At 42.7% G+C, this 72,089-nt stretch overlaps 1 protein-coding gene across 1 annotated transcript; it reads left to right on the top strand.

Moving 5' to 3' along the window:
* Positions 1 to 17,558: 17,558 nt before the first annotated feature.
* On the top strand, positions 17,559 to 65,253 carry LOC139539783 (E3 ubiquitin-protein ligase znrf1-like). Its single transcript, XM_071343068.1, has 5 exons — positions 17,559 to 18,815; positions 32,400 to 32,495; positions 63,230 to 63,335; positions 63,668 to 63,758; positions 64,044 to 65,253. Exons 1-4 carry the CDS (start codon positions 18,431 to 18,433, stop codon positions 63,723 to 63,725), a joined length of 645 nt encoding a protein of 214 aa, XP_071199169.1. The 5' UTR covers positions 17,559 to 18,430; the 3' UTR covers positions 63,726 to 63,758; positions 64,044 to 65,253.
* Positions 65,254 to 72,089: the final 6,836 nt, after the last annotated feature.

The following is a 72,089-nucleotide window of genomic DNA, read 5'->3' as shown; positions in this document are numbered from 1 at the left end:
CTCCCTGTGGTGAGGATGAGAGGAAGGTGTCATCTCTCACAGAAGTACACCTCATCAAAAGTTGACTTTTAGTTGCTTGTGTTAAAGTTTTACCTCACTGAAGTCATGGTACTGATTAAACAAGATACTTTATGCCACTGGATAGTGTAGTTCAAAACATGGTCAGGTATTGGACATTCTATAAAAAATGTATCTTATCATCTATTTAACCAGGAAGTTCACATTGCGGTGGGCATCCATTTTTACAAGTGAGCCGTATCCAAGAAAGTAGCATATAAGCTTTATACACAAGATTACAAACACATAACGTACATGAGTACAATTTGGCATTATACCTCCTTAAAATTCATGATAATACCTTCTTATAAAACTCTAGTGTGTAGGGTATTGTTTACCTTTTTGTGCAGTTTTCCTATTCAACCATGCTATGCACTGAAACCGCTTCCATACGTCAGAATGCAGGTAACTGCATAAATTATGGAAACACTTAAGTAAATGATGAATACGAAGTATATTGAAAGCAGGTGCTTCCACACAGTTGTGGTTCTTGAGTTAATGAAGCAATTAACATCCCATCATGCTTAGGGTCATGTATAAAAATGCTGAGCACTGTGGGCAGGCCATTATTTTGGCTACCGTGGTTGGGATGACAATGCCCCCATCCGCAACACGAGTGCTCACTGAATGGTATGATGTGCATGAAAATGATGTAAACCAAATGCCATGGCCGTCTCAGTCATCAGATCTCAACCCAATTGAGCACTTATGGGAGATTCTGGAGCAGTGCCTGAGACAGCATTTTCCACCACCATCAACAAAACAACAAATTATGGAATTTCTCTTGGAAGAATGGTAGTAAAGTTCCAGACTATTTGTCTATTTGTGTACTTCTTTTATATGTATACAGACTATTCTACATTATTTAAAAAAAGAATAATAAAAAAAATTAAAAAGTTCCAGACATGTGTAGAATCTATGCCAAAGTGCATTGAAACTGTTCTGGCTCGTGGTGACCCAAAACCCTATTAAGATACTTTATGCTGGTGTTACCTTGATTTTTATCTGTGAAGTCATGTGGGTAAGAAGGGCAGACACACCACAGAAGACAATCAGAAAGTAGAAAGGTGAGAATACACAACTTTCGACGAGATAGTGTTATAGCAGAAAAAGTACTCGTCCACTTCCACCATTATTCAAATAAGGACAACGACTTTAATGAGAAGTGCTGTAGTAGTATTGGCAACTACGGTCATAATAAAAGCCCAACTCTGCCTGCATAACATCTAGAAAATTAGATGGAAGTTTACTTCAACACTGCAAGAGTACATATATAGGTTAGTTGTAAATTCCCCTGTCAGAGACCCTTAAACTAAACAGAAAGCAGAGGCTGCTGTATGGGGTTGTGTGTGTCAGTTCCTGGACTCCATCTGCAACTCTACCCTGTTAATTATAATCGTTTGGCCTAGCATAGTCTCTAGTTGGCTCCAGGGAGAGCTCTGACAGTCGTCACAGCACTAGACAAGAGCAGACCAGAACTTTCTAGAAGTCTGCAAATCAGCCATACATTACAATCGCACACACATTGCATTACAATCTTCAGATATCTAGATGAGCGGTTCCCAAACTTTTACCTTCCGGAGACCACCAATTCACTGCCAAAAGCTCGAGGAACACCATTAAATGTAATCCCAGATATTATTTTACATAAAATAACTTGTAGATCAAAATGATTGCTTATAGTAAAATTAATACTCCCAAATGTTAGTTTTGGAATATATATATATTTTTTAATAAAAAAATGCGGCCCACTTACAGTAACCCCGCAGAACACCAGTGTTGAAAACCAGTGCTCTAGACCAGGGTTTCCCAAACGGAGTCCTGGGGCCTCCCCTGGGTGCACGGTTTGGTTCTTGCCCAAGCACTACACAGCTGATTCAAATAATCAAAGCTTGATAATGAGTTGGTTATTTGAATCAGCTGTGTAGTGCTAGGGAAAGAACCAAAACGTGCACCCAGGGGAGGCCCCAGGACTCCGTTTGGGAATCCCTGATAGACAACCCTGGGTCAGTCTGGCGGATCATTGATTGACAGCTACTCAAGCCAAGCCATGATAGTCTCACTCTTACCTCAAGACCATGGAGAAATAGATCCCGTGCTAGAGCTAAGAACATTTCTTCAGCATCAATGACTGGAACCAGAAGTTTTCCTGGTCAGGTCATGTGGTCAGGAAACACTCTTTGCCCAATCAATGACAACACACTTCTACCATTACCAGGACTGCAGACAAAGATGGTGAATAAATGAAGATAGCTCACTCAGGCCATTTACCATTGTCTGCTTAAGGGGGTGGCTCTCCCATAGACACCACTGCGATAGCAGTCTGTTAATAAGTTCATTGACTTTCATCTAAACATAAATATTAGGGAGTGGGATGTCTCGCTTCCTCTTCCATCTATACTGCATTGTCCCTCCAAATGGTCTGGACTGGTAAGATTCCTGATGGTCCAGCATAAAAAGTTACAGTACATTGTGATGTAGGACCATCACGAGTGTAACGGTCGTTCTCCTCCTCTTCGTCTGAAGAGGAGGAGTAGGGATTGGACCAAAGCGCAGCGTTGAATGTGGACATAGTGAATTTATTAAAGTAAAGACGAAACACGAAAACACTTTAACAAACTACCAAAACAAATAAACGATGTAGACAGACCTGGACTTGTGAACTTACATAAACACGAAGAACGCACGAACAGGAACAGACTACACAAACGAAACAGTCCCGTGTGGTAACATATACAGACACGTAAGACAACCACCCACAAACAAACAGTGAGAACACCCTACCTTAATATGGTTCTCAATCAGAGGAAACGTCAAACACTTGCCTCTAATTGAGAACCATATCAGGCAACACATTAACCCCAACATAGAAACACAAAACATAGACTACCCACCCAGCTCATGTCCTGACCAACTAAACAAAGTTAAACAAAGGGAAAAAAAGGTCAGGAACGTGACATAACCCCCCCCTTAAGGTGCGAACTCCGGACGCACCAGCATAAAGTCTAGGGGAGGGTCTGGGTGGGCGTCTGTCCACGGTGGCGGCTCTGGCGCTGGTCGTGGTCCCCACCCCACCATAGTCAATCCCCACTTTTGTAGCCTCCTCCCAATGACCACCCTCCAATTTAATCCCACTGGATTAAGGGGCAGCACCGAACTAAGGGGCAGCACCGGAATGAGGGGAAGCTCCGGACTAAGGGGCAGCTCCGGACTGAGGGACGGCAGCTCCGGACTGAGGGACGACAGCTCCGGACTGAGGGACGACAGCTCCGGACTGAGGGACGACAGCTCCGGACTGAGGGACGACAGCTCCGGACTGAGGGACGACAGCTCCGGACTGAGGGACGACAGCTCCGGACTGAGGGGCAGCTCCGGACTGGCAGATGGCTCTGGCGGATCCTGGCTGGCTGGCTCTGGCGGATCCTGGCTGGCTGACGGCTCTGGCTGGTCATGGCTGGCTGACGGCTCTGGCTGGTCATGGCTGGCTGACGGCTCTGGCTGGTCATGGCTGGCTGACGGCTCTGGCTGGTCATGGCTGGCTGACGGCTCTGGCTGGTCATGGCTGGCTGACGGCTCTGGCTGGTCATGGCTGGCTGATGGCTCTGGCAGATCCTGTCTGGCTGATGGCTCTGGCTGATCCTGTCTGGCGGAAGGCTCTGGCTGATCCTGTCTGGCGGAAGGCTCTGGCTGATCCTGTCTGGCGGAAGGCTCTGGCTGATCCTGTCTGACGGAAGGCTCTAGCGGCTCCTGTCTGGCGGACAGCTCTAGCGGCTCCTGTCTGGCGGACGGCTCTAGCGGCTCCTGTCTGGCGGACGGCTCTGAAGGCTCAGTACAGACGGGCGACTTTGCAGGCTCGGGACAGACGGGCGGCTCTGACGGCTCGGGACAGACAGGCAGCTCTGACGGCTCGGGACAGACGGGCAGCTCTGACGGCTCGGGACAGACGGGCAGCTCTGACGGCTCGGGACAGACGGGCAGCTCTGACGGCTCGGGACAGACGGGCAGCTCTGACGGCTCGGGACAGACGGGCAGCTCTGACGGTTCGGGACAGACGGGCAGCTCTGACGGCGCTTGGCAGACGGGCAGCTCTGGCCGGCTGAGGCGCACAGTAGGCCTGGTGCGTGGTGCCGGAACTGGTGGTACCGGACTGGAGACACGCACCTCAAGGCTAGTGCGTGGAGCAGGAACAGGGCACACTGAATTCTCGAAGCGCACCATAGGCCTGGTGCGTGGTGCCGGGACTGGTGGTACCGGGCTGAGGACACGCACCTCAGGGCGAGTGCGGGGAGAAGGAACAGGGCACACTGGACTCTCGAAGCGCACTATAGGCCTGGTGCGTGGTGCCGGAACTGGTGCTACCGGACTGGAGACACGCACCTCAGGGCGAGTGCGGGGAGAAGGAACAGTGCGTACAGGGCTCTGGAGACGCACAGGAGGCTTGGTGCGTGGTGCCGGAACTGGTAGTACCGGGCTGGAGACACGCACCATAGGGCTAGTGCGTGGAGGAGGAACATGGCTCTGGAGACGCACTGGAAGCCTGGTGCGTGGTGTAGGCATTGGTGGTACTGGACTGGGGCGGGAAGGTGGCGCCGGATATACCGGACCGTGCAAGCGTACTGGCTCCCTTGAGCACTGAGCCTGCCCAACCTTACCTGGTTGTATGCTCCCCGTCGCCCGACCAGTGCGGGGAGGTGGAATAACCCGCACCGGGCTATGTAGGCGAACCGGGGACACCATGCGTAAGGCTGGTGCCATGTAAGCCGGCCCGAGGAGACGCACTGGTGGCCAGATGCATTGGGCCGGCTTCATGACATCCGGCTCAATACTCAATCTAGCCCGGCTGATACGAGGAGCTGGTATGTACCGCACCGGGCTATGCACACGTACAGGAGACACCGTGCGCTCTACTGCGTAACACGGTGTCTGCCCGTACTCCCGCTCTCCACGGTAAGCATGGGAAGTGGGCGCAGGTCTCCTACCTGCCCTCGCCACACTACCCTTTAGCCCCCCCGCAAGAAATGTTTGGGGTTTCTTCACGGGCTTCCAGCCACGCCTCCGTGCTGCCTCCTCATACCACCGATCTTGGGCTTTCGCTGCCTCCATCTCCTCACGAGCGCGGCGATATTCCCCAATGTGAGCCCAGTGTCCTTTTCCCTCCAGTATTTCCTCCCATGTCCAGGATTCCTGTGTAGTGGGCCACTGCTCGTACTCACGCTGCTTGGTCCGGGTTTGGTGGGTGGTTCTGTAACGGTCGTTCTCCTCCTCTTCGTCTGAAGAGGAGGAGTAGGGATTGGACCAAAGCGCAGCGTTGAATGTGGACATAGTGAATTTATTAAAGTAAAGACGAAACACGAAAACACTTTAACAAACTACCAAAACAAATAAACGATGTAGACAGACCTGGACTGGTGAACTTACATAAACACGAAGAACGCACGAACAGGAACAGACTACACAAACGAAACAGTCCCGTGTGGTAACATATACAGACACGGAAGACAACCACCCACAAACAAACAGTGAGAACACCCTACCTTAATATGGTTCTCAATCAGAGGAAACGTCAAACACCTGCCTCTAATTGAGAACCATATCAGGCAACACATTAACCCCAACATAGAAACACAAAACATAGACTACCCACCCAGCTCATGTCCTGACCAACTAAACAAAGTTAAACAAAGGAAAAATAAGGTCAGGGACGTGACAACGAGGTAAAGTTTGATCATATTCTTCAACCCCACCCCTCCCCACAGAGGGCAGTCACCCCAGGATCAATAGCTAGACCCCAGAGGGGAACGTCAATAGCGTCCATCACATCACCAACTCACTAACAGGACAGGACAGCCATCAGCTGACCCACATTTAACACATGAGAGAACAGCTGCACTAAACACACTCTGATTAACTACCACACCATAATAATGTCCAGAATGGAGCAAATAGAGTGGCATCAAATACCTGGAAACCATGTGTTTGATGTATTTGATGCCATTCCACCTATTCCACTTGTCATTACCACGAGCCCGTTCTCCCCAATTAAGGTGCTACCAACCTCCTGTATACGACACAAATGGTATGTGCATTTCCTCCCAACAGGGATGAAGTTCAATAGTTTGACAACAGAGAATGTGCTGCACTCAGTCTCCTTAGTAAACTTCTATAGGTCCTATTAAATTAAATTCCTATAGGTCTTTCATTTGTGTGTGTGTGTGTGTGTCTGTGTGTGTGTGTGTGTGTGTGTGTGTGTGTGTGTGTGTGTGTGTGTGTGTGTGTGTGTGTGTGTGTGTGTGTGTGTGTGTGTGTGTGTGTGTGTGTGTGTGTGTGTGTGTGTGTGTGTGTGTGTGTGTGTGTGTGTGTGTGTGTGTGTGTGTGTGTGTGTGTGTGTGTGTGTGTGTGTGTGCGTGTGAAGTGCTGAGGTTTGCGGACCAAGTCTGAGATTTGCCCTTGTGCATAATGACGTAGATGGAGCTTTTGATTTCTCACACACAGAAATGTGATGCGTGTGTCAATGTCACCTCTGGGAAACAGGCAGTGCACATTAACACTAAGGCTAGTGAATGACAGCGGCAGTAAAAGGTCAACACACTCACATTCATGTATCACACATTAACACTAAAACACTTCTCCAAATAAAACATTAAAGGTTGACATTGTAAGCATGTGCCCTCAGCTGGCTATAACATCTCCTGAGGGCTCCCTGACTGCAGACATGATTTATGATTTTTATTAGGATCCCCATTAGTGACAGGTAGTCTTCCCGGGGTCCAACACATAACGAAAAAGACATTACAGAAAAATACACTTTACAATTTACGTATATTTAAAACATTAACATAGACATTACAGATATATATACAGTGGGGAGAACAAGTATTTGATACACTGCTGATTTTGCAGGTTTTCCTACTAACAAAGCATGTAGAGGTCTGTAATTTTTATCATAGGTACACTTCAACTGTGAGAGACGGAATCTAAAACAAAAATCCAGAAAATCACATTGTATGATTTTTAAGTAATTAATTTGCATTTTATTGCATGACATAAGTATTTGATCACCTACCAACCAGTAAGAATTCCGGCTCTCACAGACCTGTTAGTTTTTCTTTAAGAAGCACTCCTGTTCTCCACTCATTACCTGTATTAACTGCACCTGTTTGAACTCGTTACCTGTATAAAAGACACCTGTCCACACACTCAATCAAACAGACTCCAACCTCTCCACAATGGCCAAGACCAGAGAGCTGTGTAAGGACATCGGGGATAAAATTGTAGACCTGCACAAGGCTGGGATGGGCTACAGGACAATAGGCAAGCAGCTTGGTGAGAAGGCAACAACTGTTGCCGCAATTATTAGAAAATGGAAGAAGTTCAAGATGACGGTCAATCACCCTCGGTCTGGGGCTTTTTTTTTTAGATTCCGTCTCTCACAGTTGACGTGTACCTATGATAAAAAATGACAGACCTCTACATGCTTTGTAAGAAGGAGAACCTGCAAAATCGGCAGTGTATCAAATACTTGTTCTCCCCACTGTATATATATATATATATATATATATATATATGGAGACAATGCATCTCATGAATATATACTGTAAAGAGAGGATAAAATCAGATGTCATTATTATTAAATGTCAACATTACAGGTAAACAAATGCGAGAATTAGTTTTTCTTACACGTGTTTAAGTCAAGAATCATACCCTGTGATTCATTTTTTTTCACAGGCTGAAACTTTATGATGCAGACACAGTACAACTGAGATCTATTCTTAACTAGGCAATACCTTATGACAGTATCAGTGTAATGAAAAAGAGCCAATGAAGCAGCATCAACCTCTCTGTGCCCTTCACATTTTTAGCCAGAGTGACTTACAGGAGAACTGATGGTAAAGTGCCTTGCTCAAGGGCAAATAGACAGGTTTTCACCGAGCTCAGGGATTGGAATCAGCGACCTTTCAGTTACTGGCCCAACGCTCTTAACAGCTAGGCTACCTGCCGCGCTGTTTACTATGTTGACACTATGGACTCTATGGCAGATCCAAGCTCTTCTGCAGCCTAATGTTTATGTACTGTAGATGGGGTTCAAATGGACTCATTAGATGTAAATCAGTTATGGCATATTTACATTAAGTTGTTGTAGAAATTACATTTATGGAGAAAGGGTAGGTTATATTCATTACACATGCAGAGCTAGACTATGGTAATAAATACATGTTACACAACCATTTTAAAGTTATTTGGCCTACATCATCTCTGATCATATGCAAACCACATACTTTTCAAAATAAGATCTCACAAAACCTTTCCCGTTTTTCCCCAGCATTCATATGTTACATAAGAACAAGGATAACATCCAATTCAAAGACTGACTTACATAACATAGAACAAAGCCTTTGAAAAACATGTGTACAGCATGTGTGTGAAGATCTCAGAAATCAAACACAAGCTTACACCGTAATATAGGCCGCATTTAGACAAGGAGCCTAATTCTGATTTTCCCCCACTAATTGTTCTTTGACCAATCAAATCAGCTCTGAAAAAGATACGATGTGAAAAGATCTGATGTGATTGGTCAAAAGACCAATTAGTGGAAAAAATATCAGAATTCGGCTGCCAGTTTAAGCGCAGCCTTAGAAAACTGATTCCCACATGAAACGTATATTTTATAACACACTAATTCATTGCTCAACTTCCAACTCAGTCCTTTTTCGCCTATGTTGGATTGTGTTCCAGATGGCACCCTACTCCCTTTATAGTGCACTACTTTCAGGTAAAAAGTAGTGCACTATAAAGGGAGTAGGGTGCCATTCTGGACGTATCATTGAAGATGCCCCTCAGGGCTGCAGATCAGCGATCATCCTCTTGCGGTAGTTGAGCACCAGGCTGGAGGCATTGAGGGTTGATGCGTGGCCCCCCTCCCAGCTCTGGAAGCTGTTGAGGCCACTCTGCCCCGCCCTAAACAGCGCTCTCTCCAGGTAGTCCAGGCGTTCCACCAGGGCAGACGTGTCCTCGTTGTAGGCATTCTGGGAAGAATCCACGGTCCGACAGAAACGACAGATGAATGTCTAGAGGTAACTAATAAACAAAGACAAATATACACACAACCATACCAACAGCTTAAGGAAATACAAGAGGTGAAGTAAGACAGAGCTCCATACAGAATATAATGGTTTATAATACACACAACCATACACTCTCCTATTTATTTATTAGGACAGTGAAGCTAAAACTTTTAATTTGACTCTAGACTCCAGCATTTTTTATTTTAGATACAAATATTTTATATGAGGCGACAGTAAAGAGTGTCACCTTTAATTTGAGGTTATTTTCATACATGGTATTATAAGTATTTGGACAAATTCACTTATATCGTATTAAATTTAGTCTAAAGTTTAGTATTTGGTCCCATATTCCTAGCACGCAATGACTACATCAAACTCTACAAACTTGTTGGATGCATTTGCAGATTGTTTTGGGTGTGTTTCAGATTATGTTGTGCCCAATATAAATTAATGGTAAGTAATTTTGAGCGAGAACATTACAGAGGCTTAACTATCATACCGCACCACAAATGCTAATCTCTTCAGTTATTGGTAATGTTGAGAGGTTAGCATGTTTTGGGGACATGATCTTTGTGCATCTGTAACTTTCTCAATCATCCTTCATTCATGCTTATCTGTAACCATGCTAGCATCCACATTAATGTGTACAGAAACATATTCTATTTTTTTTGAATAAAATTACATTATTTACCATTCATTTCTATTGGGCACAACATACTCCGAAACACAACCAAAACAAACGGCAAATGCATCTGACAAGAGTCACAAGCTTGATGTAATCAATGTGTGGTAGGGATATGGGACCAAATATTTATGACTTCTTCAAATGGAGGGACTAGATACATAAAGTGCTTTCATTACCAAAACGGTAAACAGATATGTATGAAAATACCCTCAAATAAAAGGTGACATTCTGTATTGTCGCCTCAAAAACATTTGATCTCAAATCCAAAATGCAGCAGTATAGAGCCAAATTAAATGTTTCATCTTCACTGTCCAAACAAATACGTGTGGGAGTGTACATACCTCAAGAAGAAGAGGTTAATAAAAACATGATGAAACACAAAATAATCTACTAATAATCCTGTTGAATTCACTTGTTTGTTGTTTTTCAAAGATGACTGTGATGTGATTTGCCCAGCAAAAAAACACCACCACAGTAGCCTACATTAGTCAACGGGCAAGTTCGTTTTACATGGCTCGGTGCCCCGGGTGAGTTGAATTTTATATTTTATATTTTAAACCATTCCATTGTCCCATAAATAAATCTCCACTTTTCTTGGGCACCGGGCCAATCAAAACAAATTTGCCCAATGAGGACAACATGATCAGATGGCACCCTCTAGTGGCCCACTATGGGACATAACACTGAATGAGTTGTTCGCGGACATCACGTTTCAAGTTGTATTAGTTGTATGTACGGGATATGTATGGTACACATCGCTTACTTGCAGGTTTCTTCTCGACAATGCAACAACAAATGAGAAATAGTAATAAATAAGATTATGAACAAAGGGGCTATGAAAGGGTTTTGAAAGGTCAATAGCTGAGTGGTATGAAATCCTGTAGGCTAGTTAATTGATCATGTGCTGCACAAAGCACAAAGCACATTAAGCAGTTCAAGATCAATATAGCCTATATGCAGTAGATTCCGATGGCAGCAACAAAACAAAATCTACAAAACAAAATCTATAAAATTAGCTGTTTCATATAGATTCATATAGGCCTATACGGCAGACGCTTTGACCCAAAGCGACCTACATTAGTGCGTGCATAAAAATGCATTTGTAAGGGTGAGCATCGCAAGTGCCATGCCCCACCAACTGAGCAACACACCTTCGTGTGGTGGCAGACAGGGTGCTCTTCAACACAAAAATACTAGCAGGGAGTAGGTGCATTGTGTGTTTGAGGGCATGCTGTAGGCCTACTTGTATCCTGAAGCACCACCTGTGAAATCTCTGGATTCTCAGGGCTGTCGAAGTGCAGCATCTGGGAGCCTAAAAAACTCCCTAGTTCTTGCCGATGACAAGCATACCCATAACATTATGCAACCACCACCATGCTTGAAAATATGAAGAGTGGTAATCAGTGACGTGTTGTGTTGGATATGCCCCAAATATAACGTTTTGCATTCATGGCTTTTTAAAAATTTCTTTGCCATAGTTTTTGCAGTATTATTCCGGCAACTGAATTAGGAAGGACGAAGGGGTTGAATACTTGACTCAACACATTTCAGCTGTTCATTTATAATTTATTTGTAAACTAAATTCAACTGTGACAGTATGGGGTATTATGTGTAAATCAGTGTCACAATATCTCAACTTAAATCATTTAAAATTCAGGCTGTAACACATCAAAATGTGGAAAAAGTCAAGGGGTGTGAATACTTTCAGAAGGCACTGTGTGTGTGTGTGTGTGTGTGTGTGTGTGTGTGTGTGTGTGTGTGTGTGTGTGTGTGTGTGTGTGTGTGTGTGTGTGTGTGTGTGTGTGTGTGTGTGTGTGTGTGTGTGTGTGTGTGTGTGTGTGTGTGTGTGTGTGTGTGTGTGTGTGTGTAACGTGCATATATGTGTGTTCGTGTTAGAGCCGATGAGCCGATGCTAGAGCCGATGCTGCTGTACCGTTTGCCAAACAGTCTATGGCTTGGGTGGCTGGAGTCTTTGGCAATTCTTTGGGCCTTCCTCTGACACCGTCTGATATAGAGCTCCTGGATGGCAGGGAGCTCAGCACCAGTGATGTACTGGGCTATCCACACCACCCTCTGTAGCGCTTTGCAGTCGAGGGACGTACATTTGCCATATCAAGCGGTGATTCAGCCAGTTAAGATGCTCTCGATGGTGACGCTGTAGAACTTTCTGAGGATCCGAGGGCCCATGCCAAATCTCTTCAGTCTCCTGAAGGGGACGAGGCACTGCCTTGCCCTTTTCAGGACTGTGCGGGTTTGTGTGGACCATGTTAAGTGCTTAGTGATGTGGATGCCAAGGAACTCGAAGCTTTCGACCCGCTCCACATCAGCCCCATCAATGTGGATGGGGGCATGCTCTCCCCTCTTTCTTCTAAAATCCACGATCAGCTCCTTGGTCTTACTTACATTGAGGGAGAGGTTGCTGTCCTGGCACCACACTGCTATGTCACCGTCGGGGATCAGGCCTACCACAGTCATGTGGTCAGCAAACTTGATGATGGTATTGGAGTTGTGTGTGGCCACGCAGTCATGGGTGACAAGAAGTACAGGAGGGGACTACGCACACACCCCTGAGGGGTCCCTGTGTTGAGGATCAGCGTGGAGGAGGTGTTGTTGCCTACCCCCACCACCTGGGGGTGGCAAGTCAGGAAGTCCAGGATCCAGTTGCAGAGGTAGGAATTTTGTCCCAGGGTCCCTAGCTTGGTGATCAGCTTGGAGTGGACTATGGTATTGAACGCTGAGCTGTAGTCTATAAACAACATTGTCACATAGTTATTTCCCATCTTGTCCAGGTGGGAGAGGGCAGTGTGAAGTGCAATTTATATTGAGTCTCATCTGTAGATCTGTTGAGGCGGTATGCGATTTGGAGTGGCTCTAGGGCGTCTGGGATGATGGTGTTGATGTGTGTCATGACCAGCCTTTCAAAGCGCTTCATAATTACAGATGTGAGTGCTACATGGTGATAGTAATTTAGGCAGGTTACCTTGGTGCTCTTGGGAACAGGGACAATGGTGGTCAGTTTGAAACATGTTGAGATTACAGACTGAGACAAGGAGAGATTGAAATCCATGAAGACACTTGCCAGCTGGTCTGTGCATGTTTTAAGATCGCCCTGGTATTCCATGTGATTGTTAACCTGTTTAAAAGTTTTTCTCACATTAGCCACAGAGAGCGAGATCACACAGTCATCCGGAAAAACTGGAGCTTTCATGCAAGGCAGTGTTATATTCCTCGAAGCGAACATAAAATACATTTATCTCGTTTGGGAGTTCTGCATCGCTGGGCAACTCACGGCTGGGTTTCCTTTTGTAATCCGTTATCGTCTGCAAGCCCTACCACATACGACGAGCGTTGGTGCCGGTATAATAGAGCCCCACAGTGGTGTCATAATACCCATGAAACCTAGCGGTCAGGGCCTAAAATTAACACCCGCCACCTGCCATTTTGGCATTGGCAGGTAAGATGACTCGTTCACCAGCCACAGTAGCGGGTTATCAGGGCTCCACAGTGCGAGCATTTCACTCAAATCAAATCAAATTTTATTTGTCACATATGCTGAATACAACCTTACCGTGAAATGCTCACTTAAAAGCCCTTAACCAACAGTACAGTTCAAGAAAAAGAGTTAAGAAAATATTTACTAAATAAAATACAGTCAAAATAAAAAGTGCTGGAGAAGATCTGCAGAGAGGAATGGTAGAAACTCCCCAAATATATGTGTGCCAAGCTTGTAGAGTCATACCCAAAAATACTTCAGCTGTAATACAGCTATAATCGCTGCCAAAGGTGCTTCAACAAAGTACTGTGTAAAGGGTCTGAATACTTATGTAAATGTGATATTTCACTTTTTGCTTTGTCATTATGGGGTATTGTGTGTAGGGGAAATGAGGGGGAAAAAACAATTTCATCCATTTTAGAATAAGGTTGTAAAGTAAGATAATGTGGAGAAAGTTAAGGGGCCTGAATACTTTCCGAATGCACTGTACATTGTTTCGCATTTGCGACGGACCTCTTGAATGCCCCGCAGGTCACTAGATTTCTCCAGGAATTCAAGTCAGGGAAACGTGCGTTCTGTCCGGCTAGGCAGCCTCTCGTGAGGAAGCAAAATATCTTCAAGGGAGAAGAGGGAGGCAGGGGAAGGTCCGACTGTCTCCATTAAAAAGTCACTGTAGTTAAAAAGTAGATACCCGCCAAGTAACAAGTAATTAGCTAGCTACTAGCTTCTGCTGTGTGTTTACACTTTGCTTCCCTGGTGTGTTTACACTTTGCTTCCCTGATTTGGCACGAAACTTCGAAATGGCGCAACAGTCAGCTATTGAGTCAAGCGAGAGCAATCAATTTCCAACAGTCAAAACAATTGGATAAAACAGAGAGCTTTGTAAACATTTGGCCTGTAATTACGTGGTATTATGAGAAGAGCACATGAGAGACATGTGCTTAGCTTAATCCTTTAAAAAATATATAGCAGACAGACTTGCTACATTTTCACAGAATAAATAGGCTCACCTGTCTCATTAAACACATTCTCGATATTAAATTCTGAAGATAAAGTAGACAGCATGTTTATCTTAGGTGACTTGTATTCCTTTGCAACAACAATAAAAGTTTCAGTGGAGGTGAGTGATTTCATTTGCAATTAGTAATTTATCCAGTGGAGTGCCCAAGGTCGCTTTTGAGCTAGCGCCGAGACCCCTAGAGGGCGTAATTTTCCTGATGTTGTAATACCTGTAGGTTTCGACGCAGTCAGCCCAGCCGGTAATACATTAGCGTCCCCTATGGACCGGCTCGTATATAAAACATCCTCCATTCAGGCTGCAAAGGAGTCGGTTTCCTTCTTAACTCGATTGAACCTGCCTTAACGTCATGTCGGAGTGATCGGAGGAATGACTTGTCTACTTAGGAGGAACGGCTTGGAGTGTTCACATGCTATTATCCCTTATTCATGTCACTTGTTAAATCCCTAATACATGTCAGACATCCTTTTAAGGTATGTACCCAGTATGTCCCTCATGTCATCTATCACTGGCCTTTTAACTATCCCAATGCCTCGGACCAAGAGGCATGGAGAGGCAGCCTTTAGTTATTATGCGCCCAGCCTCTGGAATAGCCTGCCAGAGAACCTGAGAGGGGCTGAAACTGTGGGTGGATATACAGTATTTAAAAGACATCTTAAAACACTGCTTTTCCTTAGGGTGCTTTTTAGTTGTTCAGTTTGTGTCATTCTATATTTTTTATCTTATGTTTGTTGTGTAGTAAAGTTTTTGCTTTTATTTTCATTGTTTTTTATTAGTTTTTTCCTGTAAATCACATTGCGTTGCATTCCATGTCTGAAATGTGCTGTATAAATAAAGCTTGATTTGATTTAATGGTGTATGTGTGCCATTCAGAGCGTGAATGGGCAAGACAAAATATTTAAGTGCCTTTGAATGGGGTATGGTAATAGTTGCCAGGGGCACTGGTTTGTGTCAAGAACTGCAATGCTGCTGGGTTTTTCACGCTCAACATTTTCCAGTGTGTGGGAAGCCTTGGAGTCATGGGCCAGGATCCCTGTGGAACGCTTTCGACACCTTGTAAAGTCCATGTCCCTGATGAATTGAGGCTGTTCTGAGTGAAACTCAATATTCGGAAGGTGTTTCTAATGTTTGCTATACTCAGTAAATATATATATACAGTATATATTATAGGCTGCAGTAGGCTACAAAATAGACTTTCCAGTGACACTGACTCACCCAATGATGAAGATGAACCCTAGGCTACTCACCTGTCATGGCCGATGCGCTCGTGCCAATCAATAGCCTATCTTAAAATAAGTTACTTTGAAAAACAGCGCTGTTCGCTCAGAATCACTCAAAAAATTGTGGTTAGCTTCTACAGGCAGATTAGTAATGTATTTTCAGCAGTAGGCATTTGCTTTCCAAACTGTATGCCTACGATTTTCTCGTGATTGTATTTTGAAATTTGCAAAAGCTAATTGACAGCCACAACCAACCATAGAAATATAATCCATAGATGCAGTTTCCAGTCAAATCAGGATTGGCAACCATTTCTAGGGTACACATGAGTTTAACAGTCAAAGTGCCGGGGTTACAGGTTCCAAAATCCTTCTATGGATTATATGTCTATGGCCACAATGCAACAAGCTGTTCTATATTTGGCAAGCGCTGCCCAAATCGCAGCCTTCATGACAGTAAGTGCTTACTATAAAATGTTTTCCACAGCTATTTTTTAGAAGCTATTGATCCTCTGTGGCTAAATGATGCTCTCTGGTGTAGTATTTTAAATTATTTTATTCATGTATGTTCAGACAGGAGTATGCTAGTATAATTTTGGGAATAAAAAACAAATTGTATTATAATTTTGGCAAGCAAAAAAAACAGAATATTGTCAAAACAACCTATGACAAACAACTTAAAAGGAATAATAGCGCCATCTTGCTGCCTGTTGGGCTACCTTTGAGCAATTCCATGATAACAGAATGATCCTCAGACTCAGATGTTTCACTTTAAATGTATGTCAAACAAAAACCAATGATTGCAAGGTTAAACAAACCATACAACTCTATAAACAAGGACTACTTTTAAACAATTTCCACAGAAGATTTTACAAAATCACTTGAAGAACCGTGCAGATGCAAAGATTAGTAACATAATGATGGGTTGTGCTCTTTGTGCCCTGATTCTGTTACCAAACTTTGCATCTGCATTTTGACATACATTTTACAGTGAAAGAATTCGAGTCTCAGCATCATTCTGTTACCATGGAATTGCCCCTTCTTAAAAAGCAGTTGGTAGATTTCCCTAATTGTTTTGATTTATTTTACTCTTATTTTAACAGGTACGTTGACTGAGAACACATACTCATTTACAGCAACGACCTGGGCAATAATTACAAGGGAGAGGAGAAGGGATGATTGAATGAGCCAATAGGAAGCTGGGGATTAAGTGTCCATGAAGGTATGAGGGCCAGGTTGGCATTTTAATTAGTGTGTGTGTGTGTGTGTGTGTGTGTGTGTGTGTGTGTGTGTGTGTGTGTGTGTGTGTGTGTGTGTGTGTGTGTGTGTGTGTGTGTGTGTGTGTGTGTGTGTGTGTGTGTGTGTGTGTGTGTGTGTGTGTGTGTGTGTGTGTGTGTGTGTGTGCGTACAGTATGTCTGTGCGTGTGTGTATGTTTAATGCAGCAGCAATGACTATACATCAACAATGATGTCCTAAATTGGGTTATTTGACCTCAGATATGAGAATCAGAGAATCTGTGTGTTAGACTGGCTTTATTCTGCAGGAGTGAATGGGAGTGACTGACTGTGCTGTCACTCAAACCTGCTCATTAGCCTAAATCCAAGAGATCATCCTCATCATACTGATACATTCCACACACACACGATGTGTTCATGGTATATAATTTGTCTTTCAACTTTGATGCATGCATGATTAATAGTTTTCTCATTAATAGCAAACAGAGGCAGTAATAATTTACGTACCGTTTATAAAGGGTTTGTTAATGGTTAATAGTGTTTATAGTTTTTTTTATTTATAGTTTAAGAAGCAGTAATAAACAGTTGTATGCTAATTGCGTGATAAATTCATGCCAATAACAAGTAGGCCTATTTGGGGGAAATACATTTAGGCTGCTAATTGCCATTTGTCAACAATCTCAATAATTCAGCATTTGGTTAAAAAAAACGTATATGAATGCTGTGCCATCTGCATGTTAACTTGGTTATGACAGCGTTACTAGCTCATATCAATCTCTGTCCTCTGCTCACACTGCGTTCGTCTGACATGGTAGCCTGGGGCGAGCCAGACAAGCGCCTTCATTGGATTTCTAAAAGATAAACAGACAATTAGGACAATATTATATTCAATTCCTCGTGATTAAGAATATATATAGACTACTGTATATTCCCTATTCACACGCGTTACATTGTTAATCCGAGTATGCGCACTGAACGCCTCCATTGTCTACCAGCAGCAAGGAGTGAGAGCGAGCGCGCGGATATGAGAATGCAGGGGAGCGGCATACATTGACCCAAATCTCCGGGAACCGGAGAACAAGCGGACCCGGACACACGTACGTCGTTGGAAAGACAGACTGGCAGACAGACAGCAACAGTTGTCATGGCTATGGTTATGATCAGCTGAACCAGTCTTCAAGACAAAAATAATAACATTAAAGGGGGGTAGCCTAGCCTACTGCAGAGAAGCGCGACTGTCGGAACCGTTGTTGCGCTTTGTGCTTGTCATCATCCCTGTTGTGATTTGGAGCAGGCTGTCCTGTCATTCGTTGTGAGGGGAAAACGTCTTGCGTTTAGCTTATCTTCATCAAGGGGAGTTGTTTTTCTATCATTAATTTGACATCATCCTCCTATAAATGATAGTTTTTCTCTGTTGAGCTGAATCAAAACATTCGAGTCGCTCATGTTCCTGTCAGGGAAATGGGCTGTTGCGTCTGTTATACACAGCTGCTTTAGTCAGACTTGACAACCGGGATTTTTTAAAGCTGCCGTTTTGTCCCTGGCAAGGGGCGATCAAGTGCACTGCAGACAGGCGTGTCGGGGGCGATTCCAGTGACGGCTCTCGACTCTTTGCGGAGCCCTGTTTCAACAGCCCCCACCCAATTTTATCGGGCGATTTGGATGGGGGGCAAGCAGAGTACGGCAGGGCGGCCCCGGGGTGCTTTTCACGGTGTCTCGGCGGATGACAACGCAGTGCCACCCTCGGCCCACTTTGGGCACTACCGACCAAGTGGCACTATGGGGTTACGCAGTCGCTCAGTGAGTTCTGTGGCTGGGATGGGCATAGAACATAGTCCTACGGTGCCCTTTGGGTTTTATACCCCCAGAGGAACAGACTCGGACAGGGCCGGAGGTGGGTCTGGCACTAACACCGCCCATGGTAATGGCTACCAGGAAACAGGCAGCGGGCATCACACAGATGGTATGCTCTATCTGGGCTCCCGAGGGTCATTGGCAGACACCTTACCCCTGCACATTGCACCCCGATGGTTTAGCGCCCACAGTGGTAAGTATCAACACAGCCACCCATGGCTGGCTGCACACATCACAGTTATCAGGGTTTACAATGACATTAGGCCTCGATGTCATCAGCAAACTTCCCTGCCATCCATGGAACTTCATTAATGAATTAGTGTGTGTGTGTGTGTGTGTGTGTGTGTGTGTGTGTGTGTGTGTGTGTGTGTGTGTGTGTGTGTGTGTGTGTGTGTGTGCGCATGTGTGTGCATCAGGGCAGTTAATCAGGGATTCATTGAGTGTCTGACCTTTTGTATCTTATGTACCTTATTGGGGGGGAGGGCACAGCTATCATCTGTTTACCTCAGACCACAATATGTCTCACTGACTGGGCTTGTCAGGGCCTGAGCTGCAGAATACTGACGACACTGACTCAGGTCCCCAGGCACTCATTACCAAAGCCCAAACCAGCAACCCACAGGAGGGAATGTCAGGCATCAACATCCAGACTGTTTGCCTTTTATATCGCTAGGTGACCCTGCTGTTCCTTTTGATGACTGAGACGCTCCCATAAAGGATAAGGCTATGGTACATAATTCAGCCCTGTTTTCAAGACATGGAGTCTCTCTCTGTCCTCTTTGTAAAATGGCTATTAATAAGGCTGATCACAGGTGCCTCCGTCAAGTGCCCTTGGGAAGTGGTGAGGGAGTGTGTGTGGGGGGGGGGGGGGGGGGGGGGGGTAGAAGGAAGACAGAGACACCAGAACTTAAATTCTACCAATTTCAAACTCTCAAGTCTGGTGTGGTCACACTCCTATCATAGTATGGATTTGACTGTGGAATTGCAGAATTGATTGAAAGAACCATTAAAAATATATATTTTCTGGAAATTTCTTGTAGCATTTCTCTTATCTCGGTGGAGCATTGGTCAGACATATTGTGGCGTTCAATTGATTAGTCAAACTAGAAACAGTACTCACGGTCTGCAAAGCATGAAAGACTCTGGTGAGGTGCCACCATGGCAGGTAGACAGTAGACAGTTCTGCAGCATAATAAACAATGTAATTCATACTTTAAAACCAAAAGTCTGACACAAGGTCACATCAGAAATCCCCTATGACAATGGTATTACATGCCGACACACACACACACGCACGCACGCACGCACGAACACACACAACACACCATACACCACACCACACACCACACACCACACACCACACACCACACACCACACACCACACACATTTCTTAGGCTTGAAGCATTACAAATATTACTGAGCCTTCTGATATTTACCAACTGGACAGTTTTGGCCTGCCCTTTTCCATGCAGCCTCATTGATACTCCATTAATACTCTTATTAATATTGTATGACTGCTGATTAGTCTGATCCTGGCAGGAAACCTCATTCTGATAGCCAACTGCTTGATCCAGCAGCAAACAGTTTCACTGATGCAGTTCCTGAACAGAGTCCCGTCTACATTGTCACTTAGTAAATTGCTCACCTACTGTTGTTGTTATGCACTCTCAGATTAGAGACTCCTTAGCAATGGTCTGTGTAATCTCTCCTCCTGTGATAGACCCATGGTGCTCACTCACCCATCACAGAGCTAAGTAATCACTCACCGATTTGAGCAGAGCAGAGGCACTGACTGAACTCTCTTTGAGCAGAAGCCAATGTAATTGTTCTAAAATTAAAGCCATAAGCAATCATTCACTTGTGTACACCGCCATTTTAATTTAAATGTAAATAATGATGATAACACACATGAACACATACACACGCATACTACTGTAGACACACAGTGTTGTGGCTGGGTTTTAGTGGCAAGTCTTTTAGGAATGATGGGATGTGCTGAACTGAACATCTGAAGATCTGTGCTGAACTGTCTGGCAGCGGAATTCAACAATATAGGTCATTCTCAATTTATTTATGTTTTCCCTTCCCCTCACACACACTCTTTCTCTATCTCTGTCTCTTCTCCCAATGTCTCAGCACAGTGTACACAGACTCCAACACACACAGACTCCAACACACACACACACACACACACACACACACACACACACACACACACACACACACACACACACACACACACACACACACACACACACACACACACACACACACACACACACACACACACACACACACACACACACACACACACACACTGGATGGCTAAGTGAGGAGTTTCTGTTGCTGCGTCTGTGACAACCACGTTTCTTGTCACTGCTATTTTCAAGATGAACACTTGCTTGCTCCTTACCACCCTCACAATATCCTCACACACTTGTTTCATCAAGATGCAGAGGATGAGAGAGGGAAGAAGGGAAGAAGGGAGATAGGGAGAGATGGAGGAAAGGAGGGAGAGAGGGAAGAGACAGAGAGAGGGAGAGAGCGGCTTGACATGTTCCTCTGACAGACTTCCTGTCACCAGTGTTTCACAGCCAGTCTGTTGTTGAGTGACAGCCGACAGACCTTTCTAATAAAAGGACGCCACAAGTGCAAACAACTGGCCAATTAAAAGGACAGGGGGCCAGGGCAAAGGCAGTGGCAACCGTTGCCATGGTGCAGGGACTAAATCCTGTCATTATACAGCAGAGACTTTCTAAAGATAAACCTTTGACTTCAGTAGCAGGGGGCATTAGCCTCTGTCAATCACAAAAGCAGATGATGCCACTGTATAGCAAGCATCACACTGATCACAGGATGCTTTCTATGTCATTAAGCATCACAAACCTTAATCACATCGTTTCCCAGTGCTTCCCATCACAGCAAAGCAGTCTCATTCACTGTGTAATGATACCCTAGTCTCTCCCACACACGACACCCCAATGCCATTACACACCTCCCTCCTACCCACACTCTACCCCCCATTTCACCTGTATTGAAGGCCCCATCACCTCCTGCAATCAAGGAGTTTAGTGAGGAACACAACAATAGGTCAGTATGTCTCTCTCATGGCTCCCTCCACCCCATTTCACTCTCCGTCTTTACCTCTCTCATTCAGCTGTTTCCATGGAAACTGCTGTTCTTTCCGGTAAGGTAAAGAGTTGTCTGAGTTGCGATTGAGTTGGATGTGAGGTAATCAAATGGCTACTGTCCATGTATGGGCATAATGTCCTGTATTCTGGACTAAACAGGTCTCTAGATATGCTGACACACTCCAGCATTTAGTATCATCATTAGAGGGACAACCAGCCCAGACACGTGGAAAGAAGATGCACACAGGCATACACAAACAAACAAGGTCACTCATTTAATAAGCTTATCCATGTTGTCTAGTCTAATGACCTGTGATAGACAGTAAACAAGTGATGTCCTTGACATGACAGAAAGAGGGCATGAAACAGCAAGGTGTTTATTCTTCTGAGAGACAGAGGCTTTCTAGACAGCAGGGTATTACAGGGAGCTAGCTGTCACACTGCTTGCCTGCCGTTTGATTGGAGCAGGAGCTAGAGGCAGCCACAGACTTCCCATCTGTACCTTTAATGGTGACTTCTCTCCTCTGAGTGCATCCCAAATGACACCCTATTCCCCATATAGTGCTCTACTTTTGACGGGAGCCAATAGGGCTCTGGTTAAAGTAGTGCACTATATTAGGAATACGGTGCCATTTGGGATGAATGTTCTGTCTATCTGCCTGCCTCTCTTCTCTGTTCATAACACTACTCCTGAACCTCTGTGTTGTGTGTCACTGAGTTTATGTCTGGCCGTCTACCACCATTCCACCTCTCCTCTCTTCCCTTCTCCATTACTCCCCTACGTGATTCTCTGAAGAAGGACTGATCCGGTGGAATGTCATTTAGAATGCAGAGGAACATTCAGACAGGACTAGCTGATGATATTTGTGTTTTGTGTATTATAATGTGTTTATAAATGTGACTTGTTACAGGAAGCTAGGCGTATGTCGCATGTCACTACTTCACAGGAGAGGCATTTGAATGTAAACATTAATTTGTTATCAAAATGCATTTTTGGGGGGCAGAAATGCTTTCTGGGACATATGAACTTTCATGTGCCTTAATAACAAACATATATGCCATCTGTAAATATACAAATAAAATGAAAAAGACAGGAACCTTCCCGCTAGCCATGATTGCCTGAGATAATGGATGGGCTGGACATGCCGAGAGATGAGTTCGGATTGGTCTGCCATGTAGCATGCTTCGGTCTATAACATGAGCTGCTCAGTATGTGTAGATAATACTTTCTCCTGCAGCTTTTTGGAAAGATATCAAGAAAAAATGCAAAAGTGTTACTATAGTGCTCTCAACATTGCTGCCCTGAATTTGTGTTGTTGTCACGGAAGAACTTGCCTGAGTTTTGAAATAAGCGGAATGCCCGGTGTAAGCAGAATATGATAGCAAAGGAGATGGAGAAAATTATAGCATTTGATTGCAAGTATGCGGAGGGAGTCGAAAATCTCCGGATTACATCTCCAAACTAAGGCCAACCATGGCATCTGTGACAGAGAGGGAGAAGCATCCATGTATACGGGTAAGAGTCTAGCTAGCTACATTTTCAGATATTACACGTTTCTAATTTTGTCAGATAGTAATTTTCATTGCAAGTTAAAGCATACTGTTAGCTAGCTAGCTAACGTTAGATGGCTGACTCGCTAGCTACATTACGTGCATGATCTCTTTAGTAATATTATTCGTATCTCAGAAATCCATTTGCATTGCTAGTTATAGCCTAATGTTGGCTAGCTAGCTAACATTGAACCTAGTTGGTTAGCCTTAGCTACCTGCAGATTCATGCGTGGTGGCTAGCTATGATAATCGGTTTGTATTAATAGTAGTATGAGTTGGGATTAGGGCTGTGGCGGTCATGAAATTTTGTAAACTGGTGATTGTCAAGCAAATAACTGTCGGTCTCATGTTAACTGACTGTTACTTAACATAAACACATTTAGCATCTCCTGGTTTCCACACATAGCCTACAAGCCAATGATGCAGACCTTTGGAACATCTACATTTTAAAAAGTCTAATAAATCCATGTAATATAGCCTACACCATCACAATAAATCCATTATTTATTTTAGACAGGTCTAAAGAAACATGATATGAAGAAAATGTAGTCTATTTCAGAAGAACAGAATAGCATACTCTGAGTTGTCCTTATGTTAGGTCCTGATCTGGCTATGCCATATGGCTGTGGGCTACGCTAGTTAATTTAGCGGACAAGATTTGCTTAGAATTACGTGGCATTATTTGTTTATTATTTTATAGTATGAAGAATACAGTTGAATATAACTGAATAAAATAAAAAGGATATTTTCTACAAACGATTTGAGGGAGTGAACACATGTGGCTAGTCTGTGTTGAACGGTTAACAAAGAAACAGGTGCTCCTACAGTGTATGCTTCATGTACAGTTATTTATCTAAATTTAGTTGTGATAAAAATGTTGGGCTATATATTTAGATTTTTCATACATTCTAAGGCTGCATGGTACAGCTCTAATGATGACATGAAAGGCATGAGCTCTGCTTTGTTGTTTTGCGCAAGCTGTACAGACTTCATCAGTCTCTCGTTCACAATTTGACAAAGACTTGATAATGCCTCGAATTTCCCGGCTGCATCCGCTTTGTGTGGCCGTAATGCCCACTAAAAAAATCCATGCCTTTTGCGGCCAGTGGCCGTTGTGCCCTTGGGCTGAATATAATAATTATAATTCCCTTCTCCCGGCTGCATGCCCGAAGCACCTCTCACTCACATGGCTACAAGTGAAGACGGATACATCAGGGACGCAACTGCGCATGTGCTTATCCAATTCCGAGGCGCATAGTAAAGATATTGGAGGAACTGTCCACATTTACTTTTCGGCAGCCGACAAGATGAGTAGGCCTAAAGAACTGCAAAAGTGCTAGCCTATGTCAATCTACTATCCCCCATAGCACAAAAGTTGACCTATTCTGTGTGAGAAATAAATATTCCAAACATAGTCTGGGACAGTTGTGGGGTGCGATAGATCCCAAATTAATAAAACCACTAGCATCAGAAAACCTGTTTTAAGCAATGAGCCTGATACAACAGATGAGAATGTTTAGCTTAAAATGTGATAAACTATTTGGCTATTTCTTCACATTATAAGTGCAGCAAAGTGCACACGGCAGTAGGCTATAAGCGTTAACGCCATTCTCAAAAGTGACTACAAATGTAATTATGCATGTAATGCTTTTATTATAAAGGTGCATTTTTATGGTGAAAATTATCTTCCCCAAATTTGAAACTCACATGCTGCTTATGTATGCCAGTGGGCTCTATACCCGTTGTAAAGCAGATTATTAAGCTTAATTTTAAGAAGTTATTTGTCCACTTTAGTTGTGATACAAACCTTATCAAAACATATAGGCCTATGGGCTAGGATACATGAGGTTTGATTTGATTTGATTTGAAGTCGAGAAAAAAAGCATGAGCTGTTTCTTACCTTAAACTGATAATATATCATTCACAAGCTAATATTTTCACCCATCACACTATTCACCCATCACACTATTCACTCATCACACTATTCCATATACTAAATAATATATGTGTGAAATTAGTTTTGATTTAGAATGGTCCATTATCATGCACCTAATGTAATCTGTGCACTTAAATAGCGAATGGAGGACACTTTTCCCGTGGTTCATTTGCATGCCAGCCAGGTAGGCTATACTCCTGTTGTAAATAGAAGCAATGTGGTTAATATTATTAAAGTTGATAAATAAATATAGTAGACCTAGCCTATAGAAAGATGATGGGATCCTCCTATTTTTAATAGAGGCCATCACTCTGTTTTTTCATGCAATTGCATAGCCTATAGATATTTGATTACGTTGTCATTGATGTCAGCGTGATTAGAGGGACAATAGAGTGCTGAGTATCAGGAAGTTAGCATGTTTGGTAGGATACTAATGACCATCAGCAGCATCAGAGCTTGGAGAAGCCTAATTACTGTGACTAAACAGTCACATGGAATTTGACTGCCATCATGACTCGTGACCGCCGGTGTGGCGGTAATACGATCACCATAACAGCCCTGGTTGGGATTATTGCCGTGTCCAAAACAACTGGGATCTCTGAATTTAGAACTGGGATCTTCTGACTTCAGTGCGTTCAAGACAACTTGAGAACTCGGAAGAAACTAGCTCCGGCTGGGAAAAATCTCTTTGAACGGTCATCCAACTCTTAATTCCAACTCGGGAACTCAGGCCTCTTTCTAGAGTTTCTACTTTCCGACCTGAAGATCACTGACGTCATGATTTGACCTCGTATTTTTCCAAGTTCCCAGTTGTTTTGAAAGCACCATTAGGTTAATAATTTAGCTAGCTAGCTACATGTCTGAACAAAAGACTCCACTTCGCCAGATGTTTACATGCCCCATCAAGTTAGCCAGGTGTATCTGGGGATGATTATGGCCATCTATTGTATTTCAGAAACATGTGTACATGTCTAGACAATAGTGACCCATCCACTTAGCTAGATGTGGCTGGGGGGGTGGTTATTGCATTTATTTCACATGACCCAGTGTGTCTGGGTAAAAATCACCTAATAATCATATAATATTTATACAATAGTTATCTGGACACTTTCTATTTTTGATGATGCTACTAGGCAAATATGCAATTAACCATTTCACTGTACTGTTTACACATTCTGTGTCCTGTGCATGTGACAAACTTAGATTTTTATTTGATATAGTGTGTGTTTACCAGAGACGGTAATGTGAAGAACAACATGACCTGCACCAAAGTCAGATTAGGATATACTGTAGGTCAAGGACTAGATAAAGTGTGTCTTTGCTACCACTTACACCTCTTTTAGTCTTGAAATCTTTGGTTGTTTTCTACACTACCTTACTCACTCTGTTCAGCACATGGCTTCACATGTGAATCCTTAAAGAGATGGTTGGGGCTAAGGCTTAAGAGGGTGTGAACGATGCTGGATGGGTGTAGACAAAGAGCTCCACTAGGTGTACCAAAACATTCAAGGGCCATTTTTTTTAAAGGTGGGGTTGCAAGTTTATCAACTTTCAAAGTAGAATTACTCTCCAATTGTTCCTCAAATGCAGTGTGTGATATACAAATTTCTAGCTCTGAGTCTCTACTTTTATCCAATGTAGAAAATGCAATTTCAAAGGTTGCTACATAGGACCGAATCGAGACGGTTTGTCACAAATTGAGTGAGTGATATTAAAATATGTATCTGAATATTGATATTGGGACTTTGAAATCCAATGATCTGCCCCTGAGGGCATCTTCTTAATGTGAAGACTCCCTATAGATGTTTATGGAAGGCTTAAGAGAACATGTGGGTAGGCATCCATGGATTTTAAACCCACTGAAACCGACTCCTTTGATCTAATACATGTTATTTTGTGATATTCTAATCTATATCAACCATCAAATATTATATATCATTTATGCAGAATGCTTCAGGATATAACACGGAATTTCATTAAACTAGAGATGAATGGTTCATGAAGCGTACAGATTCATGATTGCTATAAAGTCAATTCAAGCTCAAGATAGAAGCAGAACATTTGTCTAAATGAATTGCTACAATGAATGAAAATAGTATGTTGGCTTGGAAGCTGAGGATGAGTCATGATGAAGGTATTTGGGAACATCTGGAAATGAAAGTCTAAAAGTTAGTACTTCATTCATTCGAAACTAGAAAACTATATCATTGCATTTCCTTCCTTGTTTTCCAGTTGAAGTTTCAGTCCCAGGTTCATCTGGCTAACATTTTTCCTTGAATGAGAAGAGAGATTCACAGTTTTGGCCTATGGAGTAAATTAGTTGATTTAATTGTAATTACGCAGTGGTGTTTGTGCCACATGAGTGAAAGATTATGTCAGATGCATGACCTTGCCTTACTATCCATTGCCTTACTATCGATTGACTTACCACCTGGATTCGGTCTTATGTACGTAGTAACATTTGAATTTCAGTTTTTTACATTGGATAAAAGTAGAGACTCAGAGCTACAAAATGGTATATCATACACTGCATTTGAGGAAACAATGGGAAAGTAATTCTGCTTTGAAAGTTGATCAACTTGTAAACTCACCTTTGAGAAAACCGTCTTTCAATGTCTTGGTAGTACTATTGGAGAGCCCTTCTTTGTCTACACCCATTCAGCATTGTTCACACCCTCTTAAGCCTTAGCCCCACTCATCTCCAACCGTTCTGTTCTAACTTGCCAGCTTCTTCCAGACATCTAAGAGACAGAGAGAGAACAGCTCACTGAACATTACTCGCCCTATCGCTCTGTCTGTGGTTTCGCGATCAGAGCGCACACTGGACGCTCTGACCAATATGTAGGGTTGTTCCGAAAGCTCTGACCTCACAACTACAGTCAAGCACCAAAGCTAACTGGCTAACATTGGCTAGCTACTTCCAGACACATAATGAGAGAACAAATCACTCTGACCACTATACTCGCCCTAGCAGAGCTGGTTAGGCTTTTTTCATGTTATCCAGAGTGTTAGTGACTGTAACTGTGCTGCTAGCAACAATTATATGACTCTTTGTTGCCGACGTTTACTGACACCGTACATATTCAACGGGTGTTGAGCATTAAAAAATGCATTAGTTATTCTGCACTCTGGCATACTAAGACGAGAGTCTATTGTTAAGAAATGCAGCTAGATAGCTAGCAAGGTAAACAATGAATCCCAACGCATGACGTAACATTAGTTTGCGAACCAGCCAGCTAACATTAGCTAGCTAGCTAACAGTACACTTTAACTTGAAATGAAAATACTTTGTCAAAATTAGAGTGGAGTCTTTTGTTAAGACATGTAGCTAGCTAGCTAAATAATGGACCATAATCACAACTCATGATGTTACGACCCTGCATGAATCTGCAGGTAGCTAACCAACCAGGTTCTATGGCTATAACTAGTCAAACAAATGTGTCTGAGATACGAAGAATAAGATCATACACATAACGTTAGCTAGCGACACAGCCAGCTAACGTTAGCTAGCTAACAGTACACTTGAAATGAAACCACTTTCTGTCAAAATTAAAAACGTGTAGTATCTGAAAATCATACCAGTATACATCATGGTTGGACGCGTCTCCTATCTGATGCCATGCATCGTTGCCCTTAGTTTGATGATGTAATCCAGACTGGTGAGTTCTCCATCTCCTTAGCTATCATACTCGAATTTCACTGATTTCAAAACTCGATCCTCCAGAAAGTGGAGAGCATGCACATAACGTTAGCTAGCGAGCTAGCCAGCTAACGTTAGCTAGCTAACAGTACACTTTAACTTGACATTAGGTTTATGCAGTTTTACTACACAATAAAAAACAATTTAAAAGCCACATTCCACATGATTACCTAAACATACTGACCAGCTCCAATAGACAGACACACGCTATATGGCAGACCAATCCAAACTAATCTCTCGGCATGTCCAGCCCACTCATTATCTCAGCCAATCATGGCTAGCGGGAAGATTGCTCTCTTTTTCTCTGGCTAAACCAACTAGGCTCGTAATTTAACTATTTTATTCGTATTTACAGATGGCATACAAGTTTTATATTAAGGCACATGAAAGTTCACATGTTCAAGAAGGCATTTCTGCCCAAAAACGAATTTTGCTAAAAAATATATATTTTTTATGTTCAAACAGCTCTCCTGTGAAGTCGTGAATTGCCACATAAGCGTAGTTTCCTGAATTGGTTCACATTTGGAGAAAAGAAAAAAAAAAAAACGTCTAATACTACAGTGAGACTGTGATAGCTTGTTGTATTGATTCAGTCTGAGTGTAGACAACATTGGTGGGTAGGGGGGAGGGTAATGTTCACAATTGACCCTCAAATCACAGTCATTCACATTTTAAGCACTTCTGAAGAAGGGTAAATGCTGTTTAACATCGCCTATATGGCTTTCCCTCTTTACTCTGTCTAACACATGGAGAGGAGTGGGAATATATTGAGAGGGTAATGATCCTAAGGAAGGAAGCTATCATAATGCTGGTGGCCAGTCATGGACATTTTATGAGCTTCCGAGACACAAGTATTTTTGTAAGGTTTTTAATTCTTTATCATTGACCATGGGGAATGGGGCAGGACTACAGAGGTATCATAAAAAATACATGGAGTAAAGATTGAGTCAGTCGGCTTGGGTTGAGAAATGTGTCGGCTTTGTGGAGAGGTGCCATGGGACACTTTAACAGAGCGCAGTGTAATGGCTCTATTTCACTTCTGTAGAAACAGAGCATGCCCACTCCATAGTTACTAGGCCTATACCAATGGCTTGATATCTATACAGTGTGACAACTAGACTGTGCATTGTTCAGTGTAAGTAAACAGTGGCTGTACTATTACTTAGTAAGGTATGATGAATCTGCTGTGATGGTTAGTTTCAGGTTGGGACATTGTATTGTGTTGATATTTGTGCTCTCTCTGCTAGTATGAAGTATGTCTTGTTAGTGGTTTGATAAAGGGCCAGCTCTGTGTTCATGAAACACACTGTGTTCACTGTAGGGAATATCTTTCTTTGCTTATGTTTTCATGCAGTCTTGTGATTTACTTTAATGGTCCCTATTGACCTCACAGTTTCCTAGAATACAATCAATCCCCCATGACTTACTGTAAACTTTAGTTCCCAGCACCACCCTAGAAGTCGTACTAAGTTGTTCCAAGCAACGAGTGGTATTTCTCAGTTACAGTATGTTCTCAGAGACTGATTTATTTTCAGTGCTGTCAGTGGATGGATGAGCACACATACAAAAAGAGGTCCACAGTATCATCATGTGACCTCTGAACATTTCTTTGATCATTGAAATTGTCATAGAGCTGTTGCCATAAACTGTCTGAATTGCCATTTACAGATAGGGCCTCTTTGGCCTCTTGCCTTCTGGGAGGTGATCCATGGGCTGTCTCTGTCCATCACATCCAACCATCTCTCATAGAAAGTCCTCACTCTACCTTTCTCCTGCATCTCTATTTTTTCTAAAATGTCTTCCATTCCTCTCTCTGTCTGTCCCTAAGTAAGGGCTGAAAATAGCAGCCAGGGGAAATGTGGGTCAGCTGTCATGGGGGGGTGGGGCTTCGGTTTACTGACTGACTAGGTTTACTTTTATCTTTATTAGTTCCTCTCTCTATCTATCAATCCCACCCTCATCCCTTTGTCATACTTGCTGTTTCGTTCAAGTTCCCCCTTACTCTCTTTCTCTCATTTATAAAGCTGTCGCATTCACTTCAGCTCTAGGCCTTTATGGGGTGTTTTCATCTCTCCATCTCTTCTCCTGACTGTGCTGGTCTGTCTGGTCATTGCTTTATGCTTTCTAGGTGAACCCCAGACAGACTCAGACCAACCAGACAAGTCTCAAAGTAAGAGTTTAGACTCTGATCCCACCGAAGGAATGAATAAATATTGACTTAACATTAACATTAAAACACACATTCTGGTGCGGGAGCGTGGAGCAGCGATAGTACTGCAGTCTCCCAAGTATACATGAACGATATGGGTACGAAACTCACCCCTGACACACGCGATCTCTCCTCTACCTGTATCCCAACATGTACTTTCAATATTGTCTGAATAAAGAGAAAATACGTAACGAGGAATGAATAGCAACAACCTTTATGACTGCATAGTTGTCATTGGACCAAAAACAAGCTGATTTTGGCACAGCTGAGCTTTTGTTTGGCAATGTACACACAGGACAGCGTGGTCCCTGGACTGAGTGGTTTAATGACCAACGTGATAATGGCCTGCTGTTGTGCCCAAAAAGACTGGCGAGTCCAGCCCTTTGCTGGGGATCTGGGATGGTAAATGTGTAAATGTACAGGGTTTGATGCAGCGGCCAGTTAAACACTACTGAGTTGAGTCCCAAATGGCACACTATTCCATATATAGTGCACTACTTTTGACCAGGGTCGGGGATAGGGTGCCGTTTGGACAGAGCCCTGGTGTCTGTGCTTATGGTAGTTGTGTACATGTAAAGTGTTGGGTGCAGCCATCTGAACACTACTGGTGTCTGTGTTAAAACAGAATTGAGGACTCATGATGCAAAACTCAACTCATGTGGTTGGAGGGAGAGCCACGCCAGGAATTGATGTAATCTCCTTTTATGTGCTTTGCTAATTCTGTAATATGCACAAAGCTGAAAACAAACATCGTAAGAGAGATAGCTAAGATAGAGCTTTGCAGTAATTTATGTCTGCTATTTGGAATGGGATATACACATTTGTATCAACATTTCGTTTTTTATTATTCAGGGACCATGCACAACAAATATCTTACCAGATTTAGCAACATAGCTCATTTTCATCGGCAATGTCTTTTCATATGCAGGTTAACATTCATAATCTTTACAGATTACTACATGTTTATTACATAGTGAATAAGAGACAGGTCTGTATTACATGCAAAGGGGACTGACACACAGAAAGACAGAGAGACACAGACAGACAGAGTGATTCAATGTGAGTCTACATGGTTGATGCCACTGTTTGTGGTGCCCCATTCTAGTTGGGAACACTGGTTTGTAATAATCTAGGATCATTTGGTTCACTTATTCACTGTTGTGAGTTGGATGGTGGCTGTGAGAGCCAGAGAGCCAGTGTAACATGCATACACTAAAGTCTAACCAATCCTCCCTCTCTTTCTCCACAGGGTTCAAGTGTCCTGTCTGCTCCAAGTCTGTGGCGTCTAATGAGATGGAGGTGCACTTCATCATGTGTCTAAGCAAGCCCCGCCTGTCCTACAACGGTGAGACACCCTTCCTCATACAATATGGCCTCCTCCCTCCTCATCTCTGCTTCCTTCCCCTCACGTCTGCCACTTTTCCACCATGTGAATCTCTGAAACCTTCTCCTCTTCCCCGTCTCTCTCTTTTCCTACTTCAAATTCTTGCCATCTCTTCATCCCTCCATCTCTCTCTGGTTCATGTAGCCTCTCTTTCCCCTCTTACTCAAATGATGCTGGCTGTGACTGTCGGAATGTAGCTGTGAACTCTATATGGCCCGTCTCTCTAGTACCAGAGCTGGGGTCACAGTGGTGTGTTATTCCCTCCATTGACTCTCTCCATAGCACTACTTAGTCTGTCTGTCTGTCTAGGGGCGTGTCTCGATAGGATAGTACTGGAGTTCATAATTGTCAAATACAGTAGCTATAGAAATATAATTAGAATCCTGTATTTCTATATTAATGGCTTGGCCTGCTTGTACTCAAGTAATCACAGTATCCAAACAAAAAAAGCCTGATCTACATGTACCATACAGTAGCCAAATACATAGATAGTGTCTGTATGCCATTAGCGCTCCAATAGTGTTTTGTGTAATGCTGTCATCAAGGCAAAAAGTGTCTACTTCGAATAATCTCAAATATGAAATATCTTTTGATTTGTTTAACACTTTTTTGGTTACTACATGATTCCATGTGTTATTTCATAGTTTTGATGGCTGTACTATTATTCTACAATGTAGAAAATAGTACAAATAAAGAAAAACCCTGGAATGAGTAGGTGTGTCCAAACTTTTGACTGGTACTGTATATGTGACCGAACGACTTGATTAATTCTTACAGTATATAGCAACATTTGAAATTGTGTTTTTTACATTGGATAAAAGTAGAGACTCAGAGCTAGAAAATGGTAGAGGGAAGGCTCCTGTCTTTTTTGGGGCTAAACCAACTAGGCTCGTAATTTAACAATTTTATTCGTATTTACAGATGGCATTCAAGTTTGTTATTAAGACAGATGAAAGTTCACATGTTCCAGAAGGTATTTCTGCCAAAAAAATGTATTTAGATAAAAGAATACATGTTTACGTTCAAATGCTTCTCCTGTGAAGTAGTGATGCGCGACATACACCTAGTTTCCTGAAACGAGTCACATGTATACCTGTCTTGACTCGCGAGCACAGTATGTTCAAATCGATTCAGGTATACAATCAGCCTTTCCAGGACATTATGGGTGCCTGTTTGCTGTTCTTTTCCCTGTGTGCCTGCCTGGCTCCAGGTTGTGTGATTGACAGTGTGGCTGGCTGAGATATCTGTCTGCCTGTAGTCTTGGGCAGCCCTGTGTGACTGACTGACTGACTGACTGTCCGGCCCAGCCTGTCTGGTCTGTATGGGGCTGAAGGTGACCCTGTGGGCTACGTGTCACATATGACCAGTCTGCTTTCTGGGGCTCATTTAAGGCCAGGTATGTCTGGACACATAGGGAGAGGGAGAAGGAGACCGATGAGGGGCTGAAAAGGAATGGGGGTAAAAGATTGATTGAGATAGTGAGAAGAAATTAAAAGAGAAACTGACTGGGATTGATGGAAGAGTATGGAGAGTAATACAGTGATGGCTGATAAAGAGTAAGAGGGGAGAGGAGTAAGAAGATACATATCTCCTTGTTTGTGTGGTGTTCCACTTCCCTGTCACTCTTTTTTTCTTACTTTTTCTCCCTCTCTCCATCTCTTCCTCTATCCCTCTCTATCACTATCTCTTTCCTTCTCTGTCACTCTCTTTCTCTCTCACAGTCTGTCTCTCTCTCCGTCTTTCGCTCTCCCCCCCTCCCCCCTCTCTGTCCGCAATCCCCTAAATTAGTGACACACAGGGACAGGACTGTGGCTTATCTTATTTCCCAGAATGCTCTGTGGTCTATTGTCAATCAGCTGGGCCCACTGCCTGTCACACATCAGCAGATCTCCTCTCTGCAAGACCAATGTACACACACACACACACCCTGCCCGCAGTGGCCCGTGATAAATGTGTGTGCCTGTCTGTAAACTTACTGTGTTTCTGTTTGTGGAGCATTTAGAGAGTTGTGTGTGTCTATAGAGAAATAATGAGATAGACAATACATACATTGTGTGGGTATCTGGCCAACAAGGTTTGCATTGTGATATTGGTTAAGGGTTTGAAATGCCACACATTATTGTGTTGTTTACCCTGTGGTATTTACTGGTGCTTAGCGCCATGAACTCCCGTCTACCCCAGCGGGAATTGCTCCTGCTAGGGGATGAACATGGGGTGACACGTAAGTTACACCCAGATAATACAGAAATAGCAGTGCATTAACAGCAGTCAAAGACAGTTCCATCAAAATGATATGAGACAATGTATTGACAATCTTGACTGTATTGAAATATTCATGTAATATTTAGCTGATAAACTCCTTCCACACTCAGTGTCATTTGCATACAGTATTTTACCAACAGAGATTTGGCATTCTCCCCAAACACATCAAATAGGTAAAGTAAAGTAAAGTAAAGTAGTTTGCTCTCTCTCTCTCTCTCTCTCTCTCTCTCTCTCTCTCTCTCTCTCTCTCTCTCTCTCTCTCTCTCTCTCTCTCTCTCTCTCTCTCTCTCTCTCTCTCTCTCTCTCTCTCTCTCTCTCTCTCTCTCTCTCTCTCTCTCTCTCTCTCTCTCAATTCAATTCAATTCAAGGGGCTTTATTGGCATGGGAAACATGTGTTAACATTGCCAAAGCAAGTGAGGTAGATAATATACAAAAGTGAAATAAACAATAAAAATTAACAGTAAACATTACACATACAGAAGTTTCAAAGCAATAAAGACATTACAAATGTCATATTATATATATACAGTGTTGTAGCAATGTATAAATGGTTAAAGCACACAAGTTAAAATAAATAAACATAAATATGGGTTGTATTTACAATGGTGTTTGTTCTTCACTGGTTGCCCTTTTCTTGTGGCAACAGGTCACAAATCTTGCTGCTGTGATGGCACACTGTGGAATTTCACCCAGTAGATATGGGAGTTTATCAAAATTGGATTTGTTTTCGAATTCTTTGTGGATCTGTGTGATCTGAGGGAAATATGTGTCTCTAATATGGTCATACATTGGGCAGGAGGTTAGGAAGTGCAGCTCAGTTTCCACCTCATTTTGTGGGCAGTGAGCACATAGCCTGTCTTCTCTTGAGAGCCATGTCTGCCTACGGCGGCCTTTCTCAATAGCAAGGCTATGCTCACTGAGTCTGTACATAGTCAAAGCTTTCCTTAAGTTTGGGTCAGTCACAGTGGTCAGGTATTCTGCCACTGTGTACTCTCTGTTTAGGGCCAAATAGCATTCTAGTTTGCTCTGTTTGTTTGTTAATTCTTTCCAATGTGTCAAGTAATTATCTTTTTGTTTTCTCATGATTTGGTTGGGTCTAATTGTGCTGTTGTCCTGGGGCTCTGTGGGGTGTGTTTGTGAACAGAGCCCCAGGACCAGCTTGCTTAGGGGACTCTTCTCCAGGTTCATCTCTCTGTAGGTGATTGCTTTGTTATGGAAGGTTTGGGAATCGCTTCCTTTTAGGTGGTTGTAGAATTTAACGTCTCTTTTCTGTATTTTGATAATTAGTGGGTATCGGCCTAATTCTGCTCTGCATGCATTATTTGGTGTTCTACGTTGTACACGGAGGATATTTTTGCAGAATTCTGCATGCAGAGTCTCAATTTGGTGTTTGTCCCATTTTGTGAAATCTTGGTTGGTGAGCGGACCCCAGACCTCACAACCATAAAGGGCAATGGGCTCTATGACTGATTCAAGTATTTTTAGCCAGATCCTAATTGGTATGTTGAAATTTATGTTCCTTTTGATGGCATAGAATGCCCTTCTTGCCCTCTCTCTCTCTCTCTCTCTCTCTCTCTCTCTTTCTCTCTCTCTCTCTCTCTCTCTCTCTCTCTCTCTCTCTCTCTCTCTCTCTCTCTCTCTCTCTCTCTCTCTCTCTCTCTCTCTCTCTCTCTCTCTCTCTCTCTCTCTCTCTCTCTCTCTCTCTCTCTCTCTCTCTCTCTCTCTCTCTCTCTCTCTCTCTCTCTCTCTCTCTTTCTTTCTTTCTTTCTTTCTTTCTTTCTTTCCTTCCTTCCAACTCTATCCTCTCTATTCAAGGGCTATATTTAAGCATACAAAGTCGTAGCCCAAAAAAGACACAGTGGTCAGCTCACGTGGACTGGGTATAACAAGGCCTCACTCTCCAGCTCATACTCACATGTTCACTAAAACAGTGTCACATTCATTCACTCAACAACCACTTCACAAACACCCCTAGAATCCCAGAAAACACAAACATAAGACAACCTATCTTAGCAACCACAAGAATTAAACAATTTAACACAAATAAAAATACATACACACCACACAGTCACAAACATATAGTACATAGGCGGTATACAGAGAGCCCTGTAGACATAATGCACTGTACATTGCAGTGTGAAGACCTAGACCAGGGCTCTCCAACCCTGTTCCTGGAGAGCTACTGTCCTATAGGTTCTCTCCGACCCTAATCGAGTTCACCTGATTCTAGTAATTAGCTGGTTGATAAGGTGAACCAGTTAGTTACAACTGGGGTTGGATTGAAAACCAACAGGACGGTAGGTCTCCAGGAACAGGGTTGGAGAGCCCTGACCTAGACCTAAATCCATCCATTGTACTGTAGACCACATTGCATGTACACAAACACACACACTCACTCACAACTAACCTGTCTCCACCCTCCCCCCGGCTGGTTGGCGTAATGCGGAGGGAGCTGCTGAAGCCATAGCTCCTTAGAGGATAAAGCTAAGGAGCAGGAGAGTGGACTGGGGGAGGAGGAGGGGGTGCTTATTGTTCTAGCGCAGGGGTGTGGAAGGGGAACAGCTGTGTATAGACTTACTGAGATCCAGTTTTGGAGATTGAGGATGCTGGAGGAGGAAAGGGGGTGGGGGAGAGGGGGAGGCAGCCAGGGGGTTGATGGGACTGGGCGGCTAAGCTAAGCTGATTTACATTCAGAGCATATGTCTTCTGTCTGTCTCACTCCATTTCACGCTGTCTTCTCCTCCCTTCACCTTAGCTGCCCCACATTCCCTCCCTCCTCTCTCATCCATCCTCCTCCCTGTTCTCCTGCTTTCCTTTGTTCCTATGGAGAGCTTCAATACTTATAGTTAGAGTTGCAAAATTCTGGGACGTTCCCGGAATCAGGAGGGAATAAGCAGGAAATCCGGATTCCTCCATCCAGGATTCTGGAAAACCAGGGAATTTATTATTAAAGTTCCCAGATTTTTGTAACCCTACGGTATTTACCCAGGGATCAAACATTTTTAACGGTCATTCTCAAAGATACACTTCCTTGAATGCTTTGAATAGAGCATCAGAGATTCAGAGCAGCCTATCGCCTAGTAGTCTACCCTTTGTTTTAAAACCACACACTCACTCACACAAAACAGTCACCGCAAGAAAGCATGCAGGCAGGCAGCACACATTTCCAGGGGAAGAAGTATGGAGTGAGATTTGTTTCTTTACTCTGTAAATATGTTTATCACAATCCGTGTGTATATTCAACATAAAGTGCCTTCGGAAAGTATTCAGACCCATAAATTTTTTCCACATTGATACGTTACAGCCTTTTTCTAAATTGATTAATCGTTTTTTTCCCCTCATCAATCTACACACAATAGCCCATAATGACAAAGCAAAAACATATTTCTAGAAATGTTTGCTAATATCACAGTACAACTTGATTGGAGTCCACCTGTGGTAAATTCAATTGATTGGACATTATTTGGAAAGACACACACCTGTCTATATAAGGTCCCACAGTTGACAGTGCATGTCAGAGCAAAAACAAAGCCACGAGATCAAAGGAACTGTACGTAGAGCTCCAAGACAGGATTGTGTCGAGGCACAGATCTGGGGAAGGGTAGGAAAACATTTATGCAGCATTGAAGGAACACAGTGGCCTCCATCATTCTTAGATGGAAGAAGTTTGGAACCACCAAGACTCTTCCTGGAGCTGGCCGCCCTGCCAAACTGAGCAATCGGGGGAGAAGATCCTTGGTCAGGAAGGTGACCAAGACCCGATGGTCACTCTGACAGAGCTCCATAGTTCCTCTGTGGAGATGGGAGAACCTTCCAGATGGACAACCATCTCTGCAGCACTCCACCAATAAGGCATTTATGGTAGAGTGGCCAAACGAAAGCCACTCCTCAGTAAAAGGTACATGATAGCCCACTTGGAGTTTGCCAAACGGCACCTAAAGATTCTCAGACCATGAGAAACAAGTCTCTGGTCTGATGAAACCAAGATGGAACTCTTTGGCCTGAATGCCAAGCGTCACGTCTGGAGGAAACTATTCATACAGTGAAGTATTGTGGTGGCAGCATCATGATGTGGGGATGTTTTTCAGCGGCAGGGACTGGGAGACTAGTCAGGATCGGTAGAAAGATGAACAGAAAAAAGTACAACTTGATGAAAACCTGCTCCATAGGGAAGGTTCACATTCCAACAGGACAACGACCCTAAGAACACAGCCAAGACAACGCAGGAGTGGCTTCGGGACAAGTCTCTGAATGTCCTTGAGTGGCCCAGCCAGAGCCCGGACTTGAACCCGATCTGAATTTTTCATCTAAAAACCTGTTTTTGCTTTGTCATTATGGGGTATTGTGTGTACTGTAGATTGATGAGGGGGGGGACTATTTAGAATAAGGCTGTAACGTAGTGTAATAAAATGTGGAAAAAGTCAAGGGGTCTGAATACTTTCCGAATGCACTGTATAACATTATTAGGATGGGCTATGTTGAGAATGCAGTATATACATACACAGTGAGTAAACAAAAGTATATAAACAGAATATGAGGTTAGGGTGTACAACTATGGCACAAAGCATTAGACTTTGCCAAACTGCTTGCATGCAGTGTCTTATAACTGGTACTGATTTTTGAGAACTATACAATATATGTTGGTTTTCATTCCAACCCCTATTTCCACCTATAGTCTTTTCTTCAGACATTCATGGATCACTGCTTTGGGTCTGATGTCAGCAACACTTACGTCCGGTCCCAAGTCACTCCCTAACTATTTGTTTCTGTAAGGTGTGAGATAAATCATTACACTGCTTATATACTAGATGTCCTCCATTCGCCTATTAACAATTTGACTCACTCCCACATATGGTGAACACTTATCAGTTTCCAGGTCACTGAGGAGAGAAGGACGGAGGAATTAAGGAGAAACATTTTTTACACAATTTACAATCTCCTTATGCCTATTCTAAACAGAGAAACTACTGTATCTGGTCACATGAACTATTACCCACAAATACAATTTTACAAATTTTTCTAAAGTTGGTCACAAAACATTTTTGTCAATAACAACATTTTCTGAGAGTATTACCAGTGGGTTGATAAATACATATGGGAAAGAAGAGGAGGGCCACAGCAAACACAGGAGGTTGTTTGGTAGATTTTGGTTCCTAAACGAACCATGTGTCTGCTATGCTGATAGATGAAATCCAATCTTTACAGAATGTACTGGTGATGGTGCCCTGGTAGGCGGAGGGTCTGGAAGCATATTGATGCTTTTGGAAGGCTGCCATCAACCACTGTAACCTTCACTGATTGAGTCAGGATCTTCCACCCAACCCAGAATTTGAGGAGCATCTTTAGCATGTCTCTTAAGGCTAATAACGAACAGAACAAAATCATTCCAGTACTTTAGTAGTGTGTACTTTTTTATAGTACACACTACTATTATAGCAAAATTGAATGTCTACATAGGTATTGAACTTGATTCCCGTTTTCAACAAACTGCCAGAGGTATCCAGTTGTCAGGCATTTTGCGTCTGTTGGTCATTCATCACTGTCGTCCAGGGGCTAGACTATTTGTGCAAGTACAATTTAATAGAAAAAAATGAAATAATTCAAGCACCTCTTGAGAATAACTAGGACCAAAAAGTGCTAGGCTGATCTCTAGGCTGAGATCCTGACCCTATGGTATAACATAACCAATGCTCCTTTTTTTCTCTTTCTCATTGGAAAGTTAGGCGTGAACGTGCACTCAGATTTCCAGCAATTGCGCTGATTGGTTATCACACAAGTTATTTTCGCCAGGGGGGTTGAGACCTGCTGTTTGAATTTGAAAACAAACGGTTTTCAAAGCGAGGAGGCAGCGCTCAGGGGCTGTGTGTGTGTGTGTTTTGAGTGAGCGTGTGAGTGACAGAGAGATGCAACCAGTGAAAGCACATCCACCCCATTTATTGACTCATTGTGCCAACAACAACAAAGATCTGCCCCCAGATGCATAGCCAGGGCCAGGTTAAGGGTATAGATTTACTAAAATGTCTAAATATTATGAAGGGCACTATACCTCTAGGCTTAAGACAGCGGCTGCCTCTCACCGAAACACCAATGGAACAATGTCTGGTCGCTGTGTCAGGAAGTTCCACACGGTGGTCTCCTGAAGGCCCTTTCTCATTGTTTGTCAGACCACCTAAAATACATGATTACAATGCACACAAGCCTTTGGTGATGAGGAAGCAGTGCAACAGTTTTAAAAGGTTTTATAAAAATGTTGGCTTCATGCAGTTATATGCTAATTTCCTTAAAACAAAAAACAATAACAATTGCGCCTGTGGCGGCCAGTCACACTGTTTCAGCTTTCAACCCCAGCCCCCATGTGTCGAGACCAAGACACGTTTAAATGTAGAAAAACAAGACCTGACCGAGACTAACCATCTTAAAATGACAGATAAATACTTTTTTTTTTTAACATTATCCATTGCATACTGGCAGGGCATACTCATCTATCTTACACGTGTACAAAGCAAGGTGCCCTTTAAATGTTGTGTTTTATCACTTCTACTTCAACGTAACCAACAAGAGTCTGTACTCAGTGGTGTATCTTGACCTCTTGAGTTGATAGACTACATAGGCTATTGTCTTATCCCAGACCATGGCTGTTTCTCAACTGTATTTCCTGTTTTCCTCACTTCCTTGAATCCATGACAACAACAAAAAACACATTTGAGGAAAATTTCAGAGGAATCAAAAAAAAAAGGGAAAGGGAAAAGGAAAAGGGGGATACCTCGTAAGTTGTACAACTGAATGCCTTCAACTGAATCAGAGAGGTGCTGGGGGCTGCCTTAATCGACATCCACGCCTTCGGTGCCCGGGGACACAACAAGGAAAGACAATTAAGAAAGAGACGTGGTCTCAAATACCATTTTTTTGTAGTCTCTCAACCCTTGTGGTGAAGCCTTAGAGCAGCACCCAGTCCATGATATTGGTACCAACACATAGTATAGACACCATGAATTAACAAAGACTGCATATGTGGTCTCAGGATCAGCACAAGAGGATAAAGTAAATCTATTATAATGACACATTAACTCAATACATATTGTGTTCTTAGAATGACAATAATGTACACTATCAATATACACACCAGCTTAATGGTGTCACGGATGTCCAAGGCCAGACAGTCATATAGTTCCACAGTGGCAGTATCTGCTTTTCTCCCCAAGAAAAACATGGACCACAGCCGAGCTCAATCCACGGAGGCACGGACACCCATGACAAGGCATATGACATTAAAGTGAGATTCATGTCATGTGCCTTTACGCTCAAGTTAAGTCTGTACAGTATGATTACAAAATGTTGCCTTTTATTTAACTGGTAACATTGCCCTCAACCCACAAGACAAAGGGCAGGAAACTGACAAGAGGAAATCGACAGAAACAGAATGCATGTCATTGACTAGGCAACAACATATCAATCAATGTTACAATGAACAACAAGTTACTTGACTAGCTAGCAAATAAGCCTAGATGGAGCAAAACACTGCAAGCAGCAGTTCTTACTTTTTTAATCAGATAATGGTCCAATTTCTTACCTTCAAACCAGTTGGGAAAGAGCGATTTGTCCTGCCTCGAATCACTTGTCCTCTAGTTCCTGAATGAAAACAAAAATATGATTTGCCACATTTAGCATCAGCTAGCTAACTATCTGGCTAGCAAGATCACCAATTCAGGATTTAAAAACTGTGCTGTCCTTCATAATTGACACATTCCTGACGTTACAATTAGTTAGTTTAACGTAAGTTGTTCATCTAGCATAAATATGACGAGATTGCCATCTATGCTAGCTAGCTTTATCGCATCCAACGTCGTTAGCTAGCTGATGTTATAGCTAGCTAGCTATAGTTAGCTAGCTTGACTCAGCATCGGTTGTACAGTTGAAGTTGGAAGTTTACATACACTTAGGTTGGAGTCATTAAAACTTGTTTTTCAACCACTCCACAAATTTCTTGTTAACAAACTATAGTTTTGGCAAGTTGGTAAGGATCTACTTTGTGCATGACACAAGTAATTTTTCCAACAATTGTTTACAGACAGATTATTTCACTTATAATTCACTGTATCACAATTCCAGTGGGTCAGAAGTTTACATGCGCTAAGTTGACTGTGCCTTTAAACAGTTTGGAAAATTCCAGAAATTGATGTCATGGCTTTAGAATCTTCTGATAGGCTAATTGACATCATTTGAATCAATTGGAGGTGTACCTGTGGATGTATTTCAAACTCAGTGCCTCTTTGCTTGACATCATGGGAAAATCAAAAGAAATCAGCCAAGACCTCAGAAAAACAATTGTAGACCTCCACAAGTCTGGTTTATCCTTGAGAACAATTTCCAAACGCCTGAAGGTACCACATTCATCTGTACAAACAACAGTACGCAAGTATAAACACCATGGGACCACGCAGCCGTCATACCGCTCAGGAAGGAGACGCTTTCTGTCTCCTAGAGATGAATGTACTTTGGTGCGAAAAGTGCAAATCAATCCCAGAACAACAGCAAATGAATGACCTTGTGAAGATGCTGAAGGAAACAGGTACAGAATAATCTATATCCACAGAAAAACGACTCCTATATCGACATAACCTGTGTCTGGTTAGACTGTAAACTCTCCTTCCAGACTCACATTATGCATCTCCAATCCAAAATTAAATCTAGAATCGGCTTCCTATTTTGCAACAAAGCATCCTTCACTCAAGCTGCCAAACATACCCTCGTAAAACTGACTATCCTACCGATCTTCTACTTCGGCGAAATCATTTACAAAATAGCCTCCAACACTCTACTCAACTAATTGGATGCAGTCCATTCACAGTGCCATCCATTTTGTCACCAAAGCCCCATATACTACCCACCATTGCAACCTGTATGCTCTCGTTGGCTGGCTCTCGTTGGCTGGACCTCGCTTCATACTCGTCGCCAAACCCACTGGCTCCAGGTCATCTACAAGTCTCTGCTAGGTAAAGCCCCGCCTTATCTCAGCTCACTGGTCACCATAGCAGCACCCACCCGTAGCACGCGCTCCAGCAGGTACTGTATATCTCACTAGTCACCCCCAAAGCCAATTCCTGCTTTGGCCGCCAAAGCCTTCCAGTTCTCTGCTGCCAATGACTGGAACGAACTGAAAAAATCACTGACGCTGGAGACTCATATCTCCCTCTCTAGCTTTAAGCACCAGCTGTCAGAGCAGCTCACAGATCACTGCACCTGTACATAGCCCATCTGTAAATAGCCCATCCAACTACCTCATCCCCATACTGTAGTTATTTATTTATCTTGCTACTTTGCACCCCAGTATCTCTACTTGCACATTCATCTTCTGCACATCTACCATTCCAGTGTTTAGTTGGTATATTGTAATTACTTCGCCACCATGGCCTATTTATTGCCTTACCTCCCTTATCTTACCTCATTTGCACACACTGTATATAGACTTTTTCTACTGTATAACTGTACAGTTTGTTTACTCCATGTGTAACTCTGTGTTGTTGTATGGGTCGAACTGCTTTGCTTTATTCTTGGCCAGGTCCTAGTTGTAAATGAGAAATTGTTCATATTTAACCAATTATTTAAATTGGTTAAATAAAGGTGAAATATATATATATATATATATATATATTTTTTTTTTAAACCTGAAAGGCCGCTCAGCAAGGAAGAAGCCACTGCTCCAAAACCGCCATAAAAAGCCAGACTGCGGTTTGCAACTGCACATGGGGACAAACATCATATTTTTGGAGAAATGTCCTCTGGTCTGATGAAACAAAAATAAAACTGTTTGGCCATAATGACCATCGTTATGTTTGGAGGAAAAAGGGTGATGCTTGCAAGCCGAAGAACACCATCCCAACCATGAAGCACAGGGGTGGCAGCATCATGTTGTGGGGGTGCTTTGCTGCAGAAGGGACTGGTGCACTTCACAAAATAGATGGCATCATGTAGATGGAAAATTATGTGGATATATTGAAGCTACATCACATCCCATTTGAGACCAAGTTAAAGCTTGATTGCAAATGTGTCTTCCAAATGGACAATGACCCCAAGCGTACTTCCAAAGTTGTGGCAAAATGGCTTAAGGACAACAAAGTCAAGGTATTGGAGTATCCATCACAAAGCCCTGACCTCAATCCCATAGAAAATGTGTGGACAGAACTGAAAAAGTGTGTGCGAGCAAGGAGGCCGACAAACCTGACTCAGTTACACCAGCTCTGTCAGGAGGAATGGGACAAAATTCACCCAACTTATTGTGGAAAGCTTGTCGAAGGTTACCCGAAACGTTTGACCTAAGTTAAACAATTTAACGGCAATGCTACCAAATACTAATGAGTGTATGTAAACTTCTGACCCACTGGGAATGTGATGAAAGAAATTAAAGCTGAAATAAATCATTCTTTCTACTATTATTCTGACATTTCACATTCTTAAAATAAAGTGGTGATCCTAACTAACCGAAGACAGGGAATTTTTACTAGGATTAAATGTCAGGAATTGTGAAAAACTGAGTTTAAATGTATTTGGCTAAAGTGAATGTAAACTTCCGACTTCAACTGTATGTCCTAATGATTGAATTTAACATTCATATGAAAGTATGCCGTTGAAAATGCTAACATCATTTGTTGAATAAATAAACATAATTCTCACATTTCACGAAGTTGTTGTTTAATATTCTTCTAGAAAATGTTTGTCCCAATACATGGGGATATGACATCCTGCCTTGACATGACGTCATCGCATTGCGCCTTACGTGACATAGATCTCAATGACTGGAGCTGCACTGTCCATTTGTGGATTGAACCAAACATTGTCTATTATATTGACAAGATAGTCAAGTGACAATGGAAATATATGTCCTCAAAGATGGAAGTCAGGCGGGAAGAGGCGGGATCAGGTGGGACCATTATAGCCAATGAGAAGACAGATACACGTGAACAATAGGCCATACAGATAGATGGAGGACTCATCTTTGTATCTGGGCCATTGTAATGTCTGTGACCCCATGGGCAGTGCCACTGAGGCTATCTCCATTTTGAAGTAGTCCATTTTCCTCTTCATTGGTTGATTGCTTCCACCCAGTTGACTATTTTAAAGTGGTGGAAACCCTTAACAAACTATAGTTTTGGCAAGTTGGACACACGTGGCATTTCGGCAACTTTAAAAAACAACTTTATATCTGAGTTGTGCCTGCTGTCATACAGATATATAGAGGACTCATCGTAGATATAACCTGTTTTAGTATGGACATTGTCATTGAGGGTTTCCACCACTTATATCAGTGCTTTTGTATCAACCTAACCATTATGAAACTTCTATTCATTCAAATGAGCCTCATGTAGCAAATTAGCAATTTGACACTCTCATTGATTCCTCACTTCGTGGGCTTACTTTCGTGGACAAATTTTGGGCTGAGTAAAACCTCTTGCTTCGCCTCTTCCTCTCTGATTGACCACACAAATCAGCAGAAAATACAGATCCACAAGCACTTTTTGATGTGCAAATACACGTTACACAGTTGTAAATGTTAGGAATTTCCGAACATTTGCTCACATCGTTGTACATTTGTTCAAATTGTTGTTTTATTTGTGAGCTACGTTAAATATATTTACAGATCATGATTGAATTGTGACTCATGCTGAACATGCATATGGATCTTGGTTTCATTTGGGAAATATTTATACATATTTACGGATTATGGTTTTATTTAAGAAATGTTTTAATATATTCACATATCATAGTTTTATTTGTGAGTTATGTTGAATATACGCACAGATCGTGGTAGACATATTTACAGAATAAGGAAACAAATCTCACTCCATAATGAAGTGAGTGAGTTGCTGTAACAGGATGTGGTCTGGTCTCCTACTTTGGTCTGGCACAGTGCAGCATTTCCTGTCAAATTAAAACTAGGTTTTACTGGAATCCACCACCTCGTCTTCAAAGAACACTCTGTTTCAACATGTGTTTCAGTGAGTCACGGTAGGAGAATGAGCTAACATGTCATATCCTGCTGATCAAGACCTTGCTGAACAACCGGCTGGATGTTTCAGTAACAGCTCAGACTATACGTACACACAGACACAGACACACACACACAGTACAGCATACCCTTATAAAAAAATACATGTTCACATGTTGAGCTGACATTTCACATGTGAAATTTAATTTAGAGTTCACATGTTAACACCACCTTTTCACATCAATAAAATGTATTTATAAAGCCCTTTACACATCAGTTGAAACCCAGCCTAAAACCCCAAACAGCAAGCAATGCGGTGGCTAGGAAAAACTCCCTAGAAAGGCAGGAACCTAGGAAGAAACCTAGAGAGGAACCAGGCTCTGAGGTGTGGCCAGTCCTCTTCTGGCTGTGCCTGGTGGAGATTATAACAGTACATGGCAAAGATGTTCAAACGTTCATAGATGACCAGCAGGGTCAAATAATAATAATCACAGTGGTTGTCGAGGGTGCATCAGAGGGTGCAACAGGTCAGCACCTCAGGAGTAAATGTCAGTTGGCTTTTCATAGCCGAGCATTCAGAGTTCGAGACAGCAGGTGCGGTAGAGAGAGAAAGAGTTGAAAACAGAAGGTCTGGAAAAAGGTAGCACGTCCAGTGAACAGGCCAGGGTTCCATAGCCGCAGATAGAACAGTTGAAACTAGAGCAGCAGCATGACCAGGTGGACTGGGGACAGCCAGGAGTCATCGGGCCAGGTAGTCCTGAGGAATGGTCCCAGGGCTCAGGTCCTCCAGGAGGGGAGAGAGAGAATTAGAGGGAGCATACTTAAATTCACACAGGATGCCGGATAAGACATAAGAATTACCCCAGATATAACAGACTGACCCTAACCCCCGACACATAAACTATTGCAGCATAGATACTGGAAGCTGAGACAGGAGGGGTCAGGAGACACTGTGGCCCCGTCTGACGATACCCCCGGACAGGGCCAACCAGGCAGGAAATGATCCCACCCCCTTTGCCAAAGCACAGCCCCCACACCACTAGAGGGATATCCGTAAACCACCAACTTACTACCCTGAGACAAGGCTGACACGGCACGAACCCGAGGGGACGCCATACCGGACAGGAAGATCACGTCAGTGACTTAATCCACTCAAGTGACGCACCCCTCCTAGGGACGGCATGGAAGAGCACTAATAAGCCAGTGACTTAGCCCCCGTAATAGGGTCAGAGGCAGAGAATCCCAGTGGAGAGAGGGGAACCGGCCAGGCAGAGACAGCAAGGGCGGTTCGTTGCTCCAGTGCCTTTCCGTTCACCTTCGCACCACTGGGCCAGACTACACTCAATCATAGAACCTGCTGAAGAGATGAGTCTTCAATAAAGACTTAAAGGTTGAGACCGAGTCTGCGTCTCTCACATGGATAGGCAGACCATTCCATAAAAATTAAGCTCTATAGGAGAAAGCCCTGCCTCCAGTTGTTTGCTTAGAAATTGTAGGGACAATAAGTAGGCCTGCGTCTTGTGACTGTAGCGTACATGTAGGTATGTACGGCAGGACCAAATCGGAGAGAGAGGTAGGAGCAAGCCCATGTAATGCTTTGTAGGTTAGCAGTGTCGAGAGGTGTCGAGAGGCTAGCACTGGAGTAATATGATCACATTTTGGGGTTATAGTAGCCGTGCTTACTGAAACTTACTGCTAACTGAAGTTTATTTAGTGCTTTATCCGGGTAGCCAGAAAGTAAAGCATTGCAGTAGTCTAATCTAGAAGTGACAAAAGCATGGATTAGCTTTTCTGCATTATTTTTGGACAAAAAGTTTCAGATTTTTGTAATGTCTTTGCTGTCTTTGAAATATTCTTGATATATTCGTCAAAAGAGAGATCAAAGTCCAGAGTAACGCCAAGGTCCTTCACAGTTTTATTTGAGACGACTGTACAACCATCTTGATTAATTTTCAGATCGAACAGAACATCTCTTTGTTTCTTGGGACCTAGAACTAGCATCTCTGTTTTTTTCGAGTTTAAAGGTAAAAAAATTGCCGCCATCCACTTCCTTATGTCTGAAACACAGGCTTCCAGGGAGGGCAAATTTGGGGCTTCACCATGTTTCATCGAAATGTACAGCTGTGTATTGTCTGCATAGCAGTGAAAGCTAACATTATGTTTCAGAATGAAATCACCAAGAGGTCAAATATATAGTGAAAACAATAGTGGTCCTAAAACGGAACCTTGAGGAACACCAAAACTTACAATTGATTTGTCAGAGGACAAACCGTCCACAGAGACAAACTGATATCTTTCCGACAGATAAGATCTAAACTACTGCAATGCTTTACTTTCAAGAGGCTTTATTACTGCAACTTTCCCCCCCTTTTCTCCCCAATTTCATGGTATCCAATTGTTAGTATTTACTGTCTTGTCTCATCGCTACAACTCTCGTACGGGCTCGGGAGAGACGAAGGTCGAGAGCCATGCGTCCTCCGAAACACAACCCAACCAAGCCACACTGCTTCTTAACACAGAGTGCATACAACCTGGAAGCCAGCCGCACCAATGTGTCGGAGGAAACACCGTGCACCTAGCGACCTGGTCAGCGTGCACTGCGCCCGGCCCGCCACAGGAGTCGCTAGTGCGCGATGAGACAAGGATATCCCTACCGGTCAAACCCTCCCTAACCCGGACGACGCTAGACAAATTGTGCGTCGCCCCATGGACCTCCCGGTCGCGGCCGGCTGCGACAGAGCCTGGGCTCGATCCCAGAGTCTCTGGTGGCACAGCTTAGTGCCCTAGACCACTGCACCACCCGGGAGGCCCATTACCTTCACTTTTAGTGAATTTGGTACACATCCAGTGGATTGGGAGCCGTTAATTATGTTCAAAATAGGAGGGCCAAGCACAGGAAGTAGCTCTTTCAGTAGTTTAGTTGGAATAGGGTCCAGTATGCAGCTTGAAGGTTTAGGGGCCATGACTATTTTCATGAATGTGTCAAGAGATATAGGATTTTAAAAACTTGAGTGTGTCCATTGATCCTAGGTCCTGGCAGTATTGTGCAGACTCTGGACAACTGAGCTATGGAGAAATACGCAGATTCAAAGAGGAGTCTGTAATTTGCTTTCTAATGATCATGATCTTTTCGTCAAAGAAGTTCATGAATTCATCACTGCTGAAGTGAAAGCCATCCTCTCTTGGGTAGTTCTGCTTTTTAGTTAGCTTTGCGACAGCATCAAAAATACATTTTGGATTGTTCTTATTCTCCCCAATTAATTTGGAAAAATAGGACGATCGAGCAGCAGTGAGGGCTCTTCGATATTGCATGGTACTGTCTTTCCAAGCTAGTCGGAAGACTTCCATTTTGGTGGAGCGCCATTTCCGTTCCAATTTCCTGGAAGCTTGCTTCAAGGCTCGGCTATTTTCTGTATACCAGGGAGCTAGTTTCTTGTGACAAATGTTTTTTGTTTTTAGGGGTGCGACTGCATCTAGGGTATTACGCAAGGTTAAATTTAGTTTCTCAGTTTGGTGGTTAACCGATTTTTGTACTCCGACGTCCTTGGGTAGGCGGAGGGAGTCTGGAAGGGCATCTAGGAATCTTTGGGTTGTCAGAGATTTTATAGCACAGCTTTTGATGATCCTTGGTTGGGGTCTGAGCAGATTATATGTTGGGATTGCAAATGTAATAAAATGGTGGTCCGATAGTCCAGGATTATGAGGAAAAACATTAAGAGCCACAATATTTATTCTACGGGACAAAACTAGGTACAGAGTATGACTGTGGCAGTGAGTAGGTCCGGAGACATGTTGGACAAAACCAACTGAGTAGATGATGGCTCCGAAGCCTTTTGGAGTGGGTCTGTGGACTTTTCCGTGTGAGTATTAAAGTCACCAAAAATTGGAATATCTGCCATTCAGGGAACAGTGAGAAATGCTGTAAATGGCCCAGGAGGCCTGTAAACGGTAGCTATAAAAAGTGATTGAGTAGGCTGCATAGACTTCATGACTAGAAGCTCAAAAGATGAAAACGCAGAAATTTGATTTGTTGTAAATTGAAATTTGCTGTCGTAAATGTTAGCTACACCTCCGCCTTTGCGGGATGCATGGGGGATATGGTCACTCATGTAACCTGGAGGAGAGGCCTCATTTGTCACAGTAAATTCTTCAGGCGTCCCGTCAGCGGGACACCTGTCGACAACATCCGGTGAAATTGGAGGGCGCGCAATTCAAATAAATAATCGTAATATTAAACATTTATGAACATACAAGTATCTTATATCGGTTAAAAGCTTAAATCTTTGTTAATCGAACTGTATTGTCCGATTTACAGTAGGCTTTACAGCGAAAGCATACTATGCAATTGTTTGAGGATGGCGCCCCACATCAACATATTTTACAACCAGCACAGGCTTTATAAATCACAAATAGCGATGAAATAATCACTTACTTTTTGAAAATCCTCCTCTGTTTGCAATCCCAAGGGTCCCAGCTTCAACATGCATGGTCGTTTTGTTAGATAAAATCTTTCTTTATATCCCAAAAAGTCTGTTTAGTTGGCACCATCGATTTCAGTAATCCACTTGTTCAACGTGCAGACAAAGGAATCCAAAAAGCTACTGCTAAACTTTGTTAAAACAAGTCAAACTACATTTATCTTTAATCCTCAGGTACCCTAAAATATAAATAAACTTTAATATTTCATACGGAAAGAAGTATGTTCAATAGAAAAGTAAAATTAGCAAGTGCACCTACAGACTGATTTCCAACTGTGACTCCCGGTACCAAAACTCAAAGTTCTTTCTCGTTTTGGAAGAAACAAGCCTGAAACCTTGAACAAAGACTGTTGACATCTCCTGGAAGCCATAGGAATTGCAATCTGGGAGCTGGAATTACATAGGACCCATAGCTTTCCATTGAAAGAGCATGGAATCTAAAAAAAATTAAAATCCTTTAGATTTTTCTTTGAATTTTCGGCTACCATATCAATTGTGTTATAGTCTCATACATTATGTTAACATTTCTACAAACTTCAAAGTGTTTTCTATCCAATGATACCAATTATATGCATATCCTGGCTTCTGGGCCTGAGTAACAGGCAGCTTACTTTGGGCTCAGTCAGGTGGAAATTCTGAAAAAAGGACCCTAGCCCTATTAATAGTTAGCGGTAGTGCCAGCCTGATGGCAAAAACCAAATATCAAATACCTGAGACTGTTTATCTACTATTAGCTGTAGTGCTAGCCCTTAGCGAACAAACACAACAGAACATTATTTACAGAGGTGTTAGGCCTATTTACGAGTCTGCTTGTTTTTAAAAGCCATGTTTCAGTCAGGCCAATCACATCAAGATTATGATCAGTGATTAGTTAATTGACTATAACTGCCTTGGAAGTGAGGGATCCATTTTGAGATGTGAAATATCACAATCTCTTTCAATAATGACAGGAATGGAGAAGGTCTATTTTCCACTGAGATTGCTAAAGTTAACACCGCCATGTTTAGTTTTGCCAAATTTAGATCGAGGCACAGACACGAGGCACAGTCTCATTGGAGATAGCTGAGCTGACTACACTGACTATGCTAGCGGCAGACTCCACTAAGCTGACAGGCTGGCTGACAGCCTGTTGCCTGCTGCCTGGCCTGCACTCTGTCTCATTGTGGAGCTAGAGGAGTTAGAGCCCTGTGTAACGGCTCTCGTTTGTAGAATGAAGAGTGGACCAAGGCGCAGCATGGTAGGCGTACATCGTCTTTTTATTGATGATACCAAAACAAAATAACAACGACAAAAAAACGAAAGCGAACAGTTCTGTCAGGCATAGACACTAAACGAAAACAAGATCCCACAAAACCCAAAAGGAAAATGACAACTTATATATGATCCCCAATCAGAGACGATAGACAGCTGCCTCTGATTGGGAACCACACTCGGCCAAAAACAAAGAAATAGAAAACATAGACTTTCCCACCAGAGTCACACCCTGACCTAACCAAACATAGAGAATAATAAGGATCTCTAAGGTCAGGGCGTGACACCCTGTCTATGTTGATAGATAAGATGAGAGCACCCCTCCAGCTAGGATGGAGTCCATCACTCCTCAGCAGGCCAGGCTTGGTCCTGTTTGTGGATGAGTCCCAGAAAGAGGGCCAATTTTCTACAAATTCTATCTTTTGGAAAGGTTAGAAAACAGTTTTCAACCAGTGATTGAGTTGTGAGACTGCTGTAGAGCTCATCACTCCCCCTAACTGGGAGGGGGCCAGAGACAATTACTCGATGCCGACACATCTTTCTAGCTAATTTACACGCTGAAGCTATGTTATGCTTGGTGACCTCTGACTGTTTCATCCGAACATCGTTGGTGCGAACATGGATAACAATATCCCTATATTCTCTACGCTCGCAGGTTTTAGCCTTAGCCAGCACCCTCCTCAGATTAGCCTTTACGTCGGCAGCCCTGCCCCCTCGTAAACAGTGTATGATCGCTGGATGATTATTTTTAAGTCTAATACTGAGGGTAATGAAGTCGCCATTGACAGGTTTTAAATTTGTCAGAGCTAATGGTGGGAGGCTTCGGCGACTCAGACCCTGTAATGGGTGGAGGACAGACCAGAGAAGTCTCGGCCTCTGACTCCGACTCGTTGCTTAATGGGGAGAACTGGTTGAGCATTCCGACAGCATTTCCTTCCAGAAGCCATGAGAAAATAGTCCGGCTGCGGGGACTGTGCGAGGGGAATTATTTCATTCATTCATTGTTTCATTCTTTCCTACACTTAAATTACCATTGCCTAACGATTGCGTCTGAAGCTAGGCTTGCAGCACGGCTATCCTCACCATGAGGCAATAGTTTTCCTGTATATTACGAGTACAGCGATGTTAATGTTACTACTTAGCTTCGGCTGGCGGAGGTCCTATAGAACCATGTCCAGATATAAGCCTCTGGGGTGAAAAAGTTGAATGAAAAAAGTTGAGCGAGGAAAAAAATAACTTTTGACGTTGGTAAATGTGTAAAATAAAGAGTTTGATTAAACAGTTATTAAAAAGTTAAAAAACATCAAGTTGGCAGGTAGCAACAAAGTACCCATGTGAGGAGAATACCATGTTTTCACCTCATGTGAATTGTAGTTTCACATGAAATTTGCGGGTTTCCCATCACCATCTTTGTCGTCAGTCCAAATGATTAGCCAAGCAAGAGAAGTTCGCAACGTAAGCCCCTCAGCCCTCATTTTGAATCGAGTTTGCGAGTGTACAATTATGTTCACTTCGGGGACTGAAACGCCCCATAATTAAATTTGCGATGATTGTACATCCGCTAAGACTTAAAACCTCAACGTCAATATGGAGAAGTCAACATACACGTGTAAGTAAAAACAAATGTAAATAAGTTAGAAATTGTGCTACTAGTACACATGACGGCACAAACACGTCTAGTAAAAGTAATGTTTTTGTTTGGTTATCTTTTGGAAATTGTAGAAATAAAACATTTTCCTTCTTCAGAAGTTCCAGCTAGGCAGGCTAACGTTAGTTAGCTAATTATTTTGCTAGCTATCATACAGTAGGTGTATATGAATAATTATATAGTTAATATTAGTAGACATGCAATCATAATTGACTGTAGCACATATAAAGCACCCACAAGCTACCGGTGGCTGAAAACAATCGTCGCGGGACGAACGAGGGACGAATTTCCGGGCAAGGGCAGTCCATTTAAAATTCCTTCCTTCCTCCCTCGCCCCTTGCCCTGCAAGTGTAAACTCGTCAGACGTCATGATACGTCATCAGAAGTGCCTACTTAATTTGAGGGCTGAGGGGAGAGGGTGTGTCTTTTAAGTGTTTGGAATGCAGCCAATGACTTATCTGTGACCCAAGACCTGCTCAGATAATCCCTACCATTGTGTCGCTGAGTTGTCATAGTGCTGCTGCAAATGTACATTGTCCGAGGGGCGTTGGCAGTCATAATGTAAGTAATCTAATTTATGTCCCTCTAACTCCCCTGATTGCCCCTGTCATTCCTAAAAAAATAGCCCACATTAACATGTGGAGCCTCATTCATGAAATCGATAACTTGCTAGTAACCGATAACATTCATATACTGGCTATCTCTGAAACCCACTTAGATAATTCCTTTGATGATACAATGGTAGGAATATATGGTTATAATATCTGCAGAAGAGACAGGAATGCCAATAGTGGAGGTGTTGCTGTGTATGTTCAGAGTCATGTTCCTGTAAAGCTTAGAGAGGATCTCATGTCAAATGCTGTTGAAGTAATATGGCTAGAGGTTCACCTGTCTCACCTGAAGCTCATTTTAGTGGGAAGCTGCTATAGATCACCAAGTGCTAATAGTCCGTATCTGGATGATATGTGTGAAATACTTGATAATGTATGTGATATCAACAGAGAGGTATATTTTCTGGGTGACCTAAATATTGACTGGCTTTCATCAAACTGTAACCAGTGCCTGCAACCTGGTTCAGGTTATCAGTCAACCTACCAGGGTATTTACAAACAGTACAGGAATTAAATCATCCACATGTATTGATCACATCTTTCCTAATGCTGCAGAAAATGTCCTTTGAATGTTTTGGTACCGACTGGAGAGCTCTTCTTTGTCTACACCCATTCAGCATCGTTCACACCCTCTTAAGCTTTAGCCGACCCATGTCTTTAAGGGTTGATCAGGGCTTTCTGTACAAGCACCCAAGCTAACTGGCTAAATTGCTAGCTACTTCCAGACACAAATGAGAGAACAGCTCACTGAACATTACTCGCCATAGCAGAGCTGGTTAGGCTGTTTTTATGTTATCCAGAGCGTTGGTGACTGCAACTGTGCTGTCATATTGTCCGTACGGCCATATTCTGCGCTCTGGCACATTCAGACGAGAGTGCTCTGAAATCAGAGTAGATGGCCAGACTGACTTTACGAACACACCCAAAATGGTTACTTGCATAGTGGAGTCTTTTGTTAAGACATGTAGCTAGCTAGCTAGGTAAACAATAAACCATAATCTCAATTCATGATGTTACTACCCTGCATGAATCTGCAGGTAGTTAACCAACCAGGTTCAATGTTAGCTAGCTAACATTAGGCTATAACTAGCCAAGCAAATGGCTCTGAGATACGAATAATAAGATCATACACATAACGTTAGCTAGCGAGCCAGCCAGCTAACGTTAGCTGGCTAGCTAACAGTTCACTTTAACTTGAAATGAAAACGACTTTGTCAAAATTAGAAACGTGTAATATCTGAAAATGTAGCTAGCTAGACAATTTTTCTCGTATACATCATGGTTGGACGCTTCTCCCTGTCAGGGATGCCATGGTTGCCCTAATTTGAAGATATAATCCGGAGGCAGGTGTTTTCTCCATCTCATTAGCTATCATACTCTAATTCCACTGATTTCAAAGCTCAGTTCTCCAGAAAGTGGAGAGCAACACTTATGCAGTTCTACTAAGCAATATTTTTTTTTTTACCTACACCTACACATACTAAACAGCTCAAATAGACAGAAGTGTGCTATATGGCAGACCAATCCGAATTCATCTCTTGGCATGTCCAGCCCACTCATTATCTCAGCCAATCATGGCTAGCGGGAAGGTTGCTCCCTTTTTCTGTGGCTAAACCAACTAGGCTCGTAATTTAACAATTTTATTCATATTTACAGATGGCATACAAGTTTGTTATTAAGGCACATGAAAGTTCATATGTGCCAGAAGCCATTTCTGCCCCCAAAAATGCATTTTGATTTAAAAAAGTATATTACGTTCAAATGGCTCATGTGAAGTAGTGACCCGCAACATACGCCTAGTTTCCTGAAACGGGTCACAAGAGGTCATACAATAAGTTTTTTAGTGATTCCTATGTTGAAGGTGTAAATAATATTTGCTGGTCTGTGGTGTGTAATGAAGAGCAATCAGATGCTGCACTTGACACATTTATGAAATTGCTTATTCCAATTACTAATAAACATGCACCCATTGAGAAAATGTAAAAACTGTTAAATCCCCGTGGATTGATGAGGAATAAAAATTGTATGGTTGAGAGGGTTGAGGCAAAAGGATTGGCAAAAGTCTGGCTGGCAAACATACTGTAAATTGAGAAATCATGTGACTAAACTGAATAAAAAGAAGAAGAGACTGTACTATGAAACAAAGATAAATTATAGAAAGAATGATAGAAAAAGCTTTGGAGCACCTTAAATGAAGTTTTGGGCAAAAAGACTAACTCAGCTCCATCATTCATGAATCAGATGGCTCATTCATCACAAAATGTACTGATATTGCCAACTACTTTAATGATTTTTTAATTGGCAAGGTTAGCAAACGTAGGCATGACATTCCAACAACCAATTCTAAACATCTATGCATAACTGACCAAATTATTAAAGACAAGCATTGTAATTTAGAATTCAGTAAAGTGAGTGTAGAAGAGGTGAAATAATTATTGTTGTCTATCAACAATGACAAGCCACCTGGGTCTGACAACATGGATGGAAAATTACTGAGGATGATAGCAGACGGTATTGCCACTCCTATTTGCCATCTCTTCAATCTAAGCCTACAGGAAAGTATCTTCCCTCAGGCCTGGAGGGAAACAAAAGTCACCCTTTACTGGCTCAAACAGCCAGCCAATCAGCCTGTTACCAACACTTAGTAAACTTTTAGAAAAAATTGTGTTTGACCAGATACAATGCTATTTCACAGTAAACAAATTAACAACAGATTTTCAGCATTTATATGGAAGGGAACTCAACATGTACTGCACTTACACAAATTACTGATGATTAGCTGAGCAAAATTGATAATAAAAATTTGCTGTTTTGTTTGACATCAGTGCAGCTTTTGACATTATCAATCATAATCTGCTGCTGGAAAAACTTGTGTTATGGCTTTACATTCCCTGCTATATTGTGGATTGAGAGTTACCTGTCTAACAAAACACAGAGGGTGTTTTTTAATGGAAGCCTCTCCAACATAATCCGGGTAGAGTCAGGCATTCCCCAGGGCAGCTGTCTAGGCCCCTTACTTTTTCAATCTTTACTAATGACCTGCCACTGGCTCTGAGTAAAGCCTGTGTGTCTATGTACTGTATCCTGATGACTCAACACTATACACATCAGCTACCACAGCAAGTAAAATCACTGCAACACTTAACAAAGAGCTGCAGTTAGTTTCAGATTGGGTGGCAAGAAATAAGTTAGTCCTAAATATTTCAAAAACAAAAAGTGTTGTATTTGGGACAAATCCTTCACTAAACCCTAAACCTCAACTAAATATTGTTATGAACAATGTGGGAATTGAGAAAGTTAACTTAAGGATCGGACCCTTTTTTCCATTTTCGCCTAAAATGTCATACCCAAATCTAACTGCCTCTATCTCAGGATGTGAAGCAACGATATACATATTCTTGATACCATTTGAAAGGAAACACTTTGACATTTGTGGAAATGTGAAATTAATGTAGGAGAATATAAGGAGACTAAACTGCTTGGAGTAACCCTGAATGGTAAACTGTCATGGTCAAAACATATTGATGCAACAGTAGCTAAGATAGGGAGAGGTCTGTCATAATAAAGTGTAGTAGCCTGAGGGTATATACTTAATGTGTTGTGAAATCTGTTGTGAGTTGTAGTGTAATGTTTTTAAAATTGTATGACTGCATTATTTTTTCTGGACCCCAGGAACAGTAGCTGCTGCCTTGGCAGGAACTAATAGGGATCCATAAAAAATACAAAATACTCCCTTAAAATAACTTCACTTGAAAAATGAGAAAAAAGCAGCAATATTACTGTTTGTCCCTCTTGAGACACTATAGCAACCACATAGCCAATAACATTTCCTCAAATAGTCAGAATTATTCTAAGATAAATCAAGAAATCTGAATTCAATTGACGTTTTGTTGAAGTCTTAGTCGTGAAATTTTACATCAAACTAGGATGGTTGGTGAAGTATTTCTCAAGTGAAAAACTATTCGCCTCAACACTTCATTGAAGAATCCCATCCATAGTTCCCACTCCTACTAAGAGTACTGTTAATCAATCACAGACTAAGGGGCGTAGACTTCGGCTACTGAACTTCGCCTTGCCTCAAGAAAAAATATTGTGTGCGCGAATAGCCGAAAAAAAACCTGACAAACACCAAAACAAAAAAACAAAAAAATTGTTATAATAGATCAAAATCAAATCAAATCAAATGTTATTAGTCACATGCGCCGAATACAACAGGTGTAGACCTTACAGTTAAATGCCTACTTACGAGCCCCGAACCAACAACACAGTTAAAAAAAATACAGATAAGAATAAGAAATAAAAGTAACAAGTAATTAAAGAGCAGCAGCAAAATAATAATAGCAAGACTATATACAGGGGGGTACCGGTACAGAGTTAATGTGCGGGGGCACTTGTTAGTTGAGGTAATATGTACATGTAGGTAGAGTTATTAAAGTGACTATGCATAGATGATAACAACAGAGAGTAGTAGCGGTGTAAAGGGGGGCAATGCAAATAGTCTGTGTAGCCATTTGATTAGGTGTTCAGGAGTCTTATGGCTTGGGGGTAGAAGCTGTTTAGAAGCCTCTTGGACCTAGACTTGGCACTCCGGTACCGCTTGCCGTGCGGTAGCAGAGAGAACAGTCTATGACTAGGGTGGCTAGAATCTTTGACAATTTTTAGGGCCTTCCTCTGACACCGCCTGGTATAGAGGTCCTGGATGGTCCGTTCGCACTACCCTCTGTAGTGCCTTGCAGTCGGAGGCCGAGCAGTTGCCATACCAGGCAGTGATGCAACCAGTCAGGATGCTCTCGATGGTGCAGCTGTAGACACCAAGGAACTTGAAGCTCTCAACCTGCTCCCCTACAGCCCCATCTATGAGAATGGGGGCGTGCTCGGTCCTCCTTTTCCTGTAGTCCACAATCATCTCCTTTGTCTTGATCATGTTGAGGGAGAGGTTGTTGTCCTGGCACTACATGGCCAGGTCTCCGACCTCCTCTCTATGGGCTGTCTCGTCGTTGTCGGTGATCAGGCCTACCACTGTTGTGTCATCGGCAAACTTACGGATGGTGTTGGAGTCTTGCCTGGCCGTGCAGTCATGAGTGAACAGGGGGTACAGGAGGGGACTGAGCACGCACCCCTGAGGGGCCCCCGTGTTGAGAATTAGAGTGGTGGATGTGTTGTTACCTACCCTTACCATCTGTGGGCGGCCAATCAAGGAGTCCAGGATCCAGTTGCAGAGGGAGGTGTTTAGTCCCAGGGTCCTTAGCTTAGTGATGAGTTTTGAGGGCACTATGGTGTTGAACGCTGAGCTGTAGTCAATGAAAAGCATTCTCACATAGGTGGTCCTTTTGTCCAGGTGGGAAAGGGCAGTGTGGAGTGCAATAGAGATTGCATCATCTGTGGATCTGTTAGGGCGGTATGCAAATTGGAGTGGGTCTAGGATTTTTGGTGTAATGGTGTTGATGTGAGCCATGACCAGCCTTTCAAAGCATGGTTCAGTAGTCATTTAGGCAGGGTACCTTAGTGTTCTTGGGCACAGGGACTATGGTGGTATGCTTGAAACATGTTGGTATTACAGATTCAGACAGGAAGAGGTTGAAAATGTCAGGGAGACACTTGCCAGTTGGTCAGCGCACGCTCTGAGTACACGCCATGGTAATCTGTCTGGCCTTGCGGCCTTTTGAATGTTGACTTGTTTAAAGGTCTTACTCACATTGGCTGCGGAGAGCATGATCACACAGTCGCCTGGAACAGCTGATGCATGTTTCAGTGTTACTTGCCTCAATGCAGCAATTTAAGTAATTTAGCTTGTCTGGTAGGCCCGTGTCACTGGGCAGCTCTCGGCTGTGCTTCCCTTTGTAGTCTGTAATAGTTTGCAAGCCCTGCCACATCCGACGAGCGTCGGAGTCGGTGTATTATGATTTAATCTTAGTCCTGTATTGATGCTTTGCCTGTTTGATGGTTCGTCAGAGGGTATAGAGGAATTTCTTAAAAGCTTTCGGGTTAGAGTCCCACTCCTTGAAAGCGGCAGCTCTACCCTTTAGCTCAGTGAGGATGTTCCCTGTAATCCATGGCTTCTGGTTGGGGTATGTACGAACAGTCACTGTGGGGACGACGTCATCGATGCACTTATTGATGAAGCCAGTGACTGATGTGGTGTACTCATCAATGCCATCGGAAGAATCCCGGAACATATTCCAGTCTGTGTTAGCAAACAGTCCTGTAGCTTAGCATCTGCTTCATCTGACCACTTTTTTAATTGACCGAGTCACTGGTGCTTCCTGCTTTAATTATTGCTTGTAAGCAGGAATCAGGAGGATATAATTATGGTCAGATTTGCCAAATGGTGGGTGAGGGAGAGATTTGTACGCATCTCTGTGTGTGGAGTAAAGGTGGCCTAGATATTTTTCCCCTGTGGTTGCACATTTAACATGCTGGTAGAAATTTGGTAAAACGGATTTAAGTTTTCCTGCATTAAAGTCCCCGGCCACTAGGAGCGCCACTTCTGGATGAGCGTTTTCCTGTTTGCTTATGGCTGTATACAGCTCATTGAGTGCGGTCTTAGTGCCAGCATCGGTCTGTGGTAGTATGTAGACAGCTACGAAAAATACAGATGAAAACTCTCTAGGTAGATAGTGTGGCCTACAGATTATCATGAGATACTCTACCTCAGGCGAGCAAAACCTTGAGACTTCCTTAGATATCGTGCCCCAGCTGTTGTTTACAAATATACATAGACCGCCACCCCTTGTCTTACCAGAGGCTGCTGTTCTATCCTGCCGATACAGTGTGTAACCCGCCAGCTGTATGTTATTCATGTCGTCGTTCAGCCACAACTCGGTAAAACACAAGATATTACAGTTTTTAATGTCCTGTTGGTAGTTCAATCTTGCTCGTAGGTCATCGATTTTATTTTCCAATGATTGCACGTTGGCCAATAGAACTGATGGCAGTGGGGGTTTACTCGCTCGCCTACAAATTTTCAGAATGCAGCCCGACCTCTGCCCCCTTTTTCTCCGTCTTCTCTTCACACAAATGACGGGGATTTGGGCCTGTTCCCGGGAAAGCAGTATATCCTTCATGTCGGACTCGTTAAAGGAAAAAGCTTCTTCCAGTTCGTGGTGAATAATCGCTGTTCTGATGTCCAGAAGTTATTTTCGGTCATAAGAGACAGTAGCAGCAACATTATGTACAAAATAAAAAAATAAGTTACAAACATCGCAAAAAAACGAAGAAATAACACAGTTTGTTAGGAGCACGTAAAACGTCATCCATCCTCTCTGGCGTCATTCTACTAAAGACTGATGCAGGGTTTTACCGGCTTAAGCCTGTCGCATGCTTCCCAGTTGAAACCGTTTGCACAGCACGGCCCCATTCTTTTCGACGGGGCTGCTGTGGAGCAGGTTGAGAGCTTCAAGTTCCTTGGTGTCCACATCACCAACAACCTACCATGGTCCAAGCACACCAAGACAGTCGTGAAGAGGGCACAACAAAACTAATTCCCCCCTCAGGAGTCTGAAAAGATTTGGCATGGGTCCTCAGATCCTCAAAAGGTTCTACAGCTGCACCAGTACATCACTGGGGCCAAGCCACCCTGGACTCGAGCCACCCTAGTCATAGACTGTTCTCTCTGCTACCGCATGGCAAGTGGTACCGGAGCGCCAAGTCTAGGTCCAAGAGGCTTCTAAACAGCTTCTTTCCCCAAGCCTTAAGACTCCTGAACATCTAATCAAATGGCTACCCAGACTATTGCATTGCCCCCACCCCCTTTCTTTTACGCTGCTGCTACTCTCTGTTATTATCTATGCATAGTCACTTTAATAACTCTACCTACATGTACATATTACCTCAATTACCTCGAGTAGTCGATGCCCCCGCATATTGACTCTGTACCGGTACCCCCTGTACATAGCCTCACTATTGTTATTTTACTGCTGCTCTTTAATTATTTGTTTATTTTATTTCTTATTCTTTTTTTTCAGGCATTTAAAAAAAAAAAGATTAAACTGCATTGTTGGTTAAGGGCTTGTAAGTAAGCATTTCACTGTTGTATTTGGTGCATGTGACATAAAATGCGATTTGATTTTGATTTGTTGATCCAGACTAGACTGTGTTCAATGCTGCCCCCTGCTGTTTGTTTACACAGCAGCAACCAGATCAGGCCTAGACCTCTTTCTGACGCACCGACTAGATGCTCTTCCATCTGACTAGTCCCCAGCTGTGTGTCTTTTTCTCTGTTCTATTCTGGTATTTCTGTTCTATTGCTGCTGTAGTTGTAAAGCCTATAGTAATTTACAGATTCTTTGTTGATATTGATGTGCCACTGCCTCACTGCCTTTGCTATTTCATATTAGGTACAATTTGATGATGTGTCATTGCCACTCACGGTTGTCTTGTGTTTTCTTTTGTGTGTTTGTGTGTGTGTGTGCCTGCTTGCCTGTGTGTGCGTCTGCTGGTGTGTTTTTTTGTGTGTGTTCCAGATGACGTGCTGGCCAGGGATGCCGGAGAGTGTGTAATCTGTCTGGAGGAGCTGCAGCAAGGAAACACCATCGCCAGACTGCCGTGCCTCTGCATCTATCACAAAAGGTGAGACAGCGGGACTACTCAAATGGCACCCTATCCCTGATATAGTGAACTACTTTTGATTAGGGCCAATTGGGGTCTCTGGTCAAAAGTAGGTTGCCACAGGAAATAGGGTGCCATTTTAGGACACACCTTCAGACTGAGCTCAGTTCCTGATCCTGACTGTACAATACGCACACAGGCTCACAGGATTACACACAGCCTGAAATGACTCCACTAGATTAATTATACTCAGTGGGGCAATACATTTAGGCCTTAGCGATGTACTGTAGCTAAGGCCAGAGAGTTATGTGCATTCATGTGATGATGGTGGGTTTTTTCCTCTTTCTGTTCAGCTGTATAGACTCCTGGTTTGAGATCAATCGTTCCTGCCCTGAGCATCCTTCAGACTGACTGACCTCTGTGCTCCTACTCCTACTGTTCAAGGTGAGAGCATCTCCTCACCTGTTTCTCTTCCACACAGGAGACTGGTGACATGAGGTGTTTCAAAGAACATTATGATCCACATAGCTCACTCACTCGCTGCATAATGCATACGCAGTACGCACACATATGACCACCCTCAATAAAACTCACATTCTTAGTCAGTTTGAAGCTAGAGCATACTGTAAGCGTAAATGATGCACTCAAAATAACCTTCTGAACTGTTTTTGTGTATCCACTTTAATGTATGGTTAACATCTCCCCTCCATTTCTCTCTTTATCTATCAGGACACTTTATGTTCCTACCATGGATATCTGGACACTGAAGTAACCAAAAAACTAAACAATCAAAACAACCTATCTATCAATTGATCTATCAATCTATCAAGAGAATTCCTAGCAAACGGAACCAAAAGAAAAAACATTAAGCTTATACTGTCACTTCCACATGCATAAAAGAGTGCCCCTCCTCCCTGCCACCTCCCCCCTAGCCCTAGAGGCTGCTAACTGCCAGGCCCTATGTTGGCCCAACTAGGCTGACCATCCCTCCAGGCCAACTGCCTCACCAGGCTGCTTGGCCCCCCAGCCAGCCAGTCACCATGCCACATGGCCTGGTCCTCTCTAGGCTCCTCCGGTCTGGGCCTTGTTCTGCTCTGCCTTCCATTTTGCCTCCTGAGTTTGGCCCTGCCTGGCTCCATATCACTCATCTGGATCCAGCCATCTCATGGCCTTCATCAGGGAGAGACAGAGGAGGATAATGAAGATAAAGAAAAAGATGAAGAGGAAGGAATAGGGCTGGATGAACCCTGTGTGCCAGGGCAGGGTGGACTCCCAGGACGTTGTCTGATAATGCAACAAAAGGCTTTCCCGCAATCACCAGAGTTACAGCACCCGCTCACCCAATAATTAGATGAAGAGACATGCGCTTATCTTAGTCTTTACTTTGAGGTGGAGCAGCGATGTGTGAAGTGCAGCATTGGTGGCAGGCAGGGTCTGTCTATGTAGGTTTCTGTTTGGGTAATGTGTGTTTGGGTTGTGTGTGTGTGTGTGTGTGTGTGTGGAGGGGTGTAGTTAATGCTTCTATATGTGTCGGGGCAGTGAAAATATCAGTCAGACTACACTTGTTCTGTGTGCGTTAGTGTGTGGAGGGGTACGTCGTTTATGCTTGGTGGTGGGTGAATGTGTGTGAGTGTGCTTATGTGTCGTGGGGGACAGTTGGGGGTCGTTGGTTTATGTTTTTCTATGTTCTGGGGCTGTGAGGATGGTGTCCGTAAGCATACATGTGGTGTGGTTGAGGTTGGGGTGATGATGCAGCCATCTCTGTAGTGTGAGAGCCTGATTTGCTAAAGGGTCAAAAAGAAGTCTGAGACAATACTATGTGTTGGTCTGTGTTTGAAATGTTTACAATTTAGATGTCCATTTTCCCTGTGTGAATGTGGTATCGCTCCCTTTATTTTGCTAATGTTTACAGTTACATAAAATCGACATGACATACACACTCTTTCTCCTTGTTTTTGTCCACCAGGTTTTTGCTGCGATGGGGAAACGCTGACCAGAATTAGTAATTTCCCTGTAAGGGCCTTGAGTGTGTTCATGTGTGTGTATGTGTGATGTCTCTTGGTCTAAGCTACTGTCTGTGCCCCACATGTTTTCTGATGAAATAGGTCAGGTCCTCTCTGGTTGTGTTGGCTGATGTGACTTAATGTAATGGACGTATTAAAGACCTATCAACCCAAAAATGACAGTCACATCGTGGAGCTATTCCAGGGTTATAACTTATTTATTCACATTTAACAAGATTTGTTTCCCCAAATCTGACAGAAAACATACATTACTCTTCAGAATGCCTCTAGTGTGTAAAGAATAACAGAATGATGATTCTGGAAGAAAAAAAACTAACATAGCTCAACAAATGGGTGAATATTTTTTCAATTTCTGCTAGATGAAAATGTAGAGAATATAGTACCTGTGAGGCCACTATAAACAATTCATTACCAAGCAGACAACCACCAAGCTTCAACTGAACAAGGAACACAGGGGAGACAGACTACTAGTCAGTTATGATAGAGTATACTATACATATTCATGTCTCCTGCTAACTGTATCCCTGCCCGACTCTGCTAAAGGGCCATATACCTTGATTTCATTTAATGTTTTGAGATGACTTTTTTTCCAAGGATGTGAATGGGTGCCTGTTTTGGAGGTACCAACTAATTGTTTGATGATTTTGATGTGCAATCTGTGGGATGAATTCTGATAATGATATATACACAGTACCAGTCAAAAGTTTGGACACACCTACTCCTTCAAGGGTTTTTCTTTATTTGTACTATTTTCTACATTGTAGAATAATAGTGAAGACATCAACACCTTGAAATAACACATATGGAATCATGCAGTAACCAAAAAAGTGTTAAATAAATCAATACATGTTTTATATTTTAGATTCTTCAAAATAGCCACCCATTGCCTTGATGACAGCTTTGCACTCCAACACTCTCCTTCTTGATCAAATAGCCCTTACAGGCTGCAGGTGTGTTAGGGTCATTGTCCAGTTGAAAAACAAATGATAGTCCCACTAAGCGCAACCCAGATGGGATGGCTTATCGCTGCAGAATGCTGTGTTAGCCATGCTGGTTAAGTGTGCCTTGAATTCTAAATAAATCACGGATAGTGTCACCAGCAAAGCCCCCCCACACCACCACACCTCCTCCTCCATGATTCACAGTGGGAACCACACAGGCAGAGATCATCCGTTCACCTACTCTGCGTCTCACAAAGACACGGCGGTTGGAACCAAAAATCAAACATTTGGACTCATCAGAACAACGGACAGATTTCCTCCGGTCTAATGTCCATTGCTCATATTTCTTGGCCCAAGCAAGTCTCTTCTTCTTATTGGTGTCCTTAAGTAGTGGTTTCTTTGCAGCAATTTGACAATGAAGGCCTGATTCACGCAGTCTCCTCTGAACAGTTCATGTTGAGATGTGTCTGTTACTTGAACTCTGTGAAACATTTGATGCTTGATGGTTTTTGCAACTGCACTTGAAGAAACTTTCAAAGTTCTTGAAATGTTCCGGAATGACTGACCTTCATGTCTTAAAGTAATGATGGACTGTCGTTTCTCTTTGCTTATTTGAGCTGTTCTTACATTTACATTTTACATTTAAGTCATTTAGCAGACGCTCTTATCCAGAGCTTGCCATAATATGAACTTGGTATGTTACCAAATAGGGCTATCTTCTGTACACCACCCCTACCTTGTCACAACACAACTGATTGGCTCAAACGCATTAAGAAGGAATGAAATTCCGCACCTGTTAATTGAAATGCACTCCAGGTGACTACCTCATGAAGCTCGGGCTCCAGCCCAGCTGTCTAAGGCACTTCATCTCAGTGCAAGAGGCGTCACTACAGTCCCTGGTTCGATTCTAGGCTGTATCACATCTGGCCATGATTGGGAGTCCCATAGGGTGGCGCACAATTGGCCCAGCGTCGTCCGGGTTAGGACGGGGTAAGCCGTCATTGTAAATAAGAATTTGTTTGTAACTGACTTGCCTAGTTAAATAAAGGTTCAATTAAAAAAAACATGTAAAAAAGCTGCTTGAGAGAATGCCAAGAGTGTGCAATACTATCATCAAGGAAAAGGGTGGCTACTTTGAAGATTCTCAAATATATTTTGATTTGTTTAACTCGTTTTTGGTTACTACATGATTCCATGTGTGTTATTTCATAGTTTTGATGTCTTCACTATTATTCTACAATGTAGAAAATAGTAAAATAAAGAAAAATGCTGGAATGAGTAGGTGTGTCCAAACTTTTGACTGGTACTGTATATAAATATATATATATATATATAATAATAATAAAAATGACAAAATAAACATGCTTTTTCATGTAATTTCCTTAACTAGATTCAGGCTTAAATGTTAAGTTTAACAAATCTACTCTATAAATAATGGTGTGCTAATGCTTGTCATTAAGCTACTTTGTTGACCCATCAGCTAATGTTAAAAGGCTAAGGCTGTGTTCTCTTCTGTCCTGGATAGATTGATGGATTCTCTTGAGGAGAAAACTTGGATCACTCCTGTGACCACTTACAGTTGTTATTACTCTGTTACATAAACCCTGGGTTGTTTTTCTCTAGTCTCATTGGCTTGTCTCAACACATGTCACCACTGAGCAAATAAGATTGTAAGAAGAAATCTTTAGAGACATGAGCAACTTCACCATGGCAATATAAATAAATACTTAACTCTCTATCAGAAGGGGCCATTTACAGTTTAAGTACAGTATGCACATATCAACGGCACAAAATAGAGCAGAAACTAAATGTAAACCGATGGATTTAGTTAATTACAAGTAGTCAATAAATAATTTCAAGCCATACAGTTATGTTGTAGTAAAATCTAAAGAAGCATTTAATTCTGAGGAACTTAAGAGGATAAACAGAGGACAGACAATAATAACACAATTTGCCCTTGGGACTAGTCAGTCACTCACGCTATAAAAACAATTATACCAAACGCCTGACACCCGGTGGCAGACAGAGGTATTGCATCCCTAAGTAGTACTGCACACTTCATTCATTTATTCAGTGCTCTGTGATAAGGTGATAGCTTCAGTACCTTCAGCTACAGCACCTTCCCAGGATTCATTAGGTTCTTGGGGTCCAGAGTGGCCTTGAGGCCCTGCATGACCTCCATGGCAAGGGGTCCCATCTTCTCACAAAGCAACACTCGTTTCCCCAGGCCCACCCCGTGCTCCCATGTACATGTCCCGTCCAGTGCCACTGCTTTTCTACAAAGTGAGAGAGAAACAGAGAAATATGAAGACAGGGATAAGAGAGAATGAGTTCCATGGTGAGGTACAAGGGGCCGATCAATGACGAGGTATAGGAAAAACTAGGGAGAAAATATAGAGGACAGAGAGACCTACAGTACCTGGCCAGTCTCTCAGTGAACTCTAGTGACCTCATCCTGGTCATTTGGGTCCATGACCATTATACAGTGGAAGTTTTCATCTCCAACATAACCCACGATCAGACCTCAGGAGAGAAAGAAGCCGTAAGACACTACTGTGCACACAAACATATACATCAGTTCCCCAACTAGCGGCCTGAAGGCAGTTTTATTTGGCCCATCCAGTTTTCTGAGCAGAATATTATTATTATTACTATTAAATGTATATATTTTTTTAATGTTCATTGTTGGACATAAAATACTCCTTATTGGACTTATGATGAACTGCACTTAATTGTTCAAGTGTATACCCTGCATCTATAGACATTATAGGTTGAAAGGTGAAAAAAACAGCATAGACAAACATTATATTCATATTATTATAAGCCTTACATAAGTATTCAGACCCTTTGCAATGAGACTCGAAATTGAGCTTAGGTGCATCCTGTTTCCATTGATCATCCTTGAGATGTTTCTATAACTTGATTGGAGTCCACCTGTGGTAAATTTAATTGATTGAACATGATTTGGAAAGGCACACACTGTCTGTATCAGGTCCCACAGTTGACAGTGCATGTCAGAGCAAAAACCAAGCCATTAATTAGAATGTATTGTCTGTAGAGCTCCGGCCAGCCAAACTGAGTAATCGGGGGGAAGGGCCTTGGTCAGGGAGGTGACCAAGAACCCGATGGTCACCCTGACAGAGCTCCAGAGTGCCTCTGTGGAGATGGGAGAACCTTCCAGAAGGAAAAACATCTCTGCAGCACTCCACCAATCAGGCCTTATGGTAGAGTGGCCAGACGGAAGCCACTACTCAGTAAAAGGCACATGACAGCCCGCTTGGAGTTTGCCAGAAGGCACTTAAAGACTCTCAGACCACGAGAAACAAGGTTCTCTGGCTTTGGCCCAAATGCCAAGTGTTACACCTCTCAGCACCTGACCAATACCATCCCTACGGTGAAGCATGGTGGTGGCAGTATCATGCTGTGGGGATGTTTTCAGTGGTCAGGACTGGGAGTCTAGTCAGGGTTGAGGGGAAGACGAATGGAGCAAAGAACAGAGAGATCCTTGATGAAAACCTACTCCAGAGCGCTCAGGACCTCAGACTGGGGCGAAGGTTCACCCCCCAACAGGACAACAACCCTATGCACACAGCCAAGACAAGGCAGGAGTAGCTTCGGGATAAGTCATTGAATTTCCTTGAGTGGCCCAGCCAGAGCCCGAACTTGAACCCGATCGAACATCTCTGGAGAGACCTGAAAATAGCTGTGCAGTGACGCACAGCTATTTCACCAAGCAAAAACAAAGCAAAAACCTGTTTGTTTTTTCATTATGGGGTATTGTGTGTAGATTGATGAGGGAAAAAACAATTTCATCAATTTTTAAATAAGGCTGTAATGTAACAAAATGTGGAAAAAGTCAAGGGGTCTGAATACGTTCCGAATGCACTGTATATGTCCTTTTAAATATACAGTAACTACATGAAATCTTAAATGTAATCTACGTAATCCCCGGAAGTAATTATTTATCATGAGCAGACCATAAACAATAACTAGTAATGCTGCATACACCAAGAAAGGTTAAAATCTCACTGTTCTGTTAAAATAGTTATAAATTGCTGAGGTGTAGTCACTTTTGAGGACACAAGCTCAAGTGCACAATACAAATATGATGAAAATATGAAATATTTTATGACGTATTTCCTATTCAACAAAACTGTATGAATAAGGCTTGAAATCACTTATATGCTTTCTAAAAATAGTATAAATAAAAACCAACTAACTATAAGATTTCCCCTTCCTTATAACTATAAAATACATATTTGTATGTTTAGCGTGTCTCTCTTGATCAAAACATCTGGCCCCACCGCTGTGAACATCACACTGAGCTCTAGTTTGGCTTCCTGAACTCCTTAGGTACCCACCTTTCATCTCATAGTAATATTGCCTAACAGAAAGTGTTTTTTGTTCCAAATCTGAGGAGTTGAGGCGTTACGTCCACTCCTACATCACTACAGTAACCATGCTAAACGATCAATCACATCAATAGGGGTTGTAATGAAAAATGATCAAACAAGTACTGTATGTTTCCTTTTGTAAGTTATTCCCATGTGTCATAGGGTCTTGAACAAAGCCCCAGTTCTAGGGCCCATGGCCTCCTCAGGGAAGATGCCTCTGAATAACAGGAAAACAACTTTATATTTACCATGTGGCCTTGTCTTATTAGTCAACAGTGTACAGCCAGTAGGCCTTATGGCAGGCAAACAAGTGTGCACTATTTTTGGAATTGAATAAGTTCCCCCTGACTAGTAAATTAGGAAATATAACATCAAGATTGGCCCATGGCTATTCTTTTTTCACTTGTGTATGTAGCTAGCCATTGTATTTAGAAAGCTCTGGTTTTTGAACTTGTGACATGTCTGCAGGTCATGTGAAAGACAGCAGATAATTGGACTGAGAGTTTTCCCTTTCCCCAGATTAAATCAATCAAAATATCTGGCAACTTTTGTATTATAGCCCCAGTACCTAGTTTTGTCAATGGTGATGATGGATTTACACATATCAAAGTGGGTCAGTGGCATGCAGTGAGGCTCAGTTGGGGGCCCTTCAACCAGGACCCATGGTAGGCTATATAGAATAGAACAGTAATTCACTCATTATCCCATCAGAGATGTATGTGTACTGCTACAGGGAGAGAAAGAGAGAAGAGTGGGGGGGGTCTGATGTCCTTCATATTCCACTGGTTCCATCACAGCTTAGAGCGTACAAGCTGTGCCACAGGTCCAGTTCCAGAGGCCATGGCCAGGTTTCCTGATAGCGATGGAATTTAGGCTTACGAGTGTTTTAACGATGCATCTTTCCTGGCTGGGCCCAAAGCTCTGCTGCCTGGGCCAAATGTGCTCAGAATCCTAATCACTGCACCTGGAATGATGAAAATGTTCTCTCTCTTTCCACAATAGAACTCAAGGACTCCCCATGTGTACTGTTTCCCCATATGTACTGTTTGCTTCTGCGCACATCTACTTCAGTTTGCTTACAGGACTTTCTGTCCTCCTTCTTGGGTATTTAAACTGAGCTTATGTGGTTCAACAGTAATGTACTTCTAATGATAAGTCAATTAAATATGTTACAGGTGTCTGAGAACAATTTTGTGTAATTTATCATAGGCTACAGTAGCGGAGAGTGGGGTATATGGAGCAATTTTATACATTTAGCATCACTCTGTCAAGTGAAATATAGTATTTTTTCAAAAAACATATCTAAATATATTTCAGGATGTTGTGTATCCCTGGAAATATTAGAATTCATGTAAACATTACAATTCTGAAAACATAGCTTGTCCAAAGAAAGTGGTCACTTGGCACAATTTATAC

This window comes from Salvelinus alpinus, chromosome 15, assembly GCF_045679555.1.
Source record: "Salvelinus alpinus chromosome 15, SLU_Salpinus.1, whole genome shotgun sequence".
NCBI lineage: Eukaryota > Metazoa > Chordata > Actinopteri > Salmoniformes > Salmonidae > Salvelinus > Salvelinus alpinus.
The sequence above is the reverse complement of the archived record's forward strand: the minus strand, read 5'-3'. Positions and strand labels throughout refer to the sequence as shown.

Excerpts from the sequence above, each read along its gene's own strand:
- LOC139539783 (XM_071343068.1), top strand. The coding sequence starts at position 18,431 with ATGGGGGGCAAGCAGAGTACGGCAGGGCGGCCCCGGGGTGCTTTTCAC. Across the intron at positions 18,816-32,399 it reads ATGGTTTAGCGCCCACAGTG|GGTTCAAGTGTCCTGTCTGC; the intron begins GTAAGTATCAAC and ends CTTTCTCCACAG. Across the intron at positions 32,496-63,229 it reads GCCCCGCCTGTCCTACAACG|ATGACGTGCTGGCCAGGGAT; the intron begins GTGAGACACCCT and ends TGTGTGTTCCAG.